Source organism: Etheostoma spectabile, unplaced genomic scaffold, assembly GCF_008692095.1.
Source record: "Etheostoma spectabile isolate EspeVRDwgs_2016 unplaced genomic scaffold, UIUC_Espe_1.0 scaffold00018600, whole genome shotgun sequence".
Taxonomy (NCBI): Eukaryota; Metazoa; Chordata; class Actinopteri; order Perciformes; family Percidae; genus Etheostoma; species Etheostoma spectabile.
This window is the reverse complement of record NW_022604343.1, coordinates 34,006-105,667: the sequence shown is the minus strand read 5'-3', so window position 1 is coordinate 105,667 and position 71,662 is coordinate 34,006. Positions and strand designations below refer to the sequence as shown.

At 40.8% G+C, this 71,662-nt stretch overlaps 1 protein-coding gene, 2 long non-coding RNA genes, 6 other non-coding genes and 2 pseudogenes across 13 annotated transcripts in view; 7 read left to right on the top strand and 4 right to left on the bottom strand.

Moving 5' to 3' along the window:
* The first annotated feature begins 10,336 nt into the window (after window positions 1–10,336).
* Window positions 10,337–10,455, top strand: LOC116681279 (uncharacterized; annotated as a pseudogene).
* A 6,700-nt stretch (window positions 10,456–17,155) lies between these two features.
* On the top strand, window positions 17,156–17,228 carry trnav-cac (transfer RNA valine (anticodon CAC)). Its single transcript has one exon. It is a non-coding gene; the product is annotated as a tRNA-Val (tRNA).
* Window positions 17,229–21,012: 3,784 nt separating this feature from the next.
* Window positions 21,013–21,085, bottom strand: trnak-cuu (transfer RNA lysine (anticodon CUU)). The gene has a single exon. It is a non-coding gene; the product is annotated as a tRNA-Lys (tRNA).
* Window positions 21,086–22,029: 944 nt separating this feature from the next.
* Window positions 22,030–22,102, bottom strand: trnak-cuu (transfer RNA lysine (anticodon CUU)). The gene has a single exon. It is a non-coding gene; the product is annotated as a tRNA-Lys (tRNA).
* Window positions 22,103–23,531: 1,429 nt separating this feature from the next.
* Window positions 23,532–23,650, top strand: LOC116681282 (uncharacterized; annotated as a pseudogene).
* Window positions 23,651–27,864: 4,214 nt separating this feature from the next.
* trnay-gua (transfer RNA tyrosine (anticodon GUA)) lies at window positions 27,865–27,952 on the bottom strand. The gene is given in 2 exon segments: window positions 27,865–27,900; window positions 27,916–27,952. It is a non-coding gene; the product is annotated as a tRNA-Tyr (tRNA).
* A 3,218-nt stretch (window positions 27,953–31,170) lies between these two features.
* trnas-uga (transfer RNA serine (anticodon UGA)) lies at window positions 31,171–31,252 on the top strand. Its single transcript has one exon. It is a non-coding gene; the product is annotated as a tRNA-Ser (tRNA).
* Window positions 31,253–31,918: 666 nt separating this feature from the next.
* Window positions 31,919–31,992, top strand: trnan-guu (transfer RNA asparagine (anticodon GUU)). The gene has a single exon. It is a non-coding gene; the product is annotated as a tRNA-Asn (tRNA).
* Window positions 31,993–43,205: 11,213 nt separating this feature from the next.
* Window positions 43,206–43,955, top strand: LOC116681276 (uncharacterized). The gene is made up of 4 exons (XR_004329990.1): window positions 43,206–43,237; window positions 43,370–43,451; window positions 43,543–43,592; window positions 43,796–43,955. It is a non-coding gene; the product is annotated as an uncharacterized LOC116681276 (long non-coding RNA).
* A 3,336-nt stretch (window positions 43,956–47,291) lies between these two features.
* On the bottom strand, window positions 47,292–65,156 carry LOC116681277 (NACHT, LRR and PYD domains-containing protein 12). Of its 5 annotated transcripts, XM_032509590.1 has the most exons (9): window positions 65,055–65,156; window positions 60,503–60,651; window positions 59,656–59,827; window positions 57,015–57,118; window positions 54,631–56,497; window positions 52,191–52,367; window positions 51,181–51,357; window positions 49,332–49,505; window positions 47,292–48,242 (listed from the first exon to the last, which is right to left on the bottom strand). In XM_032509590.1, exons 2-9 carry the CDS (start codon window positions 60,630–60,632, stop codon window positions 48,236–48,238), a joined length of 2,808 nt encoding a protein of 935 aa, XP_032365481.1. In that variant the 5' UTR covers window positions 60,633–60,651; window positions 65,055–65,156; the 3' UTR covers window positions 47,292–48,235. The 5 variants fall into 5 exon arrangements, with proteins under 5 accessions (XP_032365481.1, XP_032365483.1, XP_032365484.1 ...); XM_032509592.1 differs by lacking the exon at window positions 51,181–51,357; XM_032509589.1 differs by lacking the exon at window positions 47,292–48,242 and having other exon boundaries at window positions 48,426–49,505.
* Window positions 65,157–69,919: 4,763 nt separating this feature from the next.
* The window catches only part of LOC116681278 (uncharacterized), an 18,882-nt gene continuing 17,139 nt past the window's right edge, over window positions 69,920–71,662 (top strand). Inside the window, exon 1 of the long non-coding RNA XR_004329991.1 lies at window positions 69,920–69,929. This is a non-coding gene — a long non-coding RNA (uncharacterized LOC116681278). The remainder of the gene's footprint in view (window positions 69,930–71,662) is intronic.

Genomic DNA, 71,662 nt, shown 5'->3' with positions numbered 1-71,662 from the left:
CCAAAACCAAATTATAACAAAACTGAATGAACTAGAATTAGCGGTAAAAGACAACCAGAACTCTCTTGACTCCCCCATTAATGATCAGGAACTAAGAGACAAACTCGGGGCCCTAAAACCCGAAAAGCCAGTGGGCTCGATGGCATCATGAACGAGATGCTGAAATACACAAACCCTCAATTCCAACTGGCCGTTCTGAAACTCTTTAACTTGATTCTGAGTGTAGGTTACTTCCCTGACATCTGGAACCACGGTCTCATCACACCAATACACAAGTCTGGAGATACATCTGACCCAAATAATTACAGAGGCATCTGTGTGAACAGTAATCTGGGGAAGCTCTTCTGTAGCATCATCAACTCCAGACTCACAACCTTCCTTACCAAACACAATGTCTTGAGTAAAAGTCAAATTTGGATTTGTACCAAAACATCGCACTTCAGATCATATTTACACACCCTGATAGACAAACACGTTCACCAAAACAACAAGAAAATCTACGCATGTTTCATAGATTTCAAAAAGGCATTCGACTCTATTTGGCACAGCGGTCTATTCTACAAAGTTATTGAATCTGGTGTAGGGGGTAAAACATATGACATCATTAAATCAATGTACACTAACAATAGGTGCAGTATTAAAATTGGAAATAAAAGAACAACATTCTTCAGTCAGCAGCGTGGCGTGAGACAGGGCTGCTGTCTGAGTCCCACCCTGTTCAACATCTACATCAACCAGCTGGCCTCCACCCTAGAGGAATCAGCAGCACCCGGTCTCACGCTACACGACTCTGAGATCAAGTTCCTGCTCTATGCAGATGACCTGGTTCTGTTGTCCCCTACAGAACAGGGCCTACAGCCGAACCTGGACTTGCTGGAGCAGTACTGTCAGACCTGGGCCCTGACAGTAAACACACAAAAGACAAAGACAATGACTTTCCAGAAAAGATCCAGATCTCAAGGAAACGCATACAGCTTCACATTAGGGAAAAATAAATTAGACAACTGTACACATTACAATTATTTAGGACTGAAATAAGTTCCACTGGAAGTTTTAACCCAGCGATAATGGAGCTGAGAGAGAAAGCACGCAGGGCGTTCTATGCAATAAAAAGTCAAATGTACATTAAAATCCCAATCAGAATCTGGCTCAAAATACTAGAATGTGTACTAGAGCCAATCCTGCTCTATGGTAGTGAGGTGTGGGGTCCTATTTCCTACCAGAATTCTTCCCACTTGGACAAAAACCCAGTTGAAATCCTGCACCTAGAGTTCTGTAAAAGCATCCTGCAGGTCTACAGGAAAACCACCAACAACGCCTGCAGAGCTGAATTAGGCCGATTCCCATTATTCATCAAAATTCAAAAACGTGCTATTAAATATTGGCTCCATCTAAAAAACAGCGACCCCCACTCCTATCAGCAGAAAGCCCTGCAAGACCAAGAACTGGGCAAAGAGAAGAGTCCCCTCACTCAGCTGGTCCTGAGGCTCAGTCCACTTCCTGACCCTGTTCTGCCACAGGACCAGTCAGGGAACCAACCAATCAGAGTCAACCAAATTATAACACAACAGAAACAAAACTACATCATCGATTGGAACACACAAACAAAAGCACAAAGCAAGATGCAGTGCTACCTGACCCTGAAGAGAGAATACAGAGTAGCAGACTACCTGACCACAGTGACCGACGTCACACTAAGGACCACCTTGACCAGGTACAGACTCAGCGAGCACCACCTGGCCATCGAGACCGGCCGCTACCGACAGCAATGGCTCCCCAGAGAGGAGCGCTTCTGCCAGCTGTGCAAGAGCAACACAGTCGAGACTGAGCTGCACTTCCTGACAGAATGCCCCCCCCCCTGCAGCCGGTCCGGACTCAATACTTCCCCAAATTCAGACTAAAGCACCCGACATTCGACCAAATACCCAACATTAACAAGATGGCGATCCTGCTGGGGGAACAGTCAGAGAGCTGCAGTCTAGCAGCACAATATGTCTTTACCTGTCATACTTTAAGGAACAGTGAGTGACCCCCCCCTCGCACGCACACACACACACACACACACACCTGTAATGTTGTCATGTTGCTGATATCATCAGTTTTGTTCTTGTTGCTATTATTATTGTTGATGTAAATGTGATCAATGTCTCCCTGTTAATGAGCTTTGGCAATACTGTATGTCACTATGGTCATGCTAATAAAGCTTCTTTGAATTGAATTGAATTGACAGAGAGACAGAGAGAGAGCGAGAGACAGAGAGAGAGCGAGAGAGCGAGAGAGAGAGAGAGAGAGAGAGGCCGAGGGAGGGCATTTCTCCTTGTTCTGTGTGTGTGTGATTGATCCGAGCGGGTTTGTAGGCAGGGGGGGGCGCTGTGATTATCACAGAACGCTGCGCGGCCAGTTGAGGAGTTTTATTCAATCCGAGCACGGATATTGACTCTTATTACTTGGATAATACTTGTACTCTGCAAAAGTGCTTTATCCTTACCGGATACTCGTTTCAGCCGGATACTCGGATCACCCCTAGTTGGAAGTGAGCATTTTCAATTCATTGTCAATGGGAATCCCCTAACCCTAACCCCAACTCTAACCCTAACCTTAATTCCAAAAAAAAACCTACCCTAACCCTAAGTCTAACCTACCTTAACCCTAACCCCTAACCCTATTTTTACCTAAACCTAATCTTGAACCTTAAATTTAATATCGTACCTAAAATACATCCCAAGACTCAACCTTAACCCCAAACAAAGTCTCTAAAAACTCAACCCCATTCTAACCCTGACCCCTAACCCCAATCCCACTTCTAATCCTAACCTTAACTGTTAAATCCGGTTAAGTTTGACACTTGAAATTTAGCAATTTAATATTTAGAAATCTGAATTCAGGTTAAGTTTTAATTAACTTAATTAACTGTTTCAAAAAATATTGAATTTGTGAACAACACTGCCCCTAGTGTTAATTAGAATTGGACTCTATGGGCAAACACTGCCCCTAGAAGTAATTTATACTAAAATTGGACTATGTGAGTACCACCGCCCCTAATGGTCATTCGTATTAAAATAGGGGGGCAACACTGTCCCTAGTGGTCGTTTATGATAAAATAAAATTCTGGGGGTAACACTGCCCCTTGTGGTCATTTATATTGGAATCCGTGGACAATACTACCCCTAGTTGTTAGTTTCTGGTATTGCGCTTAAAAATTGGAATCTGGCCAGTTCTTACTGCCACTTAGTGGCGACTCAAGGAGCTAATTTCTTATTGGACGGAAGTCTTTAATTTAAACATTACGATGCATTGTGGGCCATACACCGTAATCGAAAAATTTCGCTCGTACAACCACTACCCCAAAGAATTGACCCCCAAATCCAGAGCTTCTGAGGACGCATCTTTGATGGTGAGTCACTGTGCATACCTGGGGTTGAGCATTGTATGGGACACAGGTTTATGCATATACTTAGGTATAGAGCTCTAAAACCTTCCTGGGGTCTTGCGTTGTATGTGGCACAGGAAAGGTCTAAAACTTTATTTTGAAGTTAAAATTCTCGTAAAGAATTTTGAAGTTAAAATTCTCAAAAAAGAATTTTTCGTCAAAATTCAAATAATTGGCTCTTTAAATTAGCTTTAGCTTTAGCATTTCCTGGGACTGTGCGTTGTATGGAGTACAGGAATGCTCATAAAAAATAATCTGGCCCTATGCTGTGTTATTTTTAGAAAAATCACCTGGCCCTATGCTGGGTTGTTTTTAGAAAGATGACCTGGCCCTATGCTGGGTTGTTTTCTTAGTTCTTTAACCGGTCTTCCTTTTAGCTGAAGATTCCGGATCCAGGCCCTAGATCTCCAGTCCTGTACTGGTCAAACCAGGGATACTTAGCAGTGCTAACAAATGGTTTGGGCGGACAAGAGGTAAGTATGGCGGCCCCCCAGGTCCCGACTCTAGGGCAGCACTGTGGGTGTGGTGGTCTAGGGCATCAGGACCTTAAACGTCGCCCAAGTCTTCTATGAGGTTTAGCCTCGCTCAATGCAACAGCCCATCTGCACCACATACGTCTAATTTGGTCCTTATCTGGTTGAAACTGGACCCTCTAACCACCCTTACCACCTAAATTCTCCATCCCCTGACCCAGCTTAGGTGGTCAGGCCGTGGATGCAATGGGACCTAAGCCCCCCTCAGCTTGGACCTTTGTTAGCCATTAGCCACTTTTAGCCGTTAGCTCCTTTTCAGTTTCAAACTAATTTATTATCTAGACCTTTAATAGGCTTTTTTAGACTTTTACTTATTATTTTAACTTTATCTCTAATTTATTTCCAGGTGATCACCTATTAGATTTCTAGCTCAGTTCTCTAAAAAATAGTCTCCTAAACAGCAGTAATTTCCTTAAAACTTATATCCAATCCCTTTATCCAAACTGGATCTTTACTCTAACTTTTAGTTTTTTTAGAAAAAATTAGCCCCTAAACATGACATTATGATCTAACTTATGGCTCAACCCTTATCTAGACCGTAGCCTCTTTTTAAATACTTAAAAACCTAAACTTTATGATCTTAAAACTGCTAGACTATTTTAAGACAAAACTAATTGACTATGGGACACAGCTCGGGACTTGAACAATCCTGGGTGGGCCGCCCTCAGTGGAGAGTGTCTAGTTGGTAATGGCCGAAACACTTGATGATACTGAGGTTCACTACTGATGATGTGTCCTAAAAATTTAGCTGTAAAATTAGCTTTAAAAATTATTCTTTATTTTATTACAACCAAGAAACCTAATAGAGAACTTTAAAATCTCGACCCCTTTAAAGTTATTCTAAACAAATAATACTTACCTTAAAAACCCTTAGATCTAACCATAGAACCCTAACATTAGGACCTAACCTTAAAACATTATCCCTGGAACTTGAAACCAACCTTATAACCTAAAATCTTTAAACCATAAAACCTAACCTAAACCCTAACCTAACCTTAAAGACCTAACCCTGACCGTAGAATTCTACTTCCTTATAACTACTTCCAAAGTACTGATTAGTTTTCATCTACAAATGTAAACCACTGATTCTCCGACTCCCCCTCCCTTGGGGGAAGGTGAACAGAAAATGGTTCAATTTTTTACTATGCACTCTTTTTCACCCCTTCCCCTTTTTTAGAACCTCCACTAGGGAAATAACATAGACATATCAATAAAATAAATCAGATACCTCAATTGACTATTAGAAAAACTTACCTTTAACATGATACCAATTTGGCATAACAAGCTTGCCTTTTGGGTAAAATAATTACAGCCTCCTTATCCACCTGGAAAAAAAAGACGTCATTATCAACTAAACCCGATGCAAAACCAACCCAACAAACGAAAGAATACCTACCTGACCAAAGAGAAAACTTACCTGACCGTGGAAAATACTTACCTGATTCAAAACCCGGAAATATAACACAAACCTGGAAACAAACTCAACATCCTGACAAACCTATCAAAAAACCACCAGATATTCAGAAAATACAAAAAAATTGAAAATATGGTAGAGGACATTGTAGGAATTGTAAGTTTATACTGACGTGCGCCGGCCCGTGCATCTACCTTTGATCCCTTATCGAACTACCCAGTCGTCGGACGACGCAGGGGGGATCATCGTAATAACTAACCCTACCCAGCCAGTGCCTTCGGATAAGATAACTTACTAAATTTCATTTTACAATGATCCAACCAATTTTCTCCTTCCTTTGTTCTCTCTCCACAATCTCTTAGTAATACAACCTTGGCAGACCCAACTAATCCAGAAAGCAATTTCCGCACAATCGTGAAAAATATGGCATCTTTCACAAAAATGTACCATCACCTCAAGTTCATCAACTCTTGACCAACTACCCCAACCCCGGCCAGCCTCAATTTTATCCAAAAACATCTGATAGCTACTGTCAAACCGGCACAACCTGATAATACGACAAAACTGCTCAAAACAGGTAACGCCAAAAATTGGACGCACACCACCCTCCAAATTTTGGAAGAACACTATCAAAACATACTCAAAGATTGCAAAGACAAACTCACCCTAACTCCCAGAGATGATTGGGAACAAGCCTTTCTGGTGGCCGCAAGATGGGCCAGAAGGGACCTTAAAAGGATCACGGATAAAACAATCGCCGAGGCAAGAGAGAACATTTTCCTAATCCCTTCAACTTCTGCCACACAATTAACCACGACTGGAACCCCGAAAAACACGGGACAAACCTCTACCCAACAACCCTGAACACCGCAACAACCCCAAACACCGCAACAACCAGAATCAACTCCTATCCCTAAAAATAGACGGGTAGACGGAAGATGTTCTCTTAATTTTGAGTCTCCAAGACCACTCTGGTCCCCACAACCATCTCACACCCCTGAGAAATCAACCACACCGGACGCACAAAACGAAACACCCAGTCCAATACTTCCAGTATTGCCCTCACCATCCAGCGGCAATTCAAACCCAATCCTAACGAATTCAAACCCCCTATACAGAGCCCACGAACACTAGGGCAATAAGTATTTAAACTGGACCCTAAGTCCCACCAGGCAAATCCTAATCTTAGGAGACTCCAACATCTCCAGGTTACCCTATGCGAATGACTCCCGCATACAGGTTGATTGTTATCCGGGTGCAAACTTGAGTCATGCTTGACACCTGATCAAAAGTAAAACCCCAACTTCAGATGATGTCAAAAAGGTAATCCTTTCATTCGGTTTAACAACCGCAAGAAAAACAACCGTACCCAACTAAACAAAGACCTCCAGGCTATGCTCAAAGCTACAAAAGATACGTACCCACAAGCAACGGTCCTGATACCTGTCATAAACTATTCAGAAAACTTGCCCCAAAACCACCAGGACAACATCAAACTTCTTAACCAACTTATCAAAGACCCTGCACACCAAATCCCGAGATTACAAAAAGTTAAATTCTCCACGGGACCGGACAACATCCACTGGGACAGGCAAACAGTGGTTGGAATGATAAAACACTGGATGACTTTTAGGCTAGAAAGGACCTCTTTGGAGGCCCCAAAACCCAGAATAGGGACGTTTTGAACTCTCCAAAAATGCAGTTAACAAATTCCAAGAGAAACTCCTTAACCCTTGTGTTGTGGAATAAAATTTTACTTCATAATCATTAACAAATATTGTCTTTATCTCAATTTCCAACAATTGAGATAAAGTATATGTTTAGGGAATGCAATCAGTCTCTACTAGCACACAATTAAAAATGGAAGTGTTTTTTTTTTTTTTTCATAAGGTTTTAATGCATGTTAAAAATCCCCTATGGAAAAAATATTAGAGGTCATATCCAGAATAATTTTCTGAATTGAGTCAGGAATACATGTTTATTACAGAATTAAGGTAAGGCCATTGATTTTCAAGTAGAAAAAATTTAACTTGTTCCATTTTTCTTCTTGTAAAAATTTCAAATAGGTCAGTTTGACCCGAATACCATACAAGGGTTAAAAAAAGGCCTATCATTTATCCCATCGACAAGGGCAAACAAGAGAAATGCACTCAGACTTGACTTGGCGCAATACCACAGAAGACTGAAACTATACACGTATTTTGGTCCGACACCACCCCCCCAAAAAAGACCTTTTTACACGCCATCTAATTGGGAACCGGCACCCACAAAATTACCACGGTCCCTAATTGAACTTATCCAACAGGATCAAGAATCAATCGAACAACTCAAAGTAACTACGGAAAAATCCAACCTAACAATTGAGGAGGAACAGGCGCTACACACACTTAAAAAACAGACATAATTATAAAACCGGCCGATAAAGGTAGCGCAATCGTACTAATGGACCGCGCTGACTACGAGAGTGAGGTTTTACGCCAACTCCAAAACACTAATATTACTAACCATTATCCAAATCTATTAAAGAGGTGACAGCGACCCAAATAGCTTCCATCCTAGAAACCCTCAGGCAAAAAAACTTCCTTACGAAAAAGGAATATACTTACCTTAAAGGACAGGCCCCCCCCAGAACGCAACTATTTTACATCCTCCTGAAAATCCATAAAGCACGGAGCAAATGGATTAATAACATTCCACCAGGGAGACCAATCGTCTCTTATTGTGGCAGCGAAAGCTACGGAGTAGCTGAATACCTCGACTTCTTCCTAACCCCATTGGCGGACAAACATCCCAGTTACCTAAAGAATACTACGGATATTATCAACAAAGTCAGGGAAGCCAAGCTCAAGGAACCTTTTAAAATGTTCACAATGGACGTCAATAGTTTGTACACCAACATTGATATCCCTAAAGGAATGCCAACAGTTGAGAAATGGCTCAAAAAATACCCAGCAATAGGTAGATCAGACAATTAAATATTACAATTGTTACACCTAAGCCTAACCACAAACGACTTTGAGTTCAACAACAAACATTATCTTCAAATAAAAAGGTACAGCGATGGGTAAAAGATTTGCGCCAGCCTACGCAAACATCTATATGGCTGAATGGGAAGAAACAGCATTTCCCAAATGTAAAAAACTTCCAAAGAGATACTACAGGTACTTGGATGACATTTGGGGCATATGGACCCATTCCGATGACGAATTCAACAGCTTCATCCAAACACTTAACGAGCATCATGACTCTATTGACCTAGAACCAACCCTCAACGAAAACGAAGTAAATTTCCTGGACACTACGGTTTTCAAAGGACCACAATATACAAAAACTGGCATCCTGGATACAAAAGTTGTCTTTAAACCGACAGACACACACGCTTTACTACATAAAAAAAGCTTTCATCCCCGACATACCTTTAAAGGTATATAAAAATCACAACTTCTTAGTTTCGAAAAGATTTATAACAACCCAAAAGACAAGTGGAACGCAACTCGAACCCTTGTAAAGAAACTCAGACAAAGGGGATATTCAAGGACCTTTCTTCAGGAGAACCAAAGAACCACAATTCCCCAAGAACCAAACTCCAACAACCCATGACAACAAAAACATTCCATTTATAACAACCTACTCAGGATTCGCCTTAAGGGCTAACAGAGAAATCAAGGAAAACTTCGAAAAAACGCTCTCCCGTACCACCATACCCGAACGCTGTAGAATTATCTCAGCCTACAGGAAGAACTCAAGTCTAAAGGACATACTAGTGAGGGCTAAACTTCAACCCCAGAAGAAAACCCGGACACGATCCAAGTTTACCACTCAGGAAGATTGAAGAAAAATGCATCAAAGAAAATCTTTTGTTAACTCAACAAATAATTGTATATGCTTAAATTTTACTGTTCTAAACTTGTTGTATACTGTTAATTGTAAATGATTGTTCTAAGAATTAATTAATTAAAAAAAAATGTTGGACCTGGTTAGGAAAGTGATGACAACCTGGGAAATTATTCATGGCTAGTCTGGGTTAAAACAATTTTCCTATGACAACATGGCCTAAATACACCCAAAACCGATTCCTTTCCGATCCTTTTATAAATTTATAATTTTATAACTTAATAACAAAACATAAAATAGAATACCAATAACAATAGTATTATTATTACCATTATTATATTTTCCACAAACAAAACCTTTCATTCTTCTCCCCTCTCTTCCCTCATGCAAATGAGGGAGTAGGGGGAGGTAGAGTATACATGCCCGACCATAGGCGGGGGAGAGATTGATGCCCGAATGCGGCCCGCTCTCCTTGACTCTACCTCCTTCCTTTCTCTTTATTCTCCTCTCCCTTCTTCCCTCATGCAAATAAGGTAGTGGTGGAGGTAGCGTTTAAACTCCCGAACCGGTGAGGGTGAGTTGGCTTCCAACCTCTCACCCTGACTCTGCCTCTTTCCAATTTTCTTTACAGGTTCCCCTCTTCTCCTCACTCTTCCCTTATGGGGTTGAGTGGGAGATAGAGATCATAATACAAAACGTTGACTGACACCTCTACCTGACTCTACTAACATTCCTTACCAAACCTTCACCCGATATGGAATCATATAGGACTATACCCAACCCTATAAAAAACAAAAAAAAAAAACAAACCTAAACCTATCCCCTTAAACATGTTCACAAATCTTAACTTAACCCTAACCCTTTAAAACCTAACTCTAAATTTAACCCAACCACCCCAACCTTAACCTTAACCCTAACCCCCTAACCCTAACCCCCTAACCCTTAACCTAACCCCCTAACGCCCCTAACCCTAACTACTAGCAAGCTACGGAAAAATGTATATGTGAACTATTAGTGTGATCACATGTAGTTAAGTATTCCTCAACCCCAAGCTTTTATTCAACAGTTTTGAGAACCTTAAGGTTTTCACGTCTAGAAATAGCTGGATTTCACCCCCGTGCACTCGCTTACGGCCACACCACCCTGAAAGCGCCCGCTCTCGTCTGATCTCGGAAGCTAAGCAGAGTTGGGCCGGCTTGGTACTTGGATGGGAGACTGCCTGTGAATACTTGGTGTTGTAAGCTTTTTCATTAGCATTAGGCGCTGTGACGTCTTTGCTGGACGCAAAGCTGACAAGGAAACTGTATAGAGGACGTTATATTTTTTTTGAATCACCATTCTTATTTAGAAATAAATAAAAAAATCTCAGTGTTCAACAATTCAAGTAAGAGTTCAAAATACTTGCACTTTGACCACATCATTAATAAATAAAATGTTATGGAAGACGAAAAGTCACCCAAGTCTAAGTAAAGACAGAGGTAAGAAAATTGAGAATTAATTACAGTAATTAAAAATAGAAACATTTAAATACATGAAAGTATTTATAAGTGTAGCAACAGGCTAAATAAATGAATCAATGTAGAACAAAACAAATCAAAGAACTCTTGAAAATTCAGAAGTGTTATATTATAGTGCAAAAAAAGAGCAAAAAGCAAGTCAACTCCTTGATTCCAAGGTGAAGGTAGTTGAACTACACTGCAAAAATTAAAAATCTAACTAAGGTTAGAAATCTTCAATATAGGCAAAATTTCTATTTTTTTTGTCTGCCAAGATATTTCTTCCTACCAAGCAGGTTTTGTGTAAGAGCATTTCACTTGTTTTAAGTATTTCTCTTAACAATCTTAATAAGGTATTAAAACTTGTTATTGGGGACTTCCAGTGACGTCATGATAGAAGCAACAGCTTAAACGTTAGGCTCCGTTAAGAGTTAGAAAAATAACGACAACTTCAGCAAGAAACACCTTCTAATTTATACAATACATGACTACAAAATGAGTGGCCCTTCAAAGACCAGATCGGGAAACAAGCAAGCGAATTCCAAGGAATTTGATGATAAAAAACGAAGATCGCCAAGCCCAGCTAGCAGCGTTAGCTCAGGCTCGGACCCACCAGATGCTAACGTTAGCCAAAAACATGATAAACTAGCGGGTGAGACGCCTATGCTGGAAGAGATGAGAAAGATGCGACAGGAAAATGCCGAGGGCCATAAGCAAACCAAGGAGACACTTGGTCGCCTGGCGACATCGGTGTCCGAAATAAAGACACAACTGAATGACCACACGAGGAGGATTGACGAGCTGGAGGACCGTGTGGGTGCGGCTGAGGAGGTTATTGGGAGGCAACACCGGGTGCTGCGATACCTGCTTCAGCGGGAATCACAGCTAGCAGCCACATGTGACGACTTACAAAACAGGTTACGGAGAAACAATCTACGCATTTTCCAGATTCCAGAGGGAAGCGAAGAAGGGAATGTGGTTGAGTTCGTTAAAGCTTTACTGCCTAAAGTACTGGCACTGCCACTAGATCTGGACATAAGGATCGAGAGAGCGCACAGGTCGCTCCTGTCCAAGCTGTTAAACCCAGCGGCGCCTCCTCGCTCAATAATCGTGAGATTTCTGGACGCAGCGGTAAAAGATATGGTTTTACAGCAAGCGTGGAGACAAGGACGGGTCTCGTTCCAAGACAAGAGGATTTTCATTGATCAAGATTATTCCCCGGAGTTACAAAGGAGACGGGCAAAAGTGCATGCAGTTACCAAGCAGCTGAAACAGAAGGGCGTACAAGCGAAGTGTCTGTATCCAGCACGCCTGAGGATTAAAATGGACTCGGGAGACAGCACTTTTGCTTTGCTGATGGAGGCATCAGACACCTTGGAGCGGTTGGGTGTCCAGGTGTCTCGCGGAGAAAGAGAGCGCCTTGAAGAAAGGCTAGCAGACGGATGGAGCACTAGCTCGAAGAGACAGAGAGACGGGACGCTGTCTGTGGCAGATCTGAAGGCCATGATGGAACAGGAGCGAGCATGAAGATAAGACAGGCGGAGATAAAAGGTTAAAACTGTTTGAAGGTAACATAAAGTCATGTAGGAGTAGGACGAGAAAAGACGGAAGGTATAACTGTTAATTGAGAACATTATAAGTTGTCACAAATAAGGAAAGAAAAAGGAAAAAGGAGGCAGTCTGTTTTACTTACACGAGTGAGCTACACTCTCAGAGACCTTTGTTGCATTCTAGTGTAACACTGGTCTTGACGGCACACGTTGTGCCCTACGTCGCAGAGAACTCACCACTCTCTGTCCGGATGCTATCGGGGGTCAGGCATGGTTACAGTTCAGGGACTATGGCTGGCTGCACTTTTGGAAGTTCTGTTATGTGTTCAAAGTGTTCTTTATGCGTTTCCCCTGACGCAAGAGGTTGAACTACAATTACTTCACAGAAGGGTTACATTGCCCTTATATTTCTGTATGAGAGGTACGTATTCAGAGACGGAGCAGCAATTTACTAATCAGTTTATTAAACTTACTTTTAATGATGACATCATTGACTCTAATAACATATAACATAAAAGGTATAAACAGCCCAATTAAGAGGAAGAAAATTCTGACACAACTAAGGAAGATGCATTGTGCGATAGCCTTGCTTCAAGAGACACATCTCACGGAAAAGGAACATCTAAAGTTAAAAAGAGAATGGGTAGACCAAGTATATTTCAGCTCTTATGGAATTAATAAAAAACGTGGGGTAGCCATTTTGATTAATAAGTCTGTTTGTTTTAATTGTGAAAAAGTATACCAAGACCCAGAGGGACGATATATAATGATAGTGGGAACCATTGCAGGGAGAAAAGTGAGTATCGTCAATGTGTATGCCCCGAACGAGGATTGCCCATTTTTCTTCAAAAAACTCGCAACTTTTTTGGCACAGAAGGGAGAGGGCTTACTGCTTATGGGTGGGGATATGAATTGTGTTCTTAGCAATAAATTAGATAAATTACCCCCAACATTCAAATCCCAAAGTAGAATGTCAAAAAGCCTAGCGACTATGATGACAGAACTCGGACTAATTGACATTTGGCGTTATCTCCATCCAAAGGAGAAAGACTTCACATTTATGTCCCAGGTACACGGCAGCTACTCCAGATTAGATCACTTCTTAATAACAAAAAAGAATACCCATCAGGTTAAAGAATGTTCGATAGAGTCAATTACAATTTCGGATCACAGCCCTGTGACAATGGAACTTGACTTGGATTTGGAACCTTGTTTTTGGTATTGGCGGTTGAATGTATCAATATTAATAGATACGCTTATTCGAGAAGAAATACAGACAGCCATAAAGGAATATTTTGTTTTTAATGACAATGGAATGGTCTCACCCTCCGTCTTATGGGATGCAGCAAAAGCCACAATAAGGGTAAAATAATCTCCGTAGGATCCAGATTAAAGAAACAAAGGATGCAAAAACAACTTCAGATTGAGAATGAAATCAAAAGATTGGAAAATGAACACAAACAGCAAAGGAAAAAGAGGCTTTAGACAAACTTAAAGAAAATAGAAATAAGTTGGATGATTTGTTGACTTATAGGGCGGAGGGAGCCCTCAGATTTACTGACAGGAAATTCTACGAATTTGGAAATAAGGCTAGCCGTTTATTAGCGTTTCAATTGAAAAAGGCTCAGGCAAGCCGTATCGTCCCAAAAATTAAGCAACTTAATAGTAATTCAATTGCAACTAGTCCAAAAACAATATCGGACAATTTTGCTAAATTTTATGAACAGCTATACAAGAGTCCAAACCAGGAATCAAAAGAAGACAAAATCCAAACGTTTTTTAAATCAGTAAATATGGCTAAACTCACAACAGATGAGGCCTCAAGTCTAGTTGAGCCTATTAGGGAGACTATTGGTAAATTGAAACACAACAAGACACCGGGAACAGATGGGTTTGCAGGAGAATTTTACAAGGTTTTTAGTAATGATCTCACACCCATACTATGCAAGCTGTATAATTATGTCCTAAATTCAGGGAACCCTCCGGAGTTCTGGTCTGAGGCGATCATCATAGTCCTGCACAAAGAGGGTAAAGATCCACTGCAATGTGCAAGTTACCGTCCGATTAGTCTCCTCGGCGTGGACTATAAAATATTGACATCAATTATATCCACTCAAAGTATATAAAAAAACTCATCAATCCAGATCAAACTGGGTTTATCCAGGGTCGACAGGGATCCAACAATGTAAGAAGAGCCCTAAATTTACAATCATTGATGACAAAAGATCCCCAACCATCCATGCTTCTTGGTTTAGACGCCGAAAAAGCGTTTGATCGTGTTGATTGGCGTTTTCTTAAACATACACTAATTGAGATGGGTTTTGGCGAAACATTCGTTAATTGGGTAACGTTGCTCTATAAAAATTCCAAATCCAAGGTTAGAGTGAATGGGTGTTCAGAATTTTTCAAGCTGGAGCGAGGGGTGCGTCAGGGTGATTCGTTGTCCCCCATTTTGTTCATCCTGAGTATTGAACCTCTGGCCGAGACCATACGTCGGGACGACCGCATACAAGGGATCAGGGACGGGAGGGGCAGCTCACAAAATTGCCCTCTTCGCTGATGATATCTTATTATTTATAAAACACCCTCTTACATCAGTCCCTAGACTCATGCATTGCTTAAAGGAATATGGCGATATATCTGGATACAAAATTAACCAAAGTAAGTCTGAAGCAATAATGACATCTGGACTACGACCTAGTCAACTTAGTGAGACCTTTCACTGGTCAGAACAAGGATTCAGGTACCTAGGGATAATTCTTACACCCAGGCCCACACAACTGTATGATGCTAATTACACCAAATTGATAAAGAAAATCAAAATTGACTTGTCCCGATGGGAGGTCCTACCTTTATCCCTATATGGCAGAGTGGAAACTGTTAGAATGAACTTGCTTCCTTGTCTTCTGTTCTTGTTTCAATCTCTGCCAGTAAGAGTCCCAGCCTCAACATTCGCTATGCTCAGTAAATTAATATCTCAATTTATTTGGCAACAAAAAGAGCAAGAATCAAACTAAAAACACTTAATCTACCCAAAAACAGGGGAGGTTTAGCTTTACCCAACTTAAAATGCTATTATTGGGCAGCGCTGATATCAGCTATTGTAACTTGGATGGGAGGGGACGAGAAGGCTAAATGGCTTCAAATAGAACAAGGTGAAACTAAAGGTATACAATTATCTACTCTTCCCTTCCTAGACATCAGAGGTGTTAATAAATGAAAATTGGGAGTGAATGGACCAGACACACCTTAAAAATATGGACAGAAGTTAAAAAGAGGCTTAGAGATACAGGATCGGTTTCCAGGGCTATGCCTATTGTGGGCAATATAGACTTTCCGCCTTCCATTGGGGACCAAGGCTTTAAAATGGGCAGCTAAAGGTCTTAAAATACTAAACCAATTATTCGATGGGGCTGGCTTAAAGTCCTTTGCACAACTTCAGGAACAGTTTGGTCTCCCCACAAATGATTTATATAGATATCTGCAAATTAGGCATTACATTATAAGTCACAAGGAACGCAAAAGACTGAATAGAAATCAAAATGATATAGAACAATATTTTATTACCATTGCAGAAAAAAACTTTCCAACCCGGAAGCATGTTTCACATTTGTACAAAATTCTCTCATCTAATAATTACCAAAATACCTATAATGTGAAAGGAGACTGGGAATTAGAATCCAATTTAATAATAGAGTATGAACAATGGGACAAATTGTGCGAGGGCAGTCACAAAGGAATTAACAGCCAAATGTGGAAGGAATTCAGTTGGAAAATTGTACTAAGATTTTTTCACACCCCGTTGGTAATTTCTAGATTTGTCAAAAACCCTTCAACAGCTCTATGTTGGAGACGTTGCGGGAAGGCTGGCGACCATACGCATATTCTTTGGGACTGCCCTGTTATCAGCGAGTACTGGAAGGGGATTAGGGAAGAAATAGAGACAATTATAAACAGAGAAATACCTTAAAATGCCTTGTTTTATTTACTAGGTATAATACCAGATTATTTCAACACAGACCAAAAGTATATTTTGCACATTCTACTATTGGTAGCTAAAAAAACTATAACAGCTAAGTGGAAACAAGTTTTGTCACCATCTATAGCAGAGTGGAAGAATAGGGTAAAACAAGTGTATATGATGGAAAAAATGACTGCATGTTTACAGCTCAAAGTGGACAAGTTCAATCAAAGATGGCATTTGGTGAAATTATATTTGGGTGTGTGATTTTGGGCTGTAGTGATTCTAATGAATTGCAATCTGCTCTGCCATCGGTATTTTTATTTTTTTTATTATTATTATATTTTATTTTGTGTATTTGGAAATGTAGGTATAGGCTTATGTATGCATATATGTGTATATACTATATATGTATTTCTTTTTTTTCTTTTTTTTTTTTTTTCTGTTTGTTCACTTTGTTGTATTTTTGGCCTGTGTGTGGGCAACCCGGGGGAGGAGGAGGGGTGTGGGTTTGTGTGTACCTATGTATACTTATGGTAGAGTGTGTGGGCAGTTTTCTCTTTTAGGGTATGCAAAGTTTCAGGTGATCTGGTTATTGTGTTGCATTTATTCAGAAATATTGTACATGCGACATCAGTATTTCAGCGATTGTTTTCATTGCTCTTGGCTCAGGGAATGTTCTTTTGTTGTAAAAACTTTTGAAAATAAAAAGTTCAAAAAAAAGAAAAGAAATAGGTGGCGCTAGTCCAACATTCAGACCACAGTCAATGCATGTAGAAATATTTAGGTTTACTACATATTTGCTGTCATTCAAATCCATGACAATCATCTGTGACTGAATATAGTTTAAAATCTCTATTTTGTAGCATTTTGAACATTTGCAATAAAATAAAAATGTGCATTTTCCCACAAATATGCAAATAAATGCTTTTCATCAGTTTCCGTAGTGTAGTGGTTATCACTTATGCATCACACGCGAAAGGTCCCCTGTTCGAAACAGGGCGGAGACACATTTCTTTGTTTGTATTGACTTCGCACAATCAAACTCTACAAAGTTAAACTCTCCATAACCTTCACGGAAAAATCTCCCTGTAGTGAAATCGTGGCCAGGCCTACCGAAGTTTCCCCAGTGCAGTAGTCATCACATTCAGAGATTCAGGAATTTCCTGTCTAAAATTGATGCAGAAAAACTAGTCCACGCATTTGTTACTTCTAAGCTGGATTTCTCCAATTCTTTATTATCAGGCTGTTTAAAAGAGTCCATAAAGATTATTCAGCTGATCCAGAATGCTGCAGCACGTGTTCTGCGTTTGTTAGTATTAGAACACTGACAATACCGATGACGTCACTGGCATGGTAGGACCTGCGAATGTATACAGACAACGGCTGCAGCACATAATATACACACGAAAAAATGTCATTTTAATGGCACGGGTTACGCATTTGAGCCTGTGAGGGACAGGCCTCTAGTGTCTGACTACCACCACATGGAGGACGATCAGTTTCAGGCTCCACCTTCAGTACAGGATCGTTTGGGGGGGAGTGACAGTGACCGTGCATGTGTGTATCTGTGTGTGTGTGTGTGTGTGTGTGTGTGTGTGGGCGCAGCTTACTATCATGCACTCTCCTTTATTGTATCCAAGCACATTATGCATTTTAGGAAATAGACTGCTTATATATCGTGTGCATTTAGAGAAAATTGAAAAACATGGTTAAGGTCCTGTTCGTTTACGAAAAGAGAGGTGGATAAATGGAAAAGGTAACTGGACCATTAATCCAATGGGATCGCTTGTTAGCTGAATGTAGGAGAGTTACCCCAGTTTGACCATAGATGCATGGAGGAGTCACAAGTTTTGCCGTTTACTTTAGGCTAGTGCAGAGTTGGCAGATTTTTACTATGGAACTAGCAGCTGTTTCTGCATCAACAATGTGCCCTGAGACGGAGGACATCAGCTAGCTTCAGAGTCAGTAGAGAGGGACGTTGGATTCTGTGGTTTAGTCAGCTGCTAGTAAACACATTATTATTGATCTGTGATATCGTTTATTTATACAGTCTATGGTCGGAGTACTAGCTTGTGGAGTTTGTCATAAGAGTGCTTCAGACGTATTTAGTTGCAAGTCCAGTCGTTTGGTATCTAGCTTGGTGTTGTGTCTCAATTTCAAGTAATGCCCAGTGTGTCAGTCTCCGTTTTGTTGAACAGCCTACACGTGGGCTTTATTTTTGTAAGTGAATATGTTTCGTGTATGTGAACACAACATTACATCCTGCCCTTTGCCTAGTAGACTTGATAGTATGCTGGATAACAGGTAAACATATCTGCTTCTCTGTCCTCTGCCTGCCGTGAGCGTTTCAGCGTTTCTGCGGCAGGTAGCATCGGTGGTGTTACTTGCTTGTGGTCTATCGGTCTGCTCTGTACTGGAGCCTGAAGGCCTCAGGTTTCAGTCTGTTGGACTTAACCCTCACTCTAAATAGTGTGTCGCTAAAAAAATACATTTTTCTGTACCTTGCTAGTACTTTAACTACCTTCACCTTGGAATCAAGGAGTTGATTTGCTTTTTGCTCTTTTTTTCACTATAATTAACACTTCTGAATTTTCAAGAGTTCTTTGATTTGTTTTGTTCCACATTGATTCATTTATTTAGCCCGTTGGTACACTTATAAATGCTTTCATGTATTTCCAAGTTTCTATTTTTCATTACTGTAATTAATTCTCAATTTTCTTACCTCTGTCTTTACTTAGACTTGGGTGACTTGTCGTCTTCCATAACATATTATTTATTTATGATGTGGTCAAACTGCAAGTATTTTGAACTCCTACTTGAATTGTTGAACACTGTGAGATTGTTTATTTTAATACTAAATAAGAATGGTGCTTCAAAAAAAAAAAAAGTTACGTCCTCTATACAGTTTCCTTGTCACCTCTGCATCCAGCAAAGAAGTCAAAGCGCCTTATGCTAACTAAAAAGCGGGGGCAGTCTCCCATCCAAGTACTAAGCCAGCCCAACCCTGCTTGGCTTCCGACATCAGACGAGAGCGGGCGCTTTCAGGGTGGTGTGGCCGTAAGCAAGTGCAGTGGGTGAAATCCAGCTATTTCTAGACGTGAAAACCTGAAGGTTTTCAAACTGTTGAATAAACAGCTTGGGGTTGAGGAATACTGAACTACATGTAATCACACTAATAGTTCACGTACACATTTTTCCGTAGCTTGCTAGTAGTTAGGGAGTTAGGGTTAGGGGGTTAGGGTTAGGGTAGGTTAGGGTTGGGGGGGTTAGGTTAGGGTTAGGGGGTTAGGGTTAGGGTTGGGGTTGAGGAGTACTGAACTACATTTAATCACACTAATAGTTCACGTATACATTTTTCCGTATGTGCTAGTAGTTCAACTACCTTCACCTTGGAATCAAGGATTTGACTTGCTTTTTGCTCTTTTTGGCTTGTTTATTTTAATTCTAAATAAGAATGGTGCCTCAAAAAAAAAAAAGTTACGTCCTCTATACAGTTTCCTTGTCAGCTCTGCGTCCAGCAAAGAAGTCACAGCGCCTTATGCTAATAAAAAAAAGCTTACAGCAGACTTAAGTTTTATCTGAGGAACAGGAGATCAGCACAGGCCATGATCGAAGAATGTAGGCACATTTTAGTCTGGTAAATTTCAGGGATTTTTACACTGGGAAGGAACTACTAATCTTGCGATTGACGGACTATCTGCCCCAATACAGCCACATTATACGGTGCAGAACTCAGGCATTCCCACTCTCTAAAACACCATCACCCAACGTGGGGCTAAAACCCATGACCCTGAGATTAAGAGTCTCATGCTCTACCGACTGAGCTAGCCAGGCACTTGTCAAGATTGGAGTTGCGGTCCAAAAATTTCACTTAAAACTTCTGAAATGTTACAGTTCTAGAATGTTACTTGGCAGTTCTAGAATGTTAGGTTGAAGTTCTAGAATGTTAAGCTGCCATTCTACAATGTTAGCTTTACATTCTAGAATGTTAAGCTACAGTTCTAGAATGTTAGGTTGAAGTTCTAGAATGTAAAGATGCAGTTCTAGAAAGTTAAGCTTTCATTCTAGAAATCTGAGTTGCAATTCAAGAACAATAGGTTGAAGTTTTACTTGGCAGTTCTAGAATGTTAGGTTGAAGTTCTAGAATGTTAAAATGCCATTCTACAATGTTAGCTTTACATTCTAGAATGTTAGGTTAAAGTTCTAGAATGTAAAGATGCAGTTCTAGAAAGTTAAGCTTTCATTTAGAAATCTAAGTTGCAATAGGTTGAAGTTTTAGAATTTGTATAACTTGCGTTCCCAAAAGATTGCTCATAGTCCTAAAAGGTTACATTGTAGTTCTAGAATGGTAAGCTGCAGTTCTAGAATGTTAGGTTTAAGTTCAAGAATGTTAAGCTGCAGTTCTGGAATGTTTAGTTGCAGTTCTAGAACAATAAGATGTAGTTTTTGAATTGTAAGAGTTATGGTCCGAAAATCTTACTTACAGTTCTACAATGTTGTAGTTCTAGAATGTGAGGTTTGAGTTCTAGAATGTTAATATTCAGTTCTAGAATGTTAGGTTTCAACTTCAAGAATGTTAACCTGCAGTTAACCAGACTTTAGTTTGATCAGAGGAACAGGAGGTCAGCACAGGCCAAGATTGTAGAATGCAGGCACGTTTTAGTCTGGTAAATTTCAGGGATTTTTACACTGGGATGGAATTGCTAATCTTGCGATTGACAGATGATCTGCCCCAACACAGCCACAGTATGCAGTGCAGAACCTTGGCATTCCAACTGTCTAAAACACCACCGCCCAACGTGGGGCTCAAACCCACGACCCTGAGATTAAGAGTCTCATGCTCTACCGACTGAGCTAGCCAGGCACTTCTCACGTTGTGAGTTGCGGTCCAAAAATTTCACTTAAAACTTCTGAAATGTTACAGTTCTAGAATGTTACTTGGCAGTTCTAGAATGTTAGGTTGAAGTTCTAGAATGTTAAGCTGCCATTCTACAATGTTAGCTTTAAATTGTAGAATGTTAAGCTACAGTTCTAGAATGTTAGGTTGAAGTTCTAGAATGTAAAGATGCAGTTCTAGAAAGTTAAGCTTTCATTCTAGAAATCTGAGTTGCAATTCAAGAACAATAGGTTGAAGTTCTAGAATGTTAAGCTGCCATTCTACAATGTTAGCTTTAAATTCTAGAATGTTAAGCTACAGTTCTAGAATGTTAGGTTAAAGTTCTAGAATGTAAAGATGCAGTTCTAGAAAGTTAAGCTTTCATTTAGAAATCTAAGTTGCAATAGGTTGAAGTTTTAGAATTTGTATAACTTGCGTTCCCAAAAGATTGCTCATAGTCCTAAAAGGTTACATTGTAGTTCTAGAATGGTAAGCTGCAGTTCTAGAATGTTAGGTTTAAGTTCAAGAATGTTAAGCTGCAGTTCTGGAATGTTAAGTTGCAGTTCTAGAACAATAAGATGTAGTTTTTGAATTGTAAGAGTTATGGTCCGAAAATCTTACTTACAGTTCTACAATGTTGTAGTTCTAGAATGTTAGGTTTGAGTTCTAGAATGTTAATATTCAGTTCTAGAATGTTAGGTTTCAACTTCAAGAATGTTAACCTGCAGTTAACCAGACTTTAGTTTGATCAGAGGAACAGGAGGTCAGCACAGGCCAAGATTGTAGAATGCAGGCACGTTTTAGTCTGGTAAATTTCAAGGATTTTTACACTGGGATGGAATTGCTAATCTTGCGATTGACAGATGATCTGCCCCAACACAGCCACAGTATACAGTGCAGAACCTTGGCATTCCAACTGTCTAAAACACCACCGCCCAACGGGGGGCTCGAACCCACGACCCTGAGATTAAGAGTCTCATGCTCTACCGACTGAGCTAGCCAGGCACTTCTCACTTTATGAGTTGCGGTCCAAAAATTTCACTTAAAACTTCTGAAATGTTACAGTTCTAGAATGTTACTTGGCAGTTCTAGAATGTTAGGTTGAAGTTCTAGAATGTTAAGCTGCCATTCTACAATGTTAGCTTTAAATTCTAGAATGTTAAGCTACAGTTCTAGAATGTTAGGTTGAAGTTCTAGAATGTAAAGATGCAGTTCTGGAAAGTTAAGCTTTCATCTAGAAATCTGAGTTGCAATAGGTTGAAGTTTTAGAATTGTTATAAGTTGCGTTCCCAAAAGGTTGCTCATAGTCCTAAAAGGTTACATTGTAGTTCTAGAATGGTAAGCTGCAGTTCTAGAATGTTAGGTTTAAGTTCAAGAATGTTAAGCTGCAGTTCTGGAATGTTAAGTTGCAGTTCTAGAACAATAAGATGTAGTTTTTGAATTTTAAGAGTTATGGTCCGAAAATCTTACTTACAGTTCTACAATGCTATGTTGTAGTTCTAGAATGTTAGGTTTGAGTTCTAGAATGTTAATATTCAGTTCTAGAATGTTAGGTTTAACTTCGAGAATGTTAACCTGCAGTTCTGGAATGTTAAGTTGCAGTTCTGGAAAATTTGGTTGAAGTTGTAGAATTTTAAGAGTTGCGGTCCTAAACTGTTAATTACAGTTCTAAAATGTTACATGGTAGTTCTAGAATGTTGAGTTGCAGTTCTAGAACAATAGGTTGAAGTTTTAGAATTTGAACATGCATTGTCACCAGTTTGATCAGAGGAACAGGAGGTCAGCACAGGCCAAGATTGTAGAATGCAGGCACGTTTTAGTTTGGTAAATTTCAGGGATTTTTACACTGGGATGGAATTGCTAATCTTGCGATGACAGATGATCTGCCCCACACAGCCACAGTATAGAACTCAGGCATTCCAACTGTCTAAAGCACCACAATGTTAGGTTTAAGTTCAAGAATGTTAAGCTGCAGTTCTGGAATGTTAAGTTGCAGTTCTAGAACAATAAGATGTAGTTTTTGAATTTTAAGAGTTATGGTCCGAAAATCTTACTTACAGTTCTACAATGCTATGTTGTAGTTCTAGAATGTTAGGTTTGAGTTCTAGAATGTTAATATTCAGTTCTAGAATGTTAAGTTGCAGTTCTGGAAAATTTGGTTGAAATTGTAGAATTTTAAGAGTTGCGGTCCTAAACTGTTAATTACAGTTCTAAAATGTTACATGGTAGTTCTAGAATGTTGAGTTGCAGTTCTAGAACAATAGGTTGAAGTTTTAGAATTTGAACATGCATTGTCACCAGACTTTAGTTTGATCAGAGGAACAGGAGGTCAGCACAGGCCAAGATTGTAGAATGCAGGCACGTTTTAGTCTGGTAAATTTCTGTTTTGAGAACCTTCAGTTCTAGAAATAGCTGGATTTCGCCCTCTATGGTTCCTTACGGCCACACCACACTGAAAGTGCCTGCTCTTGTCAGATCTTGGAAGCCAAGCAGGGTTGGGCTGGCTTAGTACTTGGATGGGAGACTGCCTGGGAATACCTGGTGCTGTAAGCTTTTTCATTAGCATAAGGCGCTGTGGCTTCTTTGCTGGACGCAGAGCTGACAAGGAAACTGTATAGAGGACGCAACCTTTTTTTTTTCAAGCACCATTCTTCTTTAGAATTAAACCAAACTGATTTGACCATACTTCTCTAAAGTCTAAGCAATGAATGATTTCATCTGCCAGGAAGCTTTTGCCATTACTCTAAGCATTCCTCCAAACTAAAACAATTGCATGAAAAGGATCACTTTGGGATCAACACTGTTGCAGTTTTAACTACAACAGTCAGCATGGCAAGTACCCACTAGTAGGCTTGAGTCTATTTTAGTTTATAACTTGTTTTTCGTTTTTGTCTTGGGGTCAAATTTGACTTAAGTTTCTTTATCAGAAATGAGTTTCTATTAACCAAAAATAACATAATTGGTTATCAATGATATTTGCTATTAAAATTACTTATTTCATTGAATTTTAGGGTTTTAAATACATAGTGTTTGGTTTTCCTAGGTCAATTTTGACCTGGTGGTCCAATGGAGCACTATTGTGCTTTACAGCAGATAAGCACATGTAAAGACCAGCTAAAACCGGGCGGCTGTGGCTCAGTGGCAGAGCTGTTGCCTGCCAATTGGAAGGTTGGTGGTTCGGTGCTGCGCATCGGAGTGTAAATGTGTGTGAGTGTATATTTAATGAGCAGGAAGCACCTTGTACGGCAGCCTCGGCCACATTGTATGAATGTGTGTGAATGTTGGTGGTGAAATACAGCACATTTACATTTAAAAGAATAACCTTACACATACACGGGTCCCCACAAACACACAATAATACGAACAGCAGCTGCAAACTACCTCATGTAATGGTAACATTAGCTTTCCAACACATGGAACCTGCTAAAGATCACATTGTGCTCTCCTGCATAAACATGCGCACACACCTGGGGTAATGGATCGTATATTGTACTTTTCAGCAGACGAGCACATCAGTCCCTCCAGAATTTTGTGGTCTTTTTTTGCGGGAGCTTTTGTAAAGAGCTTTTTGTCTTGTGATAAAAGTAACAATGTCTTGTATTGCAATATCTTTTTTTAATGTTTAACAATAAGAAAACTTTATGAAAATAAAACTTGCTAAGTTTTCCTAGTAACCAAAAAGGCTTGGGATGCTGTGATTGTTGGTATAATATGAAAATGGTTGGAGAATTTAAGATTATTTATTGAATTAATCAAATTTTAACATGTCAGTGGCTTGTTGATCTTTACATTGTTTAATTCCTCACCTGGCCTTGGACACATTCCTTTGGTTTGATAGAGAATTTGTTAGGCTTTAACGTATCATTGCACTTACAATAATGATCGTAGCTGTTCTCAGTTTAGGTCACCCTGTACATCTCATCTCCAGTTTTTTCCTGCATCCACCATTTGTGGTCACATACTGAGACAAAGACTGGCACATGGGACTGCTGGGATTAGATAAAGTAGCGGGAAACTCCGGTTATTGGTCAAATTTGTTGCAATAATTTGTCAAAATTGGGGGTCACACAAAAAGTCTCTGTTATTGGTCGAATTCGTGTGAATTGTATATTGCAACATTGCAAAATGCTGGAGGGACTGAAACACGTACAGTTGTGTTCAGAATAATAGCAGTGTTTAAAAAAAGAGCATGTCGAGCCATTTACCACTGCTTAAATCATATATTTTAAGTGCATAAAGCACTTACTGTAACTAGAAGGCTGCAACTAAATTTAAAAAAAATAAAACATTCAAATAAACTACTGGTTTCTACTGTGCTGTACTTCAACTGGCAACATCAAGGTAGTGCATCATGGTAGGCATTAGGCAACATAACATTAAACATGTATAGTGCATGAATTGAACAGTCGTTTCCCACAAATTATTCAGTGCAAAAACTTGTGCTGGGCAAGAAGTCACTGCTGTGATATTTATCTATTAACAATCAATGTATTAAATCTGAAGTAGAAGAGGCAACCAGTGTTATCTCAAATCTTAGGTAGAAGAGGCAAATGATTTGTAAAGAGGAGGCGGAAAAAAACAAAAAACTTCCCCAACTCAGCTCAACAAAAAGTCCATTCTGAGTGATTCACTCATTGAACAAATCATTCTTCAGCGTCAGACACCCTTTCAGTGGTTTGTTGTCCTCAAGACACATCACACTTTTTTGGATAAATGTGAATGTAAGCTCGAGATTCTTTGGGTACTGTGGGTCTAGTGCATGGACGTAGCCGTGATCTGTCAGCAGAGGTGGGTAGAGTAGCCAAAAATTGTACTCAAGTAAAAGTACTGTTACTTCAGAATAATATGACTCAAGTAAAAGTAAAAGTAGTCATCCAAATAATTACTTGAGTAAGAGTAAAAAAGTGCTTGAAGAAAAAACTACTCAAGTAGTGAGTAACTGTTGAGTAACGTCTGATTTATTTCTTAACACAAGCATCAATCAGACAGACAAAAATACAAAATAATCATATTTAGGCAAATTATAGCTCATCCAATCAATACAATAAATTTAAATGTATTTATTAATTACAAAATAGCTTACTTGAGAGACTTGTCACATCAAATTTGGATGGATACTGCATGTGCAAAACATACTGTATGTAACCTAAAAGACAAAGATCCACCTCTCCACAGCAGAAACTAAAACCACCGCTACGTTTCCTCAGGTTAGAGGTTGAGTAGTTGAACGCTCACATGTCCGTTTGTTTTGGTTGACCCTGAACACACTGCATAACGTAGCTGCTGTTTCCACTTTTCCTAAAAGGTAACCATGCTTTCACTATGAGGCCGGGGGGGGGGTCCTCCTGGTCTGCATTGCCTTGGCGACATTTGATTCTGACGTCTTTGCTGAGCTACGACTGTAAAGCTAACCTATCGCGCTGCTGCATAGACATATAAAGCGATACATCTTTATGTGTCTATGCGCTGCTGAAGCGAGTATGATCACGTGACCGCACAACGACGTGTGATTGGTTAAGCACAGTCACGTGGTAGAGCCTTCAGCGGAAGACTCTCTCTCTCTGTCAAAATAAAACATTAAAATGAGGATTGAGGTACGCCGGGGGTAAAAACAATGATGCATAGTAACGAGTAACGAGCTCATTGTAGCCCAATGTAGCGGAGTAAGAGTACAGTTTATTTTTTACTAATCTACTCAAGTAAAAGTAAAAGTATAGTGAATTAAAACTACTCCTAGAAGTACAATTTTTTCAAAAACGTACTCAAGTAAATGTAACGGAGTAAATGTAACTCGTTACTACCCACCTCTACCACTGAGCTACATCTCCTGAAGATTTTCAGTTGTTTTGACTTTTTTCTGAGATAGACTTAGACTTATCTTTATCAATACTTTTGGGATGACTCCCGCAATGAAATTGAAATATCACTGAATAACAGAAGAAATCTGGGTAAAACATGTAATGTTAATGTTGTACATGGCTTCAAAACCTTTAAATGCAACTGCGATGGCTGGAAATCAAACCTGGGCAAAATGATTGCACTGCTATGGTATGAATCATAGTCGAAAAGTAACACACCTGTTGCCTTTCTGCTAGACAATACAACGTTCACTGCAAACGTGGTAACACAGACTGAAGCAATTCTGGGACACGGAGGCACACAAATGGAAAGATAAAGGAGAGAGGAGCTCAGTGTGTCAAAGGAAATCCCCCGGCAGTCTAAAACTATCACAGTGTAATTAAGAAAGACAGGGTAAAGAGAGGAGCCTGGTTGGGCTAGAACTCTCCCCTGCTGGATTGAGCTGTACTGCACCGCCTTCCTCTAGTTTTATATTGTATTATGTTTACTCTTAAATGTGATGAGGGTGTCTGCGTAAACTTAAGTGCACAAGGTCAGACCAGACGTGAGAATTTTTGCAGCCTACGCTGGGAATCGGCGTACGCCCGTTCTACACCTGTTTTAGCACATTTCATGAATGAGGGCCCATGTCAACACAATAAAGATTTCTTGACGAAAGGTTTGTCTTTTATAGTTCTAGTTTTTTTTCCAATTCTTCTGGTCACACTTACTCTCTCTGGTTGCACTATTTCACATCTTTTGTCTGTAGTTCTCTATTCTGTCAGGGCTTAACTCTATCTCCCCCACCTCTTTTTTATTCTTGTTATGTCTTGGCAAGAAGCAATATGCTTTTGGGTCATCCGTCCATCTCTACATCAGAATCAGAAATTCTTTATTGATCCCCAAACGTAAATTCTGGAAAAAAATGCTCCTTCGAGCCGGATTTGAACCAGCGACCTAAGGATTTCACCTATATGCCTCTACAGTCCTCCGCTCTACCAACTGAGCTATCGAAGGGAGATAAAAAATGCCAAAGCATTTCTGAAAATAAATGCTAAGAGAGACATTGGTGGAGACGGGTGGCTTCCAGTACCTATGAGAAAACACAATATTGTTCATGAAGAAACCTCTGCAATTTGGTATACTGTGATGAGTCATTGGTTTGCTACCACCCTTGAAGAATGCCTTTTGTTGTCTCAATCTCAGAAATAACCATAGAATCATAACTTCCATTCATGTGCTTGTGCCAGTGTCCAACCACCTGTCACTTTATTTTCAGCATCAGTTGTGTTTTTTTAAGGTTTTAAGGTTGCCTAGGTACTCCTGCATAGCTAGCCAGTGATTTACCTACCGTAGATGGTGGTCGGCGTGCCAATGAGTCTTGAAAATTTGCAGATGGTGATTCAGAGGAGGTGGAACAGTTTAAAGTGTAAAGTAACTTAATTTTCCAAATAGTCTACCTACACTGCCAACGCGAGCTCTTCTCTAATATTGTCGGGTCAATAGCTATTCAACTTCACAAGTTATTGTTGATCTCAGAAACAACAATAGACGAGACCATTGTATCACAACTTCCATTTATGTGCTTCTGCCAGTGTTTAATCACCTGAAAATCCCTGTGTTTTCAGCATCAGTTTTTTTTTTTTTTTAGAAACACCTACCCCTTGTGGGAACAATAGTCTGTAAGGGGGGGGGGGGGAAGAGGAAAAACGGGAAGAGGGAGGGAAGAAGGAAAAAGAGGAAGAGGAAGAGGAAAAAGGAGGAAAAAAGAAGAAATGAGAGAAAAGATGAGAAAGATGCTAAATTACACACATAATGTAAGAGTTTTATAGTTTCTATTAAGTCAGATTTTAATTTAATTGCTGAAATTGGAATGTTTCTGGGAAATAAGGGAAGTTTAAAGTAGATTCAAAGGTCACAGGTTTGATCCCCACCTAGCACCAGATCTTAGGTTTGATTTATTATGCTTGTGGGTCGTCTGTCCATCTCTACATCAGAATCAGAATCACTTTATTTATCCGTGAAGGGAAACTCTTGAAAAGAGGGTTCTTTCAAGCCGGACTTGAACCAGCGACCAAAGGATTTCAACTTTATGTCTCTACAGTCCTCCGCTCCCCAGTGGCCTAATGGATAAGGTACTGGCCTCCTAAGCCAGGGATTGCGGGTTCAAGTACAATCTTGGGTGATTTTCAGCAGAGTGGCGCAGCGGAAGCGTGCTGGGCCCTTAACCCAGAGGTCGATGGATTGAAACCATCCTTTGCTGGTGACATGATGGTAGACAATCAGAAAGGGTGATGCACCAAGAGATTATGACCCTCAACTTGATTTCCACGGGGAGATGAATCATGATATAACTGCTGTAATTGTTGACAGCACCATGAAAAGTAATGTTCTTGAGGAAAATCATATTCTGGCAGTTTATTTTGACAAATCGACATCCACTGCCCTCAAGTCATGCTGTCTTTCCAGTGATGTGATTGGTAAGTGGTTGGGCTGTATACAGGTTTTAATCACATCCATCGGTTTAAAGGTGCTCGCAAAACGCTGTACTTGCAATCGCGTTTCTCGTGCACATTCATGTCCTCTTAAATACAAACAACTGCTAAGTTCTTTATTCCCAATATCAACTCTCAGACATTAGTTCCAAATGAAAACAATTGTTGTCAGAAGTGGGATTTTAACCCACGCCTCCAGAAGAGACTGCGACCTGAACGCAGCGCCTTGGACCGTTTGGCCATCCTGAATGATCCAACAAATTTTCAGTAAGACCTGTTAAAAAAATTATAATTTAGTAAATTAAACATGTCATGATATAGTTTCTCAGTCATCCATGTCATAGTTAACAAGGGAAGGTTTCTCAACTTTCAGCCCAAATATATGGGCGTTCATGGAGACATGGAAGAAAGTCCCCAGGGTGGCAATGTGCTTGACAATGGCAATACATTGCACGGGATGTGAAGACAATGTGCAATACAGGCCAAATCCTATGGTGGGAATCAAGATCCACCAATGTCTCTGTCCACAATGTCCACCTGAATCCAGAAATGTCCCAGCCAAATGGGAAATAGACTGACAATTGGGTCAACATTGTGCAATTATCTTCAAAATGTCCAACTATGTCCACAATTACACCTGCCAGATGGGAAATAAACTGATAACTGTCTTCATGGTCTAAATGTGTCAAATATTGCCGTACAATGTCCACATTGAGTCCAGATGTGTTGGTTCCTGATCCATGCTATTACCCCAAAAGATCAGAACTATGCCAAGGGCACCTGGATTTGGTAAAAGGTTCTCCGCAGAGGTTTTGTCTTTAAACCAAGAGACTTTTTTAGTGTTTTTTTTTTACACAGAAAGGGTTGGACACAGAGCCCACTCCCCCTTCCATATCTGACAATTGAAAGCTGTGGGAAAAGGGGGTTCTAAAGCTTTTAGAGCATTCAAAAAGCAATTCTGATGCACTATACTGGCCCATTCAGGATGAGCGCTGTATACTCTGACTGCAGCAACACAAGTTCAAATTTCAGTGATACCTAGTTTTTGTGGTGATTACGAGACTGAATGGAAAGTGTGTATCCCCCATGTAACTCAAAGCCTATCACTTCCAGTCAATACTGTCAAATTTGGAGCTCCTTCCAATTACATTAACAACCAGGTGAGTCCTCAACATGCCCCCACCAACATACTGTTTACAGTCTAAATGGCCAAGGACATTAAACCTGTAAGCTTACTTTAAACTAGATGTGGAAAGTTGAAAGGTTGATTTTTTTCACCTGTTCTGTGGCTTAAAACCAGGTTCCACCGAGATTTGAACTCAGATCGCTGGATTTAGAGTCCAAAGTGCTAACCATTACACCATGGAACCTTCGAAAGTCTTGCGTGGGTTTGCTATGCAGTTTCTTTCATAATAGCCACATGTGTGATATTAAAGGCACACAACAATCACAACAATTAAAATATCACGCCCCAATATATTCTCGGTTTTGAGTCCTCGCCCCTACTATTTACGACATGGCCAGACGTAATCCGGCTAAGAAGCAGCACTTTTCAGGGGTGGAGATTGAAACCCTGACATCTCAGTTAATTGCAGTAAAGTATACACCTACATGTAAAGTGTACCCATATTTAAATAAACACACGGTAGCAAAGTTTATGCAGTGTTTTTTAATTTACTCGTGTTTTTTTCGTGAGTCAGTGTAAATATTAGTGCAAATCAGTATTGCACTGCTTTTCAGGTTGTTGTTGCCGAGTGGTTAAGGCGATGGACTTGAAATCCATTGGGGTCTCCCCTCGCAGGTTTGAATCCTGCCAACAACGAGAGGGGCTCTTTAATTGTGGTCACACATCTCATTATAACAAATGGCAGATGTGCCTTCATGGACAATACTATAATATCAAATAGTTACTGGAAGCCACTGAAGCATCTCTGAGCATTCATTTTCATTCTCAATGCCCAGATGTGTTGCAGTTGATATGGCTTTGGTTCCCAGCCAGTAACTTTCTTTGAGTGACGTTACTTGCTTTATTTTTCGGGAAGTAACCAGAAAGGTTACTCTCCCAACCCGGTTTGATAAAACATTAGATCTCTGTTATATCGCACAAATAAGGGAACATAACAATCAATCAAGCTGCCTCCATGAGGATCCACAGACATAGACATGTTCCACCACCCGCAATTAAGCCTGTCTCCTCAGCTTCTAGACGCCGCTGAATCACCTCGCATCTGCGTTTGTGACAGTTTCTCACAGTTAGCAAAGCTCACATAAAGCAAATGCTTGTGGCTTAAAGATCGAGCTCCCTGGAGTGATCCAACTCTGGGATTTATCCTTCTGCAGAAGACCATAGAGGCAGCTTCTCCAATTTCTGAGTAACAGGAAAATAACCTGATAAGCATACATGTGCAGCTCAACCTCAAAAAGCTATAAAGCAAATGCTTGTGGCTTAAAGATTGAGCTCCTGCTCAGAAAACATTAGACGGGCACAGTCTCTGTGGCGCAATAGGTCAGCGCAGTCGGCTGTTAACCGAAAGGATGGTGGTTCAAGTCCACCCAGGGACGTTTGTTGCTTAAATAACCTGGAGGGAGCCAACTCTGGGATTTATTCTTCTTCAGAAGACCATAGAGCAGCCCAAAGATAACCAAAGTGCCCTTATGTCTATCAGAAGATACAGTTATGTAAATGTAGTGTATTTATATAGCGCTTGTACAAACCATGTACATATTAATCTTTACGGTCATCAGAGATTGGAAGTAACAAAGTATAAATACTTCATTACTGTACTCAAGTAGATTTTTCAGATATTTTTACTTTAGTTTACCATTTATTTTTTTGGCGACTTTTGACTTTTACTCCTTACATTTTAACATGAATATCAGTATTTTCTACTCCTTACATTTTACAAAATTGGCTCGTTACTTTAGTTTTGTACTAAAGCTCGTCTATCAGGTGTGATTGTGAATAGCGGAGAACTGTAAGTCATATAACTGATGTTGTCAGTTGAGCCTGTTGTTGTATTGGTCTGTAGTTCTGGCAAATTTTTTTAAAGTTAGCTTCTTGTGTTTTTCACCTGTTACCTAGGTTACACCTGTTACCTAGGTTACACCTGGCTGTTTATACGATATAATGGTGATTGTTAAACCTCCTTGCTCATTAAGATAATGTAATTAATAGTGGGTTTATTGTTATTATTTACTAGCATTTATTATTCCTATGCATTGTGTATGGTAGCCTTTACAATGTTATTTATTTCTTTTATTACCACACACACAGCCATAGCAGAGCTACCCCCCCCCTCCCCCCCATGTTCATACTGATGCTTGATTGTAATAAAGCATCAACAGAGAGAAGTTGTCTCCGTCTGTGTTTTAACAGACGCACCTGGCCAAGTTGGAAACCACTGTTGGGGAAATCCTTCTATAAACTGACAACTGACTCCATGATGAATTTAACACAGTGTTTATTCTTGTGGTCAACAGATGAAATGCGTTTCCGAGCAGTTCTACGTGCACGGACCAGATGGAAACTTGTCTAGTACAGAGGTTCCCAAAAAGGCACTTTAACAATATCGTGCTCAGGGTTATATTGGTTCCCCTTGTGGGGCCTGATTGGTCAGCTATACTGTTGCTGGGGTACAATCCCTGCTCTGCCTCTTCCTTCTTGCCTGTCTATTATTTTCAGTTATCATTTACTTCACAAGACAGCTATGTTCACTCCCTCCTTAGTTTGTACGTCCTGTTCTCTGAGTTATCAGACCGTCCTCGAACTTCAGTGTCCTTGGCCTCACCATCTCCTCTTCTGTGCTCACTGTAGCTTATCTGACTAAGATAGCCCTCCTGTTCTCTCCCTCCTAGCTGTACCCCAGCTGCAAAGCATAATGTATAATATGTCACACATACACACACTCTTATTTAGTCTTTGGTTAATTCAGTATATACTTTAAGCCAGCTTTTACGTGGCCGTTCCTGAGTGCCCTGTTCATCACCACCTCAGTCATTGTATTATTTTCCCACAAATTCCCCCTTTTCGCACCTACTAGGTGCGAAAACACTTTTTACACTAACTGCAGTGCCTCAACGTCCTCCCCGTCCTCAGGCATGGTGAGTAATGGCAGCATCCCAGCGGAATAGGGAGGCGGTGCTTTTTCTTTGGACAAGGCAGTGGTGATGAGCCGGGATATCATGGTCCGCAGGCAGGGCACACAGCAACACCCACAGGTAACTAGAATAGCGAGAAAAACAGCAATAGATGTCAAACAAGCAGTGATAAGATTCTTCCATTTGCCAAAAAAGGTTGTCATCCACCCCTCCAATGGATTTGATACACCTGAGGCGTCATGCATCTCCTGGGAAAGGGCTCGAAGTTGGTTCAAAGCCCTGGTGACCTTCCCATCCGGGGCAGTGTTGTTAGGGATGACCGTACAGCACATCTCTCCGAACATGGAACAGACTCCTCCTTTTTCAGCCAACAGCATGTCCAGCGCCATCCTATTCTGGAGCGCCATGAGGGACGTTGGGGCCATCTGCTCGGCCAGGCCTTCGATGGCATCCCTAGTTGCATTGCTCAAGCGTAAAACATTATAATGCACAAAATTTATCCTATCTACATTTTTGCTGGGAGTGACGGGGAAGATGGCTGAAAGCAGTGGTATATTCTCAAATCCTGCGGCTATTTGATCTGCCAATTTGTATTCATTCGGGACACCCCTAGGAACTCCTATGCTGTCTATATAGGTTGGGGTTCCCGCCCATGGATCAAAAGCCGGGCCTTGCATACTACGGGCCCTGCGCCTTCTCTTTACGGTCAGTTGCACAGCCTTATGGTGGGTATAGTGGACTCTACTCCCCACCAAAGATATGGGCATAGCTAATCTAACCATAGCACAAACTCCTGACGTTTGATTTGGGAACTTTATCTGGGAGTACAACCTAAGACCACCACAATAGTAGAATAGTCCTATTCTAGCCACTGGGCCTAGGGCTGTTTTGTTTTGTACAGTTGTATTACACCAGTCTGGGGGTATATCACCTAGTTTGATTGTGGGCTTGCTTGATCCGGTGAGATTGAAACAGTGATATCTTGCACCCTCCCCCTTTATGGCGGTAAAATACCCTGGTTTTTCAAAGCCTGGGGGAAAGAGGGATGCTAGGGTAGTACAATTGCGGGAAGCTGTCTTAGAGTGTGTGAAGTTCAACATGCATGCATATCCTGCTGGGTCCTCATTAGGAAACAACGGGGCGGGTTAGTGAACATGACTGGTCTAGCTGTGGCACAGGCCACGCACCCTTCCATGTGTTGTTCTTTGGCATTCTGTATTAGCCACCTGATCCATAAATTGTCCTGGCCTGCACCTGCTGATAACTCTAACACATCTTCCACCCTCATTTTAGAGAAGTCCTGCACTATTACGTCTTCCTCCTTCAGGGGGGGTTTTACTGTAGTCTCTGCCATGTCAGTGTCATTCTGTGTGTGCGTGAGGGGATCCAAAATATTTATCTGCAGGGGGGTTATCTGGTCACTTCCTGCTATCCATACACCTATGGCTAACATCCACACATCCTGACCGTTCCTGCTCCCAATTGCTCTATTTACTGACAGGGTTATGGGATTTTTCGTGGGGTCTGAACTATAGTCCCGCTGTATAGATAATATCTCCCATTCATCTTGTTGTACCCACCAATCTCTTTTGTCTGTCAACCTCGCCCATGGTTTCCACCCTCCTGTTGTCCAACCCGCGTCATACCAGCTGTTACAGAGACTACCTTTCACCTGTCCGGAAGCGCTCCTTTCACAGTCCTCTACCTTTTGATAGTCGTCACAGATGTACACATCTGTGTTTTTGTAGAAACTATTATACCCCCCGCAGTCTATAGCCTGACACAAATCAAAGGTAAATGACGTGGTTGAGTCTCTCACATAGGGGAGAGTCAATCTGGCACCGCACCTTGGGGATGGGCCCTTAGTGTGTTGCTTCACTACTGCCCAAACTGCTCTTCTTTTCTCTCGTCTAGTTTCATTTCCTTTGTTACTGAGAGGTGGTTGGACACTACCGGGTGATTGTTCTTTGTGGTCTCGGTCCCCATACGCATGTTCCAACCCCAGAATTAATGCTGCAACTCCCACTACTACTACTACTGCTAGGACAACTGTTGTCTTTTTCCCAAACCCCATTGCCTTCCAAGTTATGGATGTACTATGTGGGGGCTGTTCCCCGCCAAAACATCTCTTCCATCTATACATTTTGGATTGCTTTTCTAATTTCTGCCAATGGGCGGCTAGGAGGTGCGACTGGGGCACAATGTGTCAGGTGGTGCCAAGGTGCTCCTTTTTTACCTTTAACCTGGACCGAGTGTGAAGTAACCTCCCTTACTTCGTAAGGCCCGGACCACCTGGGGTCAGTCCACTTCCTCTTGTGAACTTTGACCCTGACCCAGTCGCCTACCTTGACAGGTAGTGTTGCTTCCTCCTGCGGTTTCCTGTTCGCCAACTGGACCTGCGTAGAAAGGGCTGAAACCAGAGATGTTAGCTTTCTCATATAGTCTGTCATTTCTATTTGCTGAACATCTAACATTGGCATGTGGCCTCCATCTAGTGGAGGTCCTGGCATTTTTCTCCCTGTCATTATTTCATGTGGGGTCAAATGTGTTTCTCGTCTTTCTGAGGACCTCATAGCCATGAGGGCCAATGGGAGCGCTTCTACCCATGTTAACTTGCTTCCTGCACATGCCTTGGCTATCTTAGCCTTCAATGTCTGGTTTGCTCTTTCCACCATTCCCTGTGACTGTGGATGATAAACTGATCCGAAGGCATGAGTGATTCCCAGGGCCTGTTCTACTTCTCTTAGTAGTTTGTTGTTAAAATGTGTGCCATTATCTGACCTTATTTGCCTGGGGACCCATACCTCGGGATGAGTTCAGTTTTGAGCCATTTCACCACTGTTTTTGCGTCCTCTTTTCTGGTGGGAATGGCTTCTACCCACCTAGAGAACCTGTCTACCATCACCAGAAGATACCTTTTTCCCCTACCACATTTTCTGCGCCCATATCAGTATAATCTATACTGATATCTTGAAAACAAGCTGTGGGGACTGGGTACGCTCCTTTTAGTGTGGTGTATGGTTTCTGAACATTATGCTCTCCACACACCCTGCATTCCTGACAAAAATGTGTCACCATGTCCCTCAAATTGGGGTGCCACCACAGCTCAGACAGATTCAGGAGAGTCTGTTTTCTTCCTTCATGTGTTGGTCTGTGTGCCTCAGGTAGCAACATTCTGCACATCTCGGCTGATGCTGCTATCTTTCCTTGATGAGACCTCCATATCCCATCTTTGTCTTTTGTGGCGCCGCTCCGCTGCCACTGATTCCATTCATAGGCTCCTGCCTTTTTCCACTGTATCCAGCCTTGATGAGTGGTACATCAGTACATGTCTGTCTCCCCCTTTTTTCTGAAATAAAATGGCATTGAGAAAGCCATTGTTTTCAGAAACATCCACATGAAATGGGAGTGAGTAGTCTGGGGAGGTAAGTGTCTCTGCCCTTGCTAGGGCACTTTTGAGGTCAGAGAAGGCGGCCTCGGCCTCTGTTGTCCATAGGAGGGGGGCGGTGAGACAGTGATGAGTTCTGTTGGTATAGTCAGGGATATGTGAGCGGCTGTATCCTGTGAGGCCCAGAAAAGACAGCATGTCTGCAACTGTGAGGGGCTTCTGACTGTTGGGGGTTCTGTGAGACTGTCATTTGTTTAGCTTTGCTGGGCTTGGGCTTGTTTAATTCTTCCAGTTGTTTCTTTAACAATTGAGTTTGTAGTCTTTTTAATTCATCTTCTTGTTGTTCTGCTCCTTTTTGGTGTTTTGACAGGAAATGACGCACATTCTCGCCCCATGTTGCATCGGTCATTGTTTGCAGGCCTACTACTCCTCCTAACTGTGTCTGAACTGCTGTGGGTAATCCCCCTAGTACCCATGGCGGAACAGCGCCACTGTGGCGGCGGACTGGTCCCACGGTTCCCTCATAGCACGCTGCCAAATCTTTTTTGCTCTATCTGCATAGGCATCAAAATTTTCATCACTTAGTCTTTTTAAATCATGCCATGCTGCATGATCCCCAACTGTGGGATACATGCGGTGCAGCTCAGCCCAAATGCCAGGGGTTACTGCTGATGCAGGCACTGATGCGGGAACAGTGGGTCCAGCTCCCCCTCTGGTGAGGGCAGCACTAGCTTCATCTGCTCCCATTACTCTACCCAATACTGCTCTGAGATCTCCCAAACACAGCTGCACTCCTGCTGTAAGACTATTGAAAGCTGTGAGGAAATGCTCAGCCCCTCCTGTCAGGGAGGGGAGTTTTGCACACAGAGCATCTAAGTCACCAAAACTGTAAGGGGTGTACATCAACAGTCCTCCTCCTCCTCCTACTGGGCGGAGTGGGCATTGTAGCCCCGCCTCTGGTGTGTGGCGCGTCTGCTCTTCCTCACTGAGCTCATTCACTGTTCGACGCAGCTGCTCTTGCTGCTCTTTTATCTCTCTGAACTCTTTGTTAAGTCTTTCCCTTATTCTAGTTGATCTTCGCAGCATAACTTCGTCAGGGTCCTCGTTGGTAAATTTACCTTTAAATGTGCCTGCTACAAAAACGTCTTGAGGACTTTGTGATCTAGATCTGGGCCTGCGTTTATGTCGTTTTTTAGTCCTTTCCCTAGAGCTAGAGCTTCTGTCTGTTTGCTCACTTCCCTGCTGCTGTCTGACTGTTCGCTATCTTCCTTACTTCCTGAGTCTTGTGGGGTATTATGGTGAGGTGGACTGGGTCCTTTTACTGACATGTGAAAATGCTCTGGATTTTGTTGGCAAAAAGACGCTGAATATGGGTACTAGCTTTGCTTGGGCCGGCTGGGACTGTAGCCGCTGGTTGTGGTGGAGCCGCTGCTGCTCCCCTGGCGCTGACTGTACCATTAAATTTAGATAACATTCTAAATCCTGTACGCGGCCCTCTAATGCCGGTATCAATGGGTCCTGTGGTACGTCTATTTGTAATGCATTTGGCTGTAAATGGGCAGTTACCACTGGGGCTTGGACTGTGGGTTTTGATGCCGTTGGACCTGTATACGGCGGCGGTGGAGCGGAAATTCTTAGGTTTCTTATATCTGGATAAAAAGGGTTTGTTGGCGGGGGCGCCTCAGCGGGCAGCGGGGTTTCTCTGCGCTAACGGTTTTATTCTGTTCAGCTTCTGTCTCAGTTTTTGGTGAACTTTTGTCATCTTGTTTTGTCAATCCCAATTGTTTCTGTATTGCATTTGTCATTTTCAACCCCACCCCATATTTCTCTTTCTGCGCTTCATACTCCTTCTGCTTTGGTTTAGTCAATTTAAACCATTTTCTTTTCTTTTCCTCCTCTGCCTGCCTTTCCGCATACTCCAACTTACTTTTTTCATACTTCACTATTTCATTCACTTTCTCCGGGGACGGCGCCCCTTCTCCTCAATCCATCCTCCTCTCTCCCATTCTTTCACAATCTCTTTTGCTACTTTCTCCTCTCCTTTATTGTCATACTTTTTCACTGCCCCTACTAACACTTTACCATAAGGGTCGTCATTTTACAACAAATAAGCAGTGAGAAAAAATCCAACAAGCCAAACCACAACAAAATCACACATGCAACAACGAACAACTTTTTCATTAAGACTCCATCTAGAGCCTTTTTATGTACATCTCTATAATCTTTACAACTTAAAAAGTGACCTCTCACTCCTTCGCACAAATACACTCGCGGTGGACTCGTAATATTACAATGACAATCTGTTAACTGCAACTCTTTTTCAGGATGTTCACACAGAACCAAGGGTGGCAATTCACAATCACTCATCTGAACTATCTGTCCTTAGCAGTCTCCTACCTCGTCAACCATCTGGACGTATTTTCCTCTGACTATTTGTCCCTTTTCCTCTCCTACCGCCACCCGTATTATTCAACAATTCTCTCACAACTCTCTAGTTGTTTTCTCTGTTTAATCACATCACATGCCCCAACATTTCATCTGTTTATATCCTTTAATTACAGCACATTCAATCAATACTTTTCGCTTAAAACAACACTTACGACAGTTGAAATGTGATCACATCAATTTAGTTTTCAGCCAATAACAGAATTTTGATTTTAAACAGGCTTCTGCTTACCTTTTTTGTTGAGAGCTCTCAGTGATCACACCAACGAATCGCAGTATCGCCGCTCAGTCCCCTTCACGGGCTGCGGGATGTCAGTGCGGTGGCTGAGCTGAACGGACCGTGGACACAATGCCAAGGTCCAGTTGGATTCCCCTGTCCAATTACGTTATCACGTCGGGGGTCACCAAATTTGTTGGGGAAATCCTTCTATAAACTGACAACTGACTCCATGATGAATTTAACACAGTGTTTATTCTTGTGGTCAACAGATGAAATGCGTTTCCGAGCAATTCTACATGCACGGACCTGATGGAAACTTGTCTAGTACAGAGGTTCCCAAAAAGGCACTTACACAATAGCGTGCTCAGGGTTATATTGGTTCCCCTTGTGGGGCCTGATTGGTCAGCTATACTGTTGCTGGGGTACAATCCCTGCTCTGCCTCTTCCTTCTTGCCTGTCTATTATTTTCAGTTATCATTTACTTCACAAGACAGCTATGTTCACTCCCTTCTTAATTTGTAGGTCCTGTTCTCTGAGTTATCAGACCGTCCTCGAACTTCAGTGTCCTTGGCCTCACCATCTCCTCTTCTGTGCTCACTGTAGCTTATCTGACTAAGATAGCCTCCTGTTCTCTCCCTCCTAGCTGTACCCCAGCTGCAAAGCATAATGTATAATATGTCACACATACACACACTCTTATTTAGTCTTTGGTTAATTCAGCATATACTTTAAGCCAGCTTTACGTGGCCGTTCCTGAGTGCCCTGTTCATCACCACCTCAGTCATTGTATTATTTTCCCACAACATGAACACATGATTTAGGAAACGTTGCTGTTTTCAGCCCTGAAGTGGATCAGCTGCTGTTTCCTCCTGTGTGATACAGGACGGTATATGTAAAGCACGTAGCGATGTATCATAGACCGGTAATATTAAAATATATAGTCTATGCGATGTATACAGTCCATTTAAGGCAGAGAAATGCGGGACTGTTGTAAAAATCAACGTTAACGTTAGTGGTTAGCGATTGGCGTTAGCATAGCAAGCTAGCGATTTTTAAAAAGTTTCAGTTAGGAACATGGTTGCAAGTATGTATGGACAGGACTGTATAGACCACAAAACAAGATTTTTTAAATCAATTATTTAAGCCGAAAATACCAGAAATGCGTCTCTCTGGTTGATGCGGCAGCCATTGTTGCCTGTTGCACATTGTATATCGCTACCCCTCGGTTTCAAGTAAGATGGCGTTCTCCCTTGATTTTCTTCATTCATTGTCTATGGTTCCTAGGCCATACACCCCTTACCCCTAAATCAAAAACATTATTGGGACAGCACTCACGTGAACGCTCAAGACGTAGGGAAAGGGGTAGGGGTAAGATAGAGAAATGAGATTCAGCCTAAGACCTCTTGTGTTAATCTGACTGATAGGGTTATGGGACATAGTGGTAGACCAAGGCCTGCTGTGGTAATCTGACTTGAAGGGTTTTGGAGCGTAGTGTTAGACTACCCCACTAACACAGAACGTTTAGGGAACGTTAGAGAACGTTAGTTTTGGTTCTCTAAAGGTTCGTTCGAACCAAACCAAAAGCTAACGTTTAGGGAACGTTCCCTCCTGGTTATAACGTTCTCTAAACGTTAAGAGAACCAACCAACGGTAACGTTCCCCTGCGGTTGCGCCGTACCTTTACACAACGTTCCCGTTTGGTTGTTTTTGGTTGTTCTGAGTTAGAAGTAGCATGGTTTGCTGTCACTTGATTTATTCACTCAAAAATGATTCGACTTATAAAATTTAAGAAAGATAAACAGCATAGCATTTATTTTAAGGCTGATATCAATTTAGCTTAAAACAGTACTTTTGCTTGACTTCGTTTTTTTAACTGTCTTAGTGAAACAACTTAAAAGAGGAATCTATCAATGGGACGATTTTCACAACTAAGATAATTCACTTCTTTATTCAGTTTGAAAACCTAACCGTTACAACCCCACACCAGTAGGGGGCCGCTGCTCTGAGCAGACCGATTCTCCCGTTAGAAGAAGAAAAAGCGACGGGACCAGGACCACGCGGCTCAGCTCACGGAGAGGTAAGCGAAAATACTTTGCAGTTAAATGATGTTGTGGTTGTAATGGGAGGGTTTGTGGTTTAACATTAAACTCTTTCCCTCGCATGGCTTTGTTATATTCCGGTTCTTGTTAGGTTGACCAAAAATAAAAGTTTGGCTGAAGTCAACAACTAACTTTAGTTAGTTTTTCAACGTCGTCCGCCATTATGCTATGCTAGTCATGCAGTGAGCTGCTCCAAATCTTTTCTTTTTAGTAAACTATTTGTGCACAAACCATGTTCTCAATGCTGAGTTCATGTCTTGAGCCCCCAGGTGAGACTTGGAGTAAAGTTTCATGTTGTGTCGAGCCTTCTTAGTGTTTTAAAAATGTTGATTTTGATGCTATCATAGAAGGCCCCTAGCACTCCCATTCAAAAGGGCGAGGCCAGAGTTGTGCTTTAGATGGATTGCATAAATCTTGCACTTTGTTTGCTGCTGGCATGACGTTTCTGCTTTGTTGCATTGTATGTTTGTGTAATCATGTTAAAATGCTTTCGTTTATGTTACAAATAAGATATCCGTTTTCGGTCTTTTTAATTAGTGTACTACAGTACATAAATAAAGCCAAGATAATCAAAATCCTTAGTCCAGGTAGATCGGCAGCCATCTTGCAACGCACTTTAGCCAGTTATCGGCAAGCTGAGTGAAGGATACAGCAAGGGACGTAATGTGTTGCAACACAGCTGCAGTACTGGCTTTACAAAACTAACACTATGCATTTCTGTGGATGCTGTGGTCCCCATTACAAAGTATCTGGGCTACAATGCAGAAATCTTGTCACGTACAATGTTACACTGACTGTATACATTTAAATATTTTTGCAATCAGTACAAATTGTATGATCTGTTATTTCAGATGAATCGGATGGAGACATTTGAGGAGAAGATGGATTAGCTGTTCATGCTCTAAGGAGCTCCATGGCACCTCCCTCTGCTCCAAATCACAGCGTGCCATTTGCACAACAGCAGCTGGGCCAAATATCCAGTTAAAAAAATATGGCTGTGTACAGGTAACCTATTGCTGCTATACTATATGTAAATAAATAATTTTCTCTGTATGGAACTGCTTTTCTTTCTTCTTTTTTTGTACTACTGGATCACAAATGTTCTTAACATAGATTCCTACGCCAAAGCTGTGGACCGGTGTCGGCGGCTGAGGGACACTTCCAGCATCCAGACAGAAGATGCAGCAAGTGTCCAAAAAAGGCAGCGCCGAAGCCCAAGGAGGTTCATGACAGATTCTTCAAGCAATGGTAAGAACTTTATTATAGACTACATTTTTTCACATATTTCAAATCACAGATTTTGCAATGGGTACACACTATATGGTCTCTGTATTACAGATGAATCTGTTGCACGACAGATAAACTGTCCAGGACGGAGCGTGCGTCTGGAAGCCCTGTCTGTAAGTTAAAATGTATGCATGCATAAGAAGAAACCAGTCATATTCTTCACATGGAACCACTGACAGTCAACATGGTGCATATCATGTGATTGTTCTGATGTTTGTCTCTTCCTGTCTTTTTTCAGCTCAGCAGATAATACTTCCTCACCACCTGCATGTAAGTTTTTTTAATATATTTTTGTCTAATATAAAAGAATAGGTTCATAGATTCATGTGCAGGCAACCTATCAACTTCATCTTATATAAAAATCATATCTAATTTATTTTTATATGTATCAACGCCATGCAGGAAACCAGCTGGTTGCCCAGAGCAGGATGAGTCTGTGGTGACCCACCACGGACTGCCACTTCATCTTGGGACCCAGTTGAAGGTACAGTTGCTTTGATTTTGCATTTGCAATGAAGTACAATTAAATGGCAAGGATCACTAGAGTAACATAACGTTTTTGTTGTTTTAAACAGAAGAACTCACACAGAGGGAGGTGGCTCAGACATGAAGATCAAAATGAGAGGTAAGACTCAAGTTGCTCACATGTTTGTACGTGTGTATGGAGAGGAGGAACAATATGGAAATTAAGTGGCCATAGTTCTGCCCTAAGACGAACACTATATAATTGCATAAAATCTAATATCTTAACTGAACTGACTTCTCGTACAAAATGAGATTGTACAAGCTCTACACTGTATGCATAATCTGTTACTATATGTTTTACAGCAACTTTTCCTGTCGACCCTCGGTGGTTGTACTGGAGGTGATACCGTCCGCCGCATGCTGCGGCAAGATGCAACGAATGATGTCCTGAGACAGTGCAGCTTGCACTGAAGAAAAACAAAGAAAGCCTTCCAGGACCTGGCTGTATGCAGGGTTATAACAGGCAGGTGTTATTTTAATGTTCACATTAGTATTCTGCTTAGCTTGGCTGACAAGAGGTTTTAATTTGACTCATAACTTTGCTTCATTTTGACTTCTACTCTAGCGGCCTGCCAGAAAAACTTCCCTGTGCTGACTGCTGCAGAAGCGGAGGATCTGATTGGGCAAGTTCTGAAGTTTGCCCCACACAGACGGTAAATTGAAGTTCTTCTGCGTTATGTTCATAATAAAGTTCATCAAAAAAATTATTTTGTTAATGTGTTCATTCTTAGTATTACATGTCTAACTTTTGTTTATTTCTTTATAGGCCAGCTGAGAAGGACTGAGCCATGGAGCCCCTTTTTAATTTTTTTATTAATATATTTTTTTAGTGACTAATTTTGCACACACTTTACAAACACATCTTTATGCATCTTGCACTGCATTTACACTACATCCTTATCTTTGTTGTATTTTTTTCAGTTGTTTGAATATTAAAGTTTTGAAATGCCATCAAGTTTGCCTGTTCATTCCTTCCTACTAATTTGACTTTTGTATGTATGTACGTGTGTATTTACAGTACACACATACACACAAATGGTATGGGTGTTAGTTTAAAAGTAAGGGGAATCTAAGCTTTTCTTAACGTTCTGGGAACGTTCAGTTTTGGTTGTGGGAAAGTTCTGGGAACGTTCGTTTGTGGTTACAGCGAACGTTCCTCTAACGTTAAGAGACCGTTGCGTAACGTTCGCTGAGGGTTGCAACGCTAAGGGAACGTTCCCCTAACGTTCGCTAAAGGTTGCAACGTTTTCGGAATGTTCGCCTAACGTTCTCTAAAGGTTGTAACTTTTAGAGAACGTTAGGAGAACGTTCCGAGAACGTTCGCTGTAACCAAAAACGAACGTTCCCGGAACGTTAAGAAAACCTTCCAATTAACCAGCAGACAACCAAACTACAACCAAAACAAACCTTCAGGGAACGTTCCCACAACCAAAAATGAACGTTCCCAGAACGTTCTGGGAACCAAAAATTGTTAGCTGGGTAACTCCTTCATCCTCAGTATAAGCAATATTGTTTCGATAACTATATTTAGTAAGCCAAAATGTTTTTTTGTCGATTACAATTAAATGTGGCTATGGTGAAACTACTTGAATTGTCAGCGTTTGGCAAGGCAGAATTCAATTTTTTATTATTTTTAAATACACACTCAGGGTGTAATTTTTAGATCAAATGTCTGACACACATTCTTTATGCTCCTTCAACAGGTCAGACATGGCCCCAGACACAGAGGCACGTGAAGGAATCGTCTTTCCTTCTAAATCTAAATGTTCAGTATTTCCTTGTGCAGGAGTACTTTGCAAAAAAAGCTGATTTATTTTACCCATATGCAAAATAAAACCTAAGAAATATTTCTAAGATGTTGTTATTCCTTGGCTTAGTGAGCTTCCTCACTGATTCATCATTCCTACTCAAAGTTTACTGTTTTAAATTGATCCAAAAGGTAATTCAGAAATGTATTGTGTAACGTGCTACTTTTGTTCTCACAAATGAGCGATTACATAAAATAATTTTAAACCCTTTTATTGAAAAATATTTACAAAACTTTTAATAGAAATATTTTAAATAAGCAATTTTTTTACATAAAGTAATCAAAGTTTTAAAAGCACAGCACACAACAGCTATACGCTCCTAATAAATCCCCTGTATTGTCCACGAGGATGTGGAAGGCATCGGTGGCCCTGCTTACTAGCCTGCGCTCTGCTGTGGAGGGAGGAGCTGTGGAGGGAGGAGCTGTAGCAGTAGTTTTCTCAGAACTCCCTACTGCAGCTTTAATATAGATGATGAATAGAGCGGGACTCAGACAGCATAGTGGCCAGTTGGTTAATATAGATGATGAATAGAGTGGGACTCAGACAGCATAGTGGCCAGTTGGTTAATATGGATGTTGAATAGAGTGGACTCATACAGCGTCCCTGTCCCACGCCACGCTTCTGACTTAAGAATGTTGTTCTTTTGTTGCTAATTTTAATTCTGCACTCATTGGTAGTGTACATTGATATGTCATATATTTTGCCCCTACACCAGATTCAATAACTTTGTACAATAGACCTCTCTCTTTCTCTCTCTCTCTCTCTGTCTCTCTCTCTCTCTCTCTCTCTCTCACTCTCTTTCTCTTATTTAATTCTCTCACACAAAGCTAAACTGTATAATCTTCTGAAAACTTTGAAGAAAAGTCACACAAAATTGAGAAAAGGTGAAAAGAATTGCAGCAAAAACATTTTACTAAAATACACAGATATTTCTTAGTGTGTTCAAGCTGTTAGTATTACTGGAACAAAGAGTGTACAAGCTAAAATCTTGGTTTCATTACTGGAAAATGGAATGGAAAACTTTTTTAGTCTTTTAAAACATAAATATGTGTGTAAATAGTATATATATATATATATAATATATATATACATACATGTATTTCAAGTCCTCAGCTCAGAGACGCCACACACAATCTGTTTGACTACAAATTAAAAACTGTAGAAGAAGACGGCTTAGTTTTATGGTTTGGTGTTTTGTCTTGCATTATTGTGGTAGTCTGGTTCCTGTCTTATCTTATTGTGGTAGTCTGTTTCCTGTCATATCTCGTTGTGGTAGTCTGGTTCCTGTCTTGTCTTACTGTGGTAGTCTGTTTGCTGTCTTATGATTGTTGTGTGGAGTTATATTTGGACTGGTCTTGTATATGTCCTGTTTCCTGTTTTATTTTGAAGTCTGGTCTCTGTCTCTTGCCTTTAGTTCTACTTCCTGTGTCTCCCCGCTCCCGTGACTACCTGATGTGTTCCAGCTGTTTCCCAGCCCTGTGGGGACCTGGTCCTCCTCTTAATATAGTCTTTGTGCGTCCCTGGTCCTGGTCCGGTCCTTGTGGTCTTGTTGTTGGTCTGGTGTCCTTTGTGTTAATGGCTCCCGTGTCTCTTGTGTCTCTGGACTACTCCCCTGCTGCGTCTTCATTAGTAAGTCTCTTTGTTTTGGATCTCTCACCAACTGCTCTCTTGACTTTTTAACTTCATATTAAATTATTACTATTGATCCGGCTGCAATCTTCGGGCTTTCCTGCATTTGGGTCCTAACCTCACGAAACCGGACAAATCCTCCAACCCCCCACGCCAATCGTAACACTTCTTACACTCATATCTTTTCATATATGGAAATAAACTATAAATCCTGTCAAACCATTTGACTCTGACTGCTGTTGTTGTTTTATTATATTTTCCCAAAAGTAAAACAGACATAATCAGGACAAAAACCTCTTTATTTCAGCACATGACACGTTGATTTCCACGTGTCAGAGTCCGAGAGCATCTAGAGAAAGTGCTGTTGGGTTTATCTCCATTTCATTCTGTTATTACAGTGATACAGGATGCAGTGATCCTGGCTGGTCTTCCTGTCCACCTTGGCTTTCTCTGGGGGACATTTCTACATTTCGTTGTTCTTTTCTGGACGTTTGTGTCAATTTATTCCTATTTTTTGTCACTTTTTTGAGTGATTTAAATCATGTTTCACTCAATTTTTTAACAATTTCTTGTTACTTTTTCTTGTTAGCGTTTTAATAATAAATGTTTTTGTTAATTTTTTTTCTGCGTTTTTGTAGGTTTTTTTTTCAACTTTTATCACTTTTTTCAAAGTTCTTTTGTCATAGTTCTGATAGAAAGTTTTTGCTAACGGGTCAAATTTGACCCGAGGACAACAGGAGGGTTAAATGTCTGTGGATCTACAGTTATGCTGTCGTAATCTGCAGAGTCAGAAATATAACCATTGTTTCACACAGCACGGCAGCACAATGGGACAAAAGTCTTCAACGAGGTAGAAGATAAAACTGTATATGTACATCCCAACGTCTAACACAAACACAGGAGATAGTCTGCCACTTTGCTTCTTCCCCCCTTAACCTTAATTAAAAGTAAACATGAGAAGTTTAAACCCTTGTGTCGTCCTCCCGGGTCAAAAAGATCATGCTGTTATTTTGGAGCTCTGCAGGCGGCCTCTGTGTTGGGTTATAACACAATACCAGCAAGAAGGCATCGTCTCAAACTGTCCACAGGGTTCTGTGAGAGCGACTAACTAGAAGTTTCTCCCCAAAACCACTAGTCTGTTCTTTCCATTGTTGGGATTGTGAAGCGGCCAGAGTCTCTCGGCTCTACCTCCCAGTACCACGGCCCAGTTAGAGGTGATGCTGCTGCTTCAACCTCTCTGGATCATCAGGACTCAGCTGATCCTGCAACACATCCTCATCCTGATCCCTCTGACTAATCATGGTTACTACCATCTAAATAGGGAAGAAGAGAGAGAAAAGATACATGAGTGTTTCCAGAGACTCCCTCCATCAGCTGTCCGTCAGTGAAGCAGCACATCCAGTATAAAGAGCAGCAGAGACTTCAGTCCTTTTCAGACACCAAGTGGAGCGGCTGTGTAGAGCAGCCTGGTTCCTTTCAGCTCTCATGTTAACGCGTTGGAGTGAAGCTCCCAGACCTGCAGAGACTTTGGGATCAAGTCTGTCGACTCTGCACATTTCACTGAATACACAGTGGAAATAGACTAGAAAACAAAATGTAACGAGGTAACAAGAGACAGGAGACACAAGGGCTGGGAACAGGTGAAAGACATCAGACAATCACAAGGGCGGGAAAACTAAAGGCAGGAAGTAAAACAAGACTAGACATAAAAACAAGACTATCAAAATAAAACAGGAAACAGAACTCACACAATCATAACATAGCCTACCGTTAGCTAGAAGCTAGCTTCAACACAGTTAAAATGCTGACAGCTAAACGGTCTAACGTGTGTCTTTCACTGAAAGGATTCCAACAGCGTGCAGCTAAAGACACGAGGAGACGAGTTGAGCTTTGAGACAACGTGGACACTGCTGCTGTCAGAGACACAACTGAGACGGGACGCTAGTCTAGATCGTAAGGTTGTGGCATTTAATGTTGTAAAAAATACCCTTCTGCCATCTAGTGGTTCTTCTTTTTGATGTTTCACAGCAAATAACTGGTGAACATCATTACATTTTAAACAAATCATTTAAATCGGACATATGGCCTCAGCAATAAACATATCGCTCTTTAATCTTAAATCGTTTTTATTCAATTTGTTATAATAAAATATAATTTTTCAAGGTAACTTTTGATAGGAGGACAAATCTGTTGTTTTGCAGTTATTAGAAATGAAGAATTTGTTGCAGTAATTTGTCTACATCTAATTCAGTTAAAAGAATCGTGAGAAAATCGTATCGTGAACTTAAAGTCGTGAATCGTGTCTGATTGTGAGTTGAGTGTATCGTGACATCCCAAATATTAACTGTGTTTAGTTTGATACTGCTGAAACCAGCATGGACTGACTCCAACCCTCTACTGACCTCAGAGTCTCCAGTCTACAGTCTGGACTCTCCTTCAGACCACACAGCTGCACCAGTCCTGAATCCTCCAGGTTGTTGTAGCTCAGGTCCAGCTCTCTCAGATGGGAGGGGTTGGACCTCAGAGCTGAGACCAGAGCAGCACAGCTGATCTTTGACAAACTGCAGTTCACTAATCTGAATAAAGAATAAATGAAGAAGATAACAATCCATTTATTATCCAATCAGATGTGTTGATGTAGCTCAACATTACTTTGTCCTAATCAATGACCTTTCCCCTAAAATGAGGATTGTTTAAATTAGTTTTCATTTCTATGAGCAGTGCAGATTAAACAAGTTATATTTTACATTAACCCTCTTAATGCGTCAGAACACTGAGTTTTTTTATTGCAAAGCCAATCTACCGCTCCTTAAACCACTGTCTGATCATGAGCTAATCAGAGTTGTTCCTGCACCAAGCAGCTTAGTTTCTAGATGGAGGCGGTCACAGAGGACAGAGGGACGGGAGGACAACTCAACAGATAGCAGTTGGTTATACGCTGTTCTCAAGGTTTACCAGTTTAACAGCAAACGCAACATTTTGTCCCGCCAGTGCTAATCAGTGTCTTTTAGCTTTGGAAACATGCTTCTCTCTGTGCTTCTTTAGTGTATGTGTGTGTGTGAGTGCATGTGTGCGTGCAAGTTTTTGTGCGTGCAATTGATTGAGAGCGATTGTGCGTGTGTGCAAGTTAATCTGTGAATTTGTGTGTGTGTGTGCGCGCGCGTGTGTGAGCGCGCGTGTGTGTGTGTATGTGGGAGTGAGTGAGTGTGTGTGTTAATGTGTGTGTGTGTCTGTGTGTGTCTCTGTGTTTTTGTGTGTTTGTGTGTGTGTGTGTGTTTGTGTGTGTGAAAACCATCTTAATTTTGATTTAATGGTGCAGCACATTTCTCAGCAGGAAACCGATGGAGTGCTTTCTTCGGGTAGGGAGTGAGTCCTTACCCCAAGTGAAGGAGTTTAAGTACCTTGGGGTCTTGTTTGCGAGTGAGGGGACCATGGAGCTTGAGATTGGTTGGAGAATTGGAGCAGCGGGTGCAGTATTACATTCTGTTTATTGCACCGTTGTGACGAAAAGGGAGCTGAGCCAGAAGGCAAAGCTCTAGATCCACCGGGCAATTTTTGTTCCTACCCTCACCTATGGTCATGAAGGCTGGGTCATGACCGAAAGAACGAGATCCAGGGTACAAGCGGCCGAAATGGGTTTCCTCAGGAGGGGGGCTGGGTCTCCCTTAGAGATCGGGTGAGAAGCTCAGTCATCCGAGAGAAGCTCGGAGTAGAGCCGCTGCTCCTTCACGTTGAAAGGAGCCAGTTGAGGTGGTTCGGGCATCTGGTTAGGATGCCTCCTGGGCGCCCCCCTAGGGAGGTGGTCCCGGTATGTCCAGCTGGGAGGAGACCTCGGGGAAGACCCAGGACTAGGTGGAGAGATTATATCTCCAACCTGGCCTGGGAACGCCTTGGGATCCCCCAGTCGGAGCTGGTTGATGTGGCTCGGGAAAGGGAAGTTTGGGGTCCCCTACTGGAGCTGCTGCCCCCGCGACCCGATACCGGATAAGCGGATGAAGATGGATGGATGGATGGATGGTGCAGCACATTGAAGAATAAATCTTAGAGTTTTGAGACAGTGATCCAGTTTGAGTCCATACTACATCTAGAGAAAAACTGCTCAGACTAACAAACTGAAAACTAACAAAGAGTTGTGGTGATTTGTACTCAGACAAACACAGAAAACAATGGAACTGATAGAAATGTAAAATTTATGTTATGGATTTAAATTTGATAAATTACACTGGACAACAATAAAATACATGAACTGACCTCAGAGTCTCCAGTCTACAGTCTGGACTCTCCAGTCCAGCACACAGCTGCTTCACTCCTGAATCCTTCAGGTCTTTGTTGAAGCTCAGGTCCAGCTCTCTCAGATGGGAGGGGTTGGACTTCCAAGTTGAGACCAGAGCAGCACAGCTGATCTCTGACAAACTGCAGTTCCTCAATCTGATTAAAGAATAAATGAAGAAGATAACAATCCATTTATTATCCAATCAGATGTGTTGATGTAGCTCAACATAACTTTGTTCTAATCCATGACCTTTCCCCTAAAATGAGTATTTTTGAAAAAAAAATCATTTCTACGAGCAGTGCAGATTAAACAAGTTATATATTACATTAAACAAAGATACTTGTTGTGACTTTATTTGTTAACTGTGTAATTTAGACTAGGATAATTGTCAAAGTTAATTACACAAATAAGACTTTATTTTATAAAAAATCAACTCCGTAAAGACAGAAACATGGACATCAGACTAAAGAGACTTCAGACATCTGCATTTGGAAACATGCTTCACTCTGTGCCTCTTTAGTGTATGTGTGTGTATGAGAGTGTGTGTGCATGCATGTGTGTGTGCATGTGCAAGTGTTTGTGCATGCAATTGATTCAGAGTGTGTGTGTGTGTGTGTGTGTGTGTGTGTGTGTGTGTGTGAGTGAGTGTATGTGTAAATGTGTGTTTGCTTAGTCTGTGTGTGTTTTGTGTGTTAGTGTGTGTGTGTGTGTGTGTGTGTGTGTGTGTGTGAAAACAATCTTAAATTTTGATTTAATATTGCAGCACAGTGAAGAATAAATCTTAGAGCTTTGTGACGGTGACCCAGTTTGAGTCCAGACTACATCTGGAGATAAACTGCTCAGACTCACAAACTGAAAACTAACAAAGAGTTGTGGTGATTACTCAGACAAACACAGAAAATGAGGGAACTGATAGAAATGTAAAACTTCTGTTATGGATTTAAATTTGATAAATTACTCTGGACAACAATAAAATACATGAACTGACCTCAGAGTCTCCAGTCTACAGTCTGGACTCTCCAGTCCAGCACACAGCTGCTTCACTCCTGAATCCTCCAGGTCTTTGTTGAAGCTCAGGTCCAGCTCTCTCAGATGGGAGGGATTGGACTTCAGAGCTGAGACCACAGCAGCACAGCTGATCTCTGACAAACTGCATCTCCTCAATCTGAATAAAGAAGAAATGAAGAAGATAACAATCCATTCATAATCCAATTAGCTTGTTGAGGTTTTAACTGTTTTGCTCAACACATACTTTGTTTTAATCAATGATGTTTTCCCTGAAATGAGTAGAGAGACTTTGTCAAGGATAAAAACACAATAAAGTCCAGGATTTATTTCCATTGTGTTCCTCAACACAGAAACATCAAGACAAGACACTTACAGAGCATGTGATAAAAACATTTCACTTAAGATCATAAAAATAAAAAAAGTAATTTGCCTTTTATTTTATTCCACAACCCTGTCTAGTAACCAGGCCTTAACTGTCTTTTTGAAAGAGTTCGGTGTGGGAAGACTTTAATTTGCCGATATACCTTATTCCACTGAGCTGCCCCCATAAAGGCAAAGGTTCCATTCCCTAACACTGTCTCTAATCTATAAGGACACAGGTCAGGGAGCTACACAACCAAGAAATTGGGATATTACCAAACAGTATTTTATAGATCATGGTCAGTCTTCACATAGTAACACCAAACTCAACAGGGAGCCAGCTGAGCTCAACAGACTGTGGCCTACCTATATGAGACCTATGGCCCAATTTCAGAATAACCAAAGTCATTTTTACAGTTCACAGTCCGTGTGGTATATTTTCTAAAAAAGCTTGAAAAACATCAACCCTGTTGTCTACAGTCAAGATATGAACATCATTTTTTTTCAGGACAAACTGGTTTATTAGAATTTTTGTGCTGCAATGAGGTCACTTGAATGTTAAAATTGTTAAAGGACCTTAAAGACAAATGAATAAATAAAAGGAACGTGAATCTTCCAGATATCTATTGATATCGCACAGAGCAGTACTGTAACGGGGGTCTTTACAGGTCTCCCTAAAAAATCATCCAGACAGCTGCAGCTGATTCAGAACGCTGCTGCTCGAGTCCTCACTAAGACAAAGAGACTGGATCACATCATTCCAGTCCTCACTAAGACAAAGAGACTGGATCACATCACTCTAGTCCTCACTAAGACCAAGAGACTGGATCACATCACTCCAGTCCTTACTAAGACCAAGAGACTGGATCACATCACACCAGTCCACACTAAGACCAAGAGACTGGATCATATCACTCCAGTCCTCACTAAGACCAAGAGACTGGATCATATCTCTCCAGTCCTCACTAAGACCAAGAGACTGGATCACATCACTCCAGTTCTCACTAAGACCAAGAGACTGGATCATATCACTCCAGTCCTCACTAAGACCAAGATACTAGATGACATCACTCCAGTTCTGAAGTCTTTACACTGGCTTCCTGTGCTTCAAAGAATTGATTTCAAAGTACTTTTGCTAGTTTATAAATCACTAAACGGTTTAGGGCTAAAATACATTTCTGATCTGCTACTACACTATGACCCCCCCAGACCTCTCAGGTCATCTGGGACAGGTCTGCTTTCTGTCCCCAGAGTCAGAACTAAACAGGGGGAAGCAGCTTTCAGTTTCTATGCTCCTCATATCTGGAATAAACTCCCAGAGATCTGCTGCTACTCTCAGTTCTTTTAAATCAAGGCTGAAGACCTTTCTTTTTGATGTTGCCTTTCTTTAAATTATGTTAATTTCTTTAATGTTTAATTTTGTATGCTGCACTGTAACTTTTACTCTTGTGTTTTATCTGCTTTTATTTTTTAACTGTTTTTTTTAACTGATTTTGTGTAATGCACTTTGAATTGCCCTGCTGCTGAAATGTGTTCTACAAATAAAGCTGCCTTGCCTGGCCTTGCCTACAAGCTAAGCCAATCTCCTCTCAAAAACACTTCTCATATGTCCAGGGAGTCACACTGGGAATGATTACTCATTATAACTAAGACGAAATACATTTTCTCAAAAAAAGTTTTAATATTGTAAATGTGATTGTTGTCTTTACTACTGTGTTAGATTTCCCTTTAGACAGATATGTTATTCTCTGTTTCCTGCCTAGGGACTACAGCTGAAAATGATCTTATAACTAATAATGTTACTGCTAAGGAGTTAAGCATTGTCCCTGTCAAATACATAAATACTTAAATAAAAAATAAATAAAAAATAAACTGTTACTGACGTTCAAGAGCTGTAGTAACACAAATATAACCAAAACAAAAGAAAATAATCAAAATCCGTTTTTTGGGGTGTCTCATGCATGATTTATAATCTCAATGTGTGTAAAGTGTGTATCTTTACTCTAATACTGATGACTTCAGCTCTACATTGATTTATTTTGTTGACAATCTGGATTTACCGAGCCTTTTTGCAGTTCCTCACAGCTGGAATCAGTCTCTGTTTTCCCTCCATTGATGTGTTGTACTTCTCCAGGTCCAACTCATCCAGAACCTCCTCTGACATCTGCAGCATGTAGGCCAGAGCTGAGCAGTGGATCTCAGAGAGTTTCTCCTCTGATCTGTTCTCTGACTTCAGGAACTCTTGGATCTCCTGATGGACTGAGTGGTCCTTTATCTCCGTCAGACAGTGGAAGATGTTGATGCTTCTGTCAGGAGAGATCTCATCACTGTTCATCTCCTTCAGGTTGTTGATGGCTCTCTGGATGATTTCTGGACTGTTGTCTGTCCGACCCAGCAGGCCTCCTAAGAGTCTCTGGTTGGACTCCAGAGAGAGGCCATGAAGGAAGCGGACAAACAGGTCCAGGTGGCCATTTTTACTCCTCAGGGATTTCTCCATGGCTCTCTTCAGAAAGACATCCAGGGATGGGTAATGGTCATGTTCACTGTCACCACGGCTATCTTTCTTTCCAAAAGACTTAGAAATCTTCTTGAGAAAAGACTTTGAGTTTGAGTCCCTATGCTTGACGTCTGGTCTCAGGAAGTCCTTGAGTACCTGTGTGTTCCTGTTGTTGTAACAGTGGAACAGGTATACTGCAGCCAGAAACTCCTGAATGCTCAGATGAACAAAGCAGTAGACAGTTTTCTGGAAGACCAAACTCTCTGTTTTGAAGATCTGTGAACAGACTCCTGAGTACAGCGAGGCCTCTGTGACGTCCAGACCACAGCGCTCCAGGTCTTCTTGGTAGAACATGATGTTTCCTTTCTCCAACTGTTCAAACGCCAGCCTCCCCAGCTTCAAAAGAACTTCCCCATCAGCCTCCGCCAGCTCCTGTGGACTCGTCTCATGTCCCTCAAAATATTTGAGTTTCTTCCTGTTTGTCTGAACCACCAGAAAGTGGGAGTACATGTCAGTCAGGGTCTTGGGCAGCTCTCCTCTCTGGTCTGTAGTCAACATGTGGTCCAGAACTGTAGCAGTGATCCAGCAGAAGACTGGGATCAGACACATGATGTGGAGGCTCCTGGATGTCTTGACGTGGGAGATGATTCTGCTGGACAGCTCTTCATCACTGACTCTCTTCCTGAAGTACTCCTCCTTCTGGGCGTCAGTGAAGCCTCGTACTTCTGTTACCCTGTCAACACACGCAGGAGGGATCTGATTGGCTGCTGCAGGTCGGGAAGTTATCCAGACGAGAGCCGAGGGAAGCAGCTTCCCCTGGATGAGGTTTGTCAACAGAACATTGACTGAGGACTTGTGTGTGACATCAGCAACAGTTTCATTGCTGTTGAAATCCAGTGAAAGTCTGCTTTCATCCAGGCCGTCAGAGATGAAGAGAAGTCTGGAGGCAGCAAGCTGCTCTGCTGGGATCTCCTGTAATGTTGGATGGAAAACACGGAGGAGCTCCAGAAGACTGTACTGCTCATCTTTGATCAGGTTCAGCTCCCTGAAGGAAAGAGTAATCACCAGATCGACATCTTGGTTCTCCAACCCATCGGCCCAGTCCAGACAGAACTTCTGCACTGAGAAGGTTTTTCCAACGCCAGCGATGCCAATCATCATAACAACTCTGATGGGTTTCTGTTTGCCAGGTGAGGCTTTAAAGATGTCGCTGCACTGGATTGGAGAGTCATGGAGGGTCTCCATCTTGGAAGATGTCTCCAGCTCCCTCACCTCATGTTGGATATTAACCTCTCTCAGTCTGTCTGTGATGTAGACCGCAGTGTAGATCCTGCTGAGGAGGGTTCCACTTCCTGTTTGCTCAGCTCCTTCAGTCACACGTTCATATGTCCTCTTCACTCTGATCTTATGTGCATGCTGACCACCGATCTCTAGAGGAAAGAAAATGGTGAAAGTCAAAATAAGTTTCCCCCGCTCTGGTGTTTCCCCCTCTTATTCCCCCTGCGCTGGTGTTTCCCCCTCTCATTCCCCCTGCTCTGGTGTTCCCCCCTCTCATTCCCCTTGCATGTTGATGAGATATGAGGTTTAATCAGAGATTAGTTCTTCTACTGGAGATAAAACCCTTTTGGGTCCAAACTTAAAGCTTGAAGACTAAAACGTAGCGGTGGAGATGGAGCATCAGAGAAGCAGCAACAGAAAAAGATTGTTTCCATCAGCAGGAAGTTAACAAAGCATGACTAAAACATTCAAGAGACAGTCAAATAAAGCTATGTGAGAGGACAGACAGGAACACAGGAGAATTGATACAGAGAAGGAAAAACATTCAGTTAAATGGCAGGTAGAATTAATATGTAATGATATTCATAATGATGGTAAAGGTCGGTGCTGTATGACACAGCAGTCGTCTTGGAAACATGAAGACATCAGCAGACAAATGGACACACTTACTTTTTCCAGAGCTGCTCTGACTGGCTGTCTGCAGTTCAGCTCTGGTTCTGGTTCTGGTTCTGGTTCTGGACAGCTCATCCTCAGAATCATCTCTCCTCTTCTCTCTGTGAGTTTAGTATTTAATCATTGATACTTGTTATTGATCCCCAGTGGGGAAATTATAATTTACACTCTGTTAAAATACACTGGCCAGAAATACACATGCATAAATGGAGTGATGTCAGAGTGTTGGACAGGCACCCTGAGTGGTTTGGGGGTCGGTGCCTTGCTCAAGAGCACCTTGGCAATGCCCAGGAAGTGAACTGGCATCTCTCCAGCAACCAGTTCACTCTCTGGACTGTTGGTCCGTACGTTTTTATTATTATTAGTGGAGGAATGAGACATTTTTTTATTGGAAAGATTTCTGTACTGGTCTTTACCAACCTCCTCTGCCATAGACCCTTCAGTCCCTCCTACATACTCAGCGGTTTTTAAGCAGTTTGAGCCTGTATCCCTTTCCTCACTATCTGAGATATTTCAGAGTCTGGGGCCTACAAATTGTCCCTCAGATATCCTTCCCCCACGTCTTTTAAAGGACGTTTTTAATACTGTTGGGTCCAGCATTCTTATTTTAATAAAAACATGTCTGAGTGCAGGTTGTGTCCCAGCTGCCTTTAAACAGGCTGTTATCAAAAAGGCTCTTATCAAAAAATCTGATCTGGATCCTGACGTTCTCTCTAACTTCAGGCCTATTTCCAAACTACCTTTTCTTTCGAAAGTGCTGGAGAAAATAGTCTTGAACCAATTACAAACATTCCTCAACAACCATGGCATCCAGGAGAAGTTCAAATCTGGCTTTAAACCACGGCATAGTACAGAAACAGCACACGTTTTTAATGATCTCCTTCTAATGGTGGATTCAGGCCACGCTGCTGTGCAGGTGCTTCTAGACCTGACTGCTGCCTTTGATACTTTAGATCACACAATCCTGTTATCTGGCCTTGAACACTGTGTAGGTATTAAAGGTATTGTCTTGAAATGTTTCCAGTCATACTTGACTGATAAGAGCTTCTCTGTTCATTTAGCTGAACACTCTTTGTCAGCTGCTCCTCTTACCTGCGGGGTCCCTCAAGGCTCTAGTCTGGGCCCTATCCTCTTTTCACTGTACATGCTGCCACTGGGTTCCATTTTTCAAAAACCTAACATCTCCTATCATTGTTTTGCTGATGATGTCCAAATCTACTTACCTATTAAAATCTATAACAAAAGAGTGAGTGCAGCCTTTTCTTTTATTAAGCCCGATTCTTCTGTAGAATTAAACTATACAATCTCAGTGTTCAACAATTCAAGTAGGACTTCAAAATACTTGCAGTTTGACCACAGCATAAATAAACAATATGTTCTGGAAGACAACATGTCAACCAAGTCTAAGTAAAGACAGAGGTAAGAAAATTGAGAATTAATTACAGTAATGAAAAATAGAAACATGGAAATACATGAAAGTATTTATAAGTGTAGCAACAGGCGAAATAAATGAATCAATGTGGCACAAAACAAATCAAAGAACTCTTGAAAATTCAGAAGTGTAAATTATAGTGCAAAAAAGATTAAAAAGCAATACAACTTCTTGATTCCAAGGTGAATGTAGTTGAACTACTAGCAAGCTACGGCAAAATGTATACGTGAACTAATAGTTTGATTGGACTGCTCAAAGGAGGTAAAAACCTGGATGGAGTTAAACTTCCTCACTCTGAACAAAAATAAAACAGAAATCATCACGTTTGGACGTTCGGACGCACTGGGGGACCCTTTTGGCATTTTGGGCCCTTTAGACTCCCAAAATCGATCCACTATTAAAAATCTTGGTGTTAGTTTTGAACCTCATTTACTTTAAGTAAACAAATCAGTGCAGTTGTCAAGACCAGTTTCTTCCAGTTAAGACTCATAGCTAAAATAAAGGCTTATCTTCCTTCAAAAGACCTTGAAAAAGTCATCCATGCTTTTATCACTGCTCGGCTGGATTATTGTAATTCTTTATATATAATATATATCTTTAAATTGGCTCCAGCTAGTCCAAAACGCAGCTGCTCGCCTTTTAACTAAAACGAAAAAACGTGAACACATAACGCCAGTCCTGGCCTCCCTCCACTGGCTACCTGTCCGTTACAGGATAGATTTTAAGATTTTATTGCTTGTTTTTAAGGCCTTAAATGGTTTGGCGCCATCCTATCTGGCTGATCTCTTATGCCATCATTCTCCAGTCAGAACGCTGAGGTCGTCAAATCAGCTGCTCTTGGATGTCCCTAGATCAAAGCTAAAAAATAAGGGCGATAGAGCCTTTGCAGTGGGCGCCCCCACCCAATGGAACAACCTCCCCCTGCATATTAAACCTGCACAGACCTTACAAACGTTTAAATCGCTGCTTAAGATGCACTTGTTTGCTGTAGCTTTAAACCCTTGTTAACCTGGATTCTGATGTTTTAAAGTGTTGTTGTTTGTCTCCCTGTGATGTATTTTGGTTGGAGTGATTTTTACACTTGTTATTTATGTATTTGACATTGACCCTGTTCAGCACTTTGGTCAACTGTTGTTTTTAAATGTGCTATAGAAATAAAATTGACATTGACATTGACCTTGATTGAGTTGGTATCAGTTCTCTTACTTTGTGTCTGGGGGTCCAGGTCCTGTACTGAGGTCTGGAGGTTCTCTTCTGGACCAGTCACTCTTCATAGACAACCAGCCTGATACTCCAGACTCTGCTCCGTCCTCTTCTTCCTCCAAATCACTCATCTTCTGATCTGAAGTCAGTCTGAGAGGAACAACAGCAACACTGACTGGGAGCTCACAAATAATAATAGTTGTCAGTTGGCATCGGCGAACCAGGGAGCTCGGGAAAGCGGAACCCGAAGCGTAGCGCGGGGGGGCAAACGTAAGTAAATATGGAGAGGCGTGAAGGTCAGTGGTACATTACTGTTGAAACATCCCAGAGCCCCAAAGGATTATTAATAACCTCTGGTAAGTCTGGTTTTATTTTCTGTTAAAGCTATTAAGCTACAAAGTTATGAATCAGAAGTGCCGTTTGATGTCACATACGATGCAGTCAACCTCAGAAAGGATAAAATGGCCCAAAATGGTCTACATTGATTTTAGCGGCTCCTAACGGTCTATCTTTACCAACTTTGGTACAGAGCCACCAAGCAGAATGACAGACACCCACCACAGGTTTGGTGTTGATATCAGGAGATCCAGTAGGATCCAGGGAACAAGTGGATATAAGGTTTTTAAAGGTCCAATGTATGGTTTGGGAGTTATAGGGCCAAACGTGGGTTTCTTCTGCTATAGCGCCACCTAGTGGTGGAAGTGGGTAAATTTTTGCGTCTGAGGTCTTTGCGGAATTTTGGGACTGTACGGTTAGGCTGCAGCGTGGGGGTTACACGGAGCTTCGACCCTTAAAAACAGCAGAGGAATCTGAAAATGAGGTTTATCTATGAGTTGGTATCAGTTCTCTTACTTTGTGTCTGGGGGTCCAGGTCCAGTACTGAGGTCTGGAGGATCTCTTCTGGACCGGTCACTCTTCATAGACAACCAGCCTGATACTCCAGACTCTGCTCTGTCCTCCTCTTCCTCCAAATCACTCATCTTCTGATCTGAAGTCAGTCTCCTCCTTCCAAAGGGGCCCCTGTTCTACGAGGGAGGGGTCTAAAGTGTAGTGACATTTTCACATGTAGTGGCAATTACTGGAATTAATTATACATATGTGAAATTACAGAATGATTGTCCTCTTAACCCTGAACAAAACATTACCTATAGCCTCTTTTTCTTTTCTAACTCACACACACACACACACACACACACATACACACACACACACCACACACACACACACACACACACACACACACACACACACACACACACACACACACACACAAACACGATCCAGAACACACACACACACACAGTCAGGTATCTTTAACTCTGTTTCTCGGTCTCCATTAGCTTTAATGTGTATTATTATATTTTCAATATTCAGCCAATCAGCTTTAATGTGTATTATTATATCTTCATTATTTAGCCAATCAGCTTTAATGTGTACTATTATATCTTCATTATTCAGTCAATCAGCTTTAATGTGTATTATTATATCTTCTTTATTCAGCCAATCAGCTTTAATGTGTATTATTATATCTTCATTATTCAGCCAATCAGCTTTAATGGGTATTATTATATCTTCTTTATTCAGCCAATCAGCTTTAATGTGTATTATTATATCTTCATTATTCAGTCAATCAGCACGTCGTGTCCAGATGAGTTCATTCTAACATTTCTTCCTCCTCCTGCTCTCTTCTCTTTACACTGAATGGAGTCTCATCTGGCTCACCTCTTCCTCTTCTCCTCATCCTCATCTGCTCCTCCCCCCTTCATTTACTGGAAACCAGGTGAGTTCCTCTGTAGGGTGTGTCTTCCTCTGTGTGTTTTTTTTGCATTTACATTTAACTTTATTGTCATTGTGCAGAGAACAAAAACAGTTTGCGTAATAAAACCAGCAGAACAGTCCAAGGTGATATATTAATATATATGAAGTATAGCCAGGTGGTGCATAGGCAGAAGGAGGAGTGTATATAAATATATATGAAGTATAGACAGGTGGTGCATAGGCAGAAGGAGGAGTGTAATATATATGAAGTATAGACAGGTGGTGCATAGGCAGAAGGAGGAGTGTATATTATTATATATGAAGTATAGACAGGTGGTGCATAGGCAGAAGGAGGAGTGTAATATATATGAAGTATAGACAGGTGGTGCATAGGCAGAAGGAGGAGTGTAATATATATGAAGTATAGACAGGTGGTGCATAGGCAGAAGGAGGAGTGTATATAAATATATATGAAGTATAGACAGGTGGTGCATAGGCAGAAGGAGGAGTGTATATAAATATATATGAAGTATAGACAGGTGGTGCATAGGCAGAAGGAGGAGTGTATATTAATATCTATGAAGTATAGACAGGTGGTGCATAGGCAGAAGGAGGAGTGTATATTAATATCTATGAAGTATAGACAGGTGGTGCATAGGCAGAAGGAGTGTAATATATATGAAGTATAGACAGGTGGTGCATAGGCAGAAGGAGGAGTGTATATTAATATCTATGAAGTATAGACAGGTGGTGCATAGGCAGAAGGAGGAGTGTAATATATATGAAGTATAGACAGGTGGTGCATAGGCAGAAGGAGGAGTGTATATTATTATATATGAAGTATAGACAGGTGGTGCATAGGCAGAAGGAGGAGTGTAATATATATGAAGTATAGACAGGTGGTGCATAGGCAGAAGGAGGAGTGTAATATATATGAAGTATAGACAGGTGGTGCATAGGCAGAAGGAGGAGTGTATATAAATATATATGAAGTATAGACAGGTGGTGCATAGGCAGAAGGAGGAGTGTATATTAATATATACGAAGTATAGACAGGTGGTGCATAGGCAGAAGGAGGAGTGTAATATATATGAAGTATAGACAGGTGGTGCATAGGCAGAAGGAGGAGTGTATATAAATATATATGAAGTATAGACAGGTGGTGCATAGGCAGAAGGAGGAGTGTAATATATATGAAGTATAGACAGGTGGTGCATAGGCAGAAGGAGGAGTGTATATTATTATATATGAAGTATAGACAGGTGGTGCATAGGCAGAAGGAGGAGTGTAATATATATGAAGTATAGACAGGTGGTGCATAGGCAGAAGGAGGAGTGTAATATATATGAAGTATAGACAGGTGGTGCATAGGCAGAAGGAGGAGTGTATATAAATATATATGAAGTATAGACAGGTGGTGCATAGGCAGAAGGAGGAGTGTATATAAATATATATGAAGTATAGACAGGTGGTGCATAGGCAGAAGGAGGAGTGTATATTAATATCTATGAAGTATAGACAGGTGGTGCATAGGCAGAAGGAGGAGTGTAATATATATGAAGTATAGACAGGTGGTGCATAGGCAGAAGGAGGAGTGTATATTAATATCTATGAAGTATAGACAGGTGGTGCATAGGCAGAAGGAGGAGTGTAATATATATGAAGTATAGACAGGTGGTGCATAGGCAGAAGGAGGAGTGTATATTAATATCTATGAAGTATAGACAGGTGGTGCATAGGCAGAAGGAGGAGTGTAATATATATGAAGTATAGACAGGTGGTGCATAGGCAGAAGGAGGAGTGTATATTATTATATATGAAGTATAGACAGGTGGTGCATAGGCAGAAGGAGGAGTGTAATATATATGAAGTATAGACAGGTGGTGCATAGGCAGAAGGAGGAGTGTAATATATATGAAGTATAGACAGGTGGTGCATAGGCAGAAGGAGGAGTGTATATAAATATATATGAAGTATAGACAGGTGGTGCATAGGCAGAAGGAGGAGTGTATATTAATATATACGAAGTATAGACAGGTGGTGCATAGGCAGAAGGAGGAGTGTAATATATATGAAGTATAGACAGGTGGTGCATAGGCAGAAGGAGGAGTGTATATTAATATATATGAAGTATAGACAGGTGGTGCATAGGCAGAAGGAGGAGTGTATATTAATATATATGAAGTATAGACAGGTGGTGCATAGGCAGAAGGAGGAGTGTATATTAATATATATGAAGTATAGACAGGTGGTGCATAGGCAGAAGGAGTGTATTGCCGTGTTATAAGACCAGAATAACTATGGCTATGGAATATGAACAATGTCTGAACTACATGTACCGATATGTGCAGTGTAGCAGCAGAGACATTATACTAGTAGGAGGAATCAGTGTTGGGGGGTTACTTTAAAAAAGTAATTAGTTATAGTTACTAGTTACGTCTTCCAAAAAGTAACTAAATTAGTTCAGTAAGAAAGTTACAAATTAAAAAAGCATCTAAAAGTAACTAATGCTTTTCAAGGAAATTTTTAAATGTTGAAATGTGACCCCCCCCCCCCCCCCCTTTAGATGGCATTCATTAGTATATTTCTATATTTATGGACTTGACTGTTTCATGACTTTGATCTAATGTTTCTTCCCTTTTCATACGTTTATGTAATATATATACGTAAATATTCTTTGTTTTTCATACGTTTATCGTATGCAGCAAGGCTAATGAGTGAAAACTCACTTTGGCAACGAGTCTAGTTGTGATTCAGATTCTAATGGAAGAATCCCGGGGGGGGGTTATGGTTCTAATAGTATTACAGCTGCTTATTATCTGATATGAACAGTAGGCTATGTCTATGCTGAGGTTAGAACTTGGAGCCATTCAGTATAATCAGAAGGGACGAGTAAAACAGCTGTTTACATCAGATTAGTAGAGAATACTACACACTGTACTCTGACCCCCCCCACAAACACACACACACACACACACACAAAAAGACACATACACACACACACCACCACACCCAGGTAAGACAGGGACACGAACAAGAATCAAGACAAACAAGTTTGTTCAAGAGACAATCCTACACACACAAGCACACACACACACACACACAAGCGCACACACACACACACACGCGCACACACACACACCACCAGGTAATACAGGGACACGTTGAGCTCACAACACAAGAATCAAGACAAACAAGTTTGTTCAAGGGACACTCCTAGACACACACACACATACACACACACACACACACACACACATACACACACACACACACACACAAATACACACACACACACACACACACATACACACACACACACACACACACACAATTAAGTATCTTTAACTCTGTTTCTTGGTCTCCAGCAGCTTTAATGTGTATTATTATATCTTCATTATTCAGCCAATCAGCTTTAATGTGTATTGTTATATCTTCATTATTCAGCCAATCAGCTTTAATGTGTATTATTATATCTTCATTATTCAGCCAATCAGCTTTAATGTGTATTATTATATCTTCATTATTCAGCCAATCAGCACGTCATGTCCAGATGAGGTCATTCTAACATTTCTTTCCTCCTCAGGGAGAAAATGGACTCGGAGCCTTTGAGAGTAAAATAATAAATGTTGATTAGCACTCACCCTGCCTCAGCCTTCAGCTTCCTCCTCCTGCTCTCTTCTCTTTACACTGAATGGAGTCTCATCTGGCTCACCTCTTCCTCTTCTCCTCATCCTCATCTGCTCCTCCCCCCTTCATTTACTGGAAACCAGGTGAGCTCCTCTGTTGGGTGTGTCTTTCTGTGTGTGTGTGTTTTTGTTTGTGTGTGTTTTTGGATGAGATTTAACTTTATTGTCATTGCGCAGAGTACAAAGTACAACGTGATCTTCAAGTACAGAAAGGGAGTGCATAGGCAGAAGGAGGAGTGTATTGCAGTTTTCCTTGACCAGTGTTTCAGAACACTTCCTTATTCGAGGGGTTAATGCTGTTGGGCGCCAGTCATTTACAGTTTTTTACAATTGCTTTGACAGATTTTTCAATACGTTTAACAAGTTTCCTAAACTCTTAACACACCAACACACACAAAACACACAACTGGCAAAACAGTTGATTTCATGCTCAAAATCACAATTTGTAAACTAAACTCCAAAACTAATTTTCAAAATACAATAATACACTAACACTACACACTATGTCTAACAAAACACTGTAAACATGTTTCAAAATCAAATAATTATTCCAAACACTAACACATCTTCTCTTCCAACAGGAACATTTAGTCAATCATAACACAATGACAAAAAAAACTCTATCATCAACTGACATTACAGAAACTTCATTATTTTAGATGTGTCAGGTATGCCTTTACACAATAGACAGTATATTGCATTGATCACAGATTGTGTTTTGCACATGCAATTTGTTTCTCTTGTTGAAGAAATTCAAATTTAAAAAATAAATGACCATCTCAGAGTAGCTTTATAGAATGTACAGTTTTTGAAAAAAAAGACAGAGACAGACTATATTTGCAGAAGGACATTACTGCAAGATATACAAACAGAAAGAACACCAGAATAATAATTAAAAAAGTAATCTTCTTATCTGCTCGGTCTTCTGCATTTGGCCACATGTTCTCATCCACATCACACCTGATATCTTCTCTGGCAAGGCATCGTGGGAAGAATCTTTTTGCATGCCTTATCCACCCCTGGCAGTGTTCAGCTGTGATGTCTTGGCATGCAGCATCCATTACATCAAGGAGGGACATTTGGTCTTGTGGACGATGATCGAATACCTTCCATCTCCAGGCTGAGAAAAAGTCCTCAATGGGGTTGACGAAAGGAGAGTAAGAGGCAAGGAAATGGGACATCATCCTCGGATGGGCGTCAAACCAGGCTGGGATTGTACGGGAATGGTGGAATGTCATGTGTAGTCCCATGTGATCACATATATTGGCAAGTGGTCTCCCACCTGCCCCCTTTCTACCTCTGGCACCAGTCTTTTGTGTAGGTCTTCTAAAAACAGAAGAAGGCGTTCGGTGTTGTAGGGGCCAATCTCACATTTATGCAGGAGTGCACCATTGTTAGAGATTGCGGCGTACATGGTGATGTTAGCTCCTCTCTGGCCCGGCACGGTAACTGGGGCCCTTTTTCCAATTAGGTTTCTCCCACGGCGACGCCTTTACGCCAAGTTGAAGCCAGCCTCGTCAACGAAGATAATTTCATGTGGGACTTGATTTGCCTCCAACTCCATGACTCTCTGAAAGTAATTAGACACAGTGTATGTAACTGCTGTGCTGTACTGTATATCTACTGTATGTCCTCATGTACTCCAGGTTTATAGAGTAGTTTACAGTAATGACTGTATTGCATAACCTTACCTGGACGTATTGGTGACGGAGTTCTTTGATGCGTTCAGTGTTCCTTTCAAAAGGAACTTTGTGTAGTTGTTTCATTCGGACTCTGTGTTTAGCTAGAGTCCGAGAAATAGATGTTAGGCTGATTGCTGCAATGTTCCCAAAGAAAAGGTTGTCCATCAATGAATGTTGATGTGTATATGCATTAATATCAATGAAAGTTGATGTCATAATGAATTGTGATGATAACATAATTAATAGGGATGATACACTAAATAGAAAGTTGATTTGCATATGCATTAATATCAAAGAAAGTTGATGTGTACATGCATTAATATCAATGAATGTTGATGTGTATATGCATTAATCTATAAAAAAAGTTGATGTCATAATGAATGGTGATGATGACATAATGAATGTGTTTATGCATTAATCTAAAAGAAATTTGATGTGTATATGCATTTATTAAAAGGAAAGTTGATGTGTACATGAATAAATCAAAAAGAAAGTTGATGTGTGTATGCATTACTGAAAAAGAAAGTTGATGTGTTGGAAAATGTTGTTGGATACCATGGTGACCGGTGAAACTCATTCATCTGTTACGCATGTTACTTTATCTTTATTGTGAATTTGATTTCATTTTGAATCGTTATTTCGCATTAATCAAAAAGAAAGTGGATGTGTATGTGAATAAATCTAAAAGAAAGTTGATGTCATAATGAATTGTGATGATGACATAATGAATGGCGATGATATAATAAAAAGAAATTTGATGTGTATATGCCACAATCTATAAAAAAAGTTGATGTCATAATGAATAGTGATGATGACTGTAATGAAGACCAGATGTTCCACATGACTAGGATCTAAGTTTGCACGCTGTGGACTGAACACATTTCCAGCTGTGCTAAAAAAAATTGGTTCAAAATGCCATCCTAGTTCTTTGCTCAGATTGGCTGCCAGTTTCCCTGCTGCTGTGCCTAACCTTTCCCTGGACTCAGCCGCAACATCTTGGCCCAGCCCCACTGTGGCATCCTGATCATCATCACCAGCCAGGAACTGATCTGATTCATCCTCAGATTCCTCACCAGCATGCAGTGACCTGATGATGGCGCAGGGCCATCCAGGAGGGGGATGACCTCAGAGATGGAGGCGCTGGGTTTTGAGGGCCCCCGTGTGACCTCCTCAAAAGGACTAAGAACAGTGAGCATGTCTGATGCTAACCCCCACTCATTTGGATAGATGATTGTAGAATCTTTACCCATGTTAGAATGCCAAGCCCTGCGCTGCTCCACCAGCCGCTGGAGCATGTAGAAAGTATTGTTCCACCTTGTTTTTTCATCTGTTATGAGCGTGTGCTGGGGGAGGTTCTACTGTGTTTGGAGCTCATGTAATCTGTTGCTGGCTTTGCTTGAGCGATGAACATGACCAGATATAATCTTGGCTTTGGAGAGAAGGGATGAATAGTGATGATATCATAATTAATGGTGATGATACAATGAATAGAAAGTTGATTTGTACATGCATTAATATCAAAGAATGTTGAGGTGTATATGCATTAATATCAAAGAAAGTTGATGTCTTAATGAATTGTGATGATGACATAATGAATGGTGATGAAATAATAAAAAGAAAGTTAATGTGTACATGCATTAATCTATAAAAAAAGTTGATGTCATATTGAATAGTGATGATGACATAATGAATGTGATTATGCATTAATCAATAAGAAATTTGATGTGTATATGCATTTATTAAAAAGAAAGTTGATGTGTATATGCATAAATCTAAAAGAAAGTTGATGTGTATATGCATTAATCTATAAAAAAAGTTGATGTCATAATGAATAGTGATGATGACATAATGAATGTGTATATGCATTAATCAAAAAGAAATTGTATGTATATGTGCAGTTATGTGTAGCCGCCTTACTGAAGGAAGCGTTGGGTCTGGAAAAGGAGCCGCTTTTGGACAGGTCCCACCGGACCCTCCAACCCAAACCCAAGCCTGGTGATCGTCCATGAGCCATTGTGTGCAGATTTCATCGTTACAGTGACTGTGTTGACGTTCTGCGCCGCGCTAGAGAGCTCCGACAGATGAAAGTCAGAGACTTGACCGTCTCACTCTTCCCGGATCACACTGCCAAGATAGCTCGGGCTCGGGCTGCTTTCAACGAGGTCAGACGCCAACTTCGTGGCATTGTCGGTGCTCGATATGGTCGGATTCATCCAGCGCAACTTCGCATTACATACAACGGTGTGGAGAAGGACTTTGTTTCTGCGGATGAAGCCAGCGACTATGTCAAAAGTTTAATTTCTGGGTGAGCTCTAGTAGCTTTTCAGAGTTTTGTTCTATTATTCCTTAGTTTGTGGACTCACCAGCCTTATTTATCTACATGTTCAGTATTTGTTTTCAGTATATTTTCAGGTTTTCTGGCTTGCTACACTAACTAGGTTAGTGTCACTGTTTGTTTATAGCAGGTATTTTTTTTTCCTTCAATCTTACTGTATGTGATTAACATAATATATATATTTTGTATTTTGTACTTCAGATATGATCAGCACTACCTCATTTTATGCTTTCTCCATCTGATAGTACAGGACTGAGGGCCTACTATTATTTGTCATTTTGCATTTTTACGTGCTTTACTATATTCATGTGCATACTGTTAAACAGTGTTGAGATCGGCGGGAGTTTTTTTTCTCTCTTACCTTTGTCTATTCTGCATGGTCTCCGGGTTGTTCAACGCTATTGTGGACAACTTTTGGTTATTGTGGGAAACACTGCTGTCTCCTTTGTTCTATGGTTATATGGGGACTTTGGGTGTATTTGTGTTTGGGGGTATGTTGGGGGGTGGGTGCTCTCTATGACCATTTTCATTTTTTTATGTTATTTTTTTATTTAAATGGTTAATGGCATTATAGATCCCAGCATGGCTGGGTCAGGCACACCTCTCAGATTTATCAGTTGGAATATCAGAGGTATGGGGAATCCTGTTAAGCGATCTAAGGTTTTTGCGCACTTGAAACGTTTAAACTCTGATATAGTATTCTTGCAGGAGACTCACCTTCGCGTCAAAGATCACCGTAGGTTACATTGCCCTTGGGTGGCTCAAGTTTTCCACTCAAATTTTAATTCAAAAGCTAGAGGAGTCGCCATTTTAGTTAGCAGAAAAGTTCAGTTCTCATCCACTGATGTTATTGCTGATAGGAATGGCAGATACCTCATGGTTGCTGGTACTTTTTCACAAAAGAGGGTTTTGTTTGTAAATGTAAATGCCCCAAACTTCGATGATGTTGAATATGCTTACAGATTGCTGAGTAACATTCCCTTCTTGAATACACACCTGCTGATCTTCAGTGGGGATCTAATTTGTGTTTTTGACCCAATCTTGGATCGTTCTAATCCTCGAAATCTGACTCAATCTGCTATGTCTATAACATTCTCTGATTTTATGAAACGGAATGGTCTTGTTGATCCATGGAGATCTCGTAACCCCACCATTAAAAAATTCTCTTTCTTTTCCCAGGTGCATCATTCATATTCTAGGATTGATTACTTTTTTATTGACAGTACGCTTAATGCAGGTGTAATTTCCTCTGACTATTTAGGTATTGTAATATCTGACCATTCACCTTTATTATAAGATATGCAACTTTCTACCTATAAACGTAGCCCACCTCTTTGGAGATTTAACTCTCTTCAATTGGCAGACAAAGAATTTTGCGAACTTATTTCAAATTCTATTGATGAGTTCTTGTCTTTCAATCAAAATGTATATATGCAATTATTTAAAAAAAAAGTTGATGTGTTTATGCATAAATCTAAAAGAAAGTTGATGTGTATATGCATTTATTAAAAAGAAAGTTGATGTCATAATGAATGGTGATGATAAATCAAAAAGAAAGTTGATGTGTATATGCATTAATATAAAAGAAAGTTGATGTGTATATGCATTAATATAAAAGAAAGTTGATGTCATAATGAATTGTGATGATATAATAAAAAGAAAGTTGATGTCTATATGCATTTATTAACCGGCATGTTATTTTAAGCATGCAATTGATATGAGTTGATCAGAAATTGTTATATTTATTGCTGATTTGAAAACTATTTACATGACAGCATCAAGCTTCAGATCAATGGTGTTGTCATGGTAACAAACAAACTATATACAGAACGTTTTGCAACAATGAATACAACACATGCGGTTGCAATTATGAAGTAAAATGTAATAAACAAGAGTTTTCAGACTCAATATAACTTTCTTTTTTTAACTTTAAAATTTTTTATGATCAGTGTGATTATCACAGAACGCTGCGCGGCCAGTTGAGGAGTTTTATTCAATCCGAGCACGGATATTGACTCATATTGCTCGGATAATACTTGTACTCGGCAAAAGTGCTTTATCCGTACCGGATACTCGTTTCAGCCGGATACTCGGATCACCCCTAATATACACATCAACTTTCTTTTTGATTATTGCACATACACATCAACTTTCTTTTATATTAATGCATATACATATCAACTTTCTATTTGATTCATCATCACCATTCATTATGTCATCATCACTATTCATTATGACATCAACTTCTTTTTAATAAATGCATATACACATCAACTTTCTTTTTAATGAATGCCTAACAAATCAAATTTCTTTGTAGGTGAGAAGAAGGATTTTAAATTCTATTCTGGATTTTACAGGAAGTTAATGCAGAGAAGCCAAACCAGGAGAGATGTGATCTCTTTTCCTGGTTCCTATCAGAACACGTGCTGCAGCATTCTGGATCAGCTGAAGAATCTTTATGGACTCTTTTAAGCAACCTGACAATAAAGAACTGGAGTAATCCAGCTTAGAAGTAACAAATGCGTGGACTAGTTTTTCTGCATCAA

Excerpts from the sequence above, each read along its gene's own strand:
- LOC116681277 (XM_032509589.1), bottom strand. The coding sequence starts at position 60,632 with ATGAGTGATTTGGAGGAAGAGGAGGACAGAGCAGAGTCTGGAGTATCA. Across the intron at positions 56,498-57,014 it reads TCAGAGCAGCTCTGGAAAAA|AGATCGGTGGTCAGCATGCA; the intron begins GTAAGTGTGTCC and ends TCTTTCCTCTAG. Across the intron at positions 51,358-52,190 it reads TGTAGACTGGAGACTCTGAG|ATTGAGGAACTGCAGTTTGT; the intron begins GTCAGTTCATGT and ends TTCTTTAATCAG.